Source organism: Rosa chinensis, chromosome 6, assembly GCF_002994745.2.
Source record: "Rosa chinensis cultivar Old Blush chromosome 6, RchiOBHm-V2, whole genome shotgun sequence".
NCBI classification, from domain to species: domain Eukaryota; kingdom Viridiplantae; phylum Streptophyta; class Magnoliopsida; order Rosales; family Rosaceae; genus Rosa; species Rosa chinensis.
In genome coordinates, this window is record NC_037093.1 from 65,609,644 (window position 1) to 65,665,348 (window position 55,705).

Genomic DNA, 55,705 nt, shown 5'->3' on the forward strand with positions numbered 1-55,705 from the left:
GTTTGATTATTTGTGGAGACATGCTCTGAACTCTGACGAAACAAATGCCTGAATACACCAATACTGTAACTTTACCGTAGATGACGATAATTGTGGTAAATATAGAGTTCTGTCAGACAATGAGTATGGTTACATTGATCAATATAACATCTACTCTCCTTTTTGCAACAAATCATCAGCCGCGGCCTCAACTGGTTCAGTAAGTCTGTAGCTAGTAAGATCAATTTTTAACAAATTAGTGAATAATAATTATGTTGTATATCCGAGAATGAAGAATAATATATCACAACATTTATTAATGATGATGCAGGTTAATGATTTTGATCCATGCTCAAACAACTATGTCCAGACCTATCTAAATCTTAAGGAGGTGCAAGCAGCTCTTCATGTAAACCCTACTGTATGGTTAGCTTGCAGATAAACATACATGCACAAAAACTTGCTAATCATGTATCTTCTTTATCACTCAATTAATTACTACAAATTGTAATCCTGAATTTGTTTTGGTCTCTAGTGGTCAAACCGAATGGATGGGCAGCCCAATGACTGTCCTCCCTACAATACAAGAGCTCATAGGAAGTGGGATAAGCTTGTGGCTCTACAGGTACGTGAGAGTATTAATTTGATTTTAAGTTTATATGATCCCATTGATCGTCTATTTCATTCACAAATAAATATTGAACCTAGCCTGCTGATGTTGAAGTTAAGCTGAACATTGCAATTAATGGTATTCTATGTACAGTACAGTGGAGACATTGATTCGGTAGTATCAGACTATCAGTGACAGCTACCCGGTAGGCCATAAACACCCTCAACTTATCAATTGAGACTGCATGAAGGCCATGGTACTCTGATGAAGAGGTTGGAGGATATGTGGCTGGATACATAGGGCTGAAATTTGCGACGGTAAGAGGAGCTGGCCATGAGGTTCCTATCAGAAAGTATATGGGAATAATGTGTTATTTCCATTCATCCCTCAAAGAGATTTATATAGTGTTACATCCATGTACACAAAGGAAAGTAATCAATCCTATCTAAGTCAACTATAGCACTAATGCTAATTGATACACAAAATAAATCTAATCGATACACAAGATGAATCATAATAAAGTTAATTGATACAGCTCATGTTAACACTCCCCCTCAAGTTGGTGCATTGATGTCTCGAAGGCCCAACTTGTCAAGTGAGCTGTGGAATACCTTACCAGAAACAGCTTTTGTCAGAATATCTACAAGTTGATCTCCAGGGGTACATCAATAATCTTTGATTCTAGCTTTTCCTTGATAAAGTGTCTATCCACTTCAATGTGTTTTTATCTGTCATGTTGAACTGGATTATGTGCAATGTCTTTGGCTGCCTTATTGTCACAAAAGAGATTCATAGCCTGTTTGGACTTGAACCCTAAGTCCTTCAGTAAGTTACGTAGCCATAACATTTCACAAACACCTTGGGCCATTCCTCTATACTCTGCCTCCGCACTAGATCTAGCAACTACTTTCTGTTTCTTGCTCCTCCATGTCACAAGGTTACCTCCCACAAATGTGAAGTATCCTGAGGTTGATCTTCTATCAGTGATACATCCAGCCCAATCTGCATCAATATATCCAGCCACCTCCAAATGATTATTTTTAGAAAACATGATCCCTTTGCCTGGAGCAGACTTCAAGTAAATAAGAATATGATATACTGCATTCATATGGTCTTCACTTGGAGGATGCATGAATTGGCTCACCACACTCACAGCATATGCAATTTCAGGACGAGTGTGAAAGAGAGATAGATAAGTCTGCCAACTAGTCTTTGATATCTCTCTCGGTTAGTAGGCACTTGATCGGGGTATTCTGCTAACTTGTGATTTTGCTTCATAGGTGTATCTGCAGGTTTGCAAGCCAACATGCGTGTTTCAGTGAGTAGGTCTAAGACATATTTCCTTTGAGATAGGAAAATGCCTTCCTTTGATCTGGCCACCTCAATGCCGAGGAAGTACTTTAATCCACCAAGATCTTTCATCTCAAATTCAGATGATAGATAAGCTTCCAACTTCTTCACTTCTTCCTGATCATCGCATGTCACTATCATATCATCCACATAGACAATCAAGGCAGTTATCTTATCCCTTCTACGCTTTAAGAAGAGAATGTGATCTGAGTTACTCTGCTTGTAGCCAAATGCCTTCATGGACTGTCTAAACCTTCCAAACCATGATCTGGGAGATTGCTTAAGTCCATATATATAGAGACTTCTTCAATTTGCAGATCAACCATTCCTTCCTGTGAAGGCGCAATGAACCCTGGAGGTAGATCCATGTACACTTCCTCTTTCAGATCTCCATGCAAGAATGCATTCTTTACATCAAACTGCTTCAGGGGCCAATCCAAGTTCGCAACTAGAGACAATAGTACACGGATAGTACTAATCCTGGCTACCGGTGCAAATATTTCCTGATAATCAATACCATATTTTTGTGTGTAGCCTTTAGCAACTAACCTTGCTTTGTACCTGTCTAGTGTCCCATCAGCATCATTTTTCAAGGTATAGATCCACTTGCACCCCACTATTTTCTTTCCTTGAGGTTTTGGTACTAGCTCTCATGTATCATTCTCCTCCAAAGCTTCCATTTCAACCTTCATTGCCTCAGTCCATTTGGGATCTACTAATGCTTCCTGTACTTTATTTGGAATGACAATAGTAGATAATTGAAACACAAATGATGCATATGACTCGGACAACCTATGAGTTGACACATAAATACTTATGGGATATTTGGCTTTGGCTTTAAGATTTGTCTCATACTGGGCTTTAGGCTCCCCTCTTGTTGTTCGATCTGACAACTGATATTTGGGGGGCACACTTGTTTCAGTGTTGGGTTTTGTTTCAGGGTTAGCCTCATTATCTATGACAACATTAGGCTTATGATCAAGGACATGTTCATCATTTATAACAATATCTGACTCAAGTTCAGGATTGAGATTACCTCAGGAGCATCCTCATGAGAAATAGGGACCGACATGGTAGGAGTAAGGGGGTCTTCATTTGAATCTGGCAAGACTGACTGAGTTTGATCATTAATTCATGTTGCTGGTGCTTCTAGATCCATTTGATTTCTTCCTTGTACCATAGTTCTTTCTTCCACAACAATATCTGGTACTTCCAATATTGAAGAAGACTGCTCTTCTCTAGATGTGCTCTCCCCCTGAAGAGAAGTCTACTAGGCAAAGAAAAGTTGTTGCTCACAGAATGTCACATCCATGATAACATACAACTTTCGGGTACAGGGATTGTAGCACTTATATCCTTTCTGGGTAGAACCATATCCCACAAAAACACACTTTTCAGCACAAGCATCCAACTTGGTTATCTGATTATGAGGAATGTATCTATAAGCCACACAACCAAAGATCTTAGGTGGGAGGGTATGGAGTGGTGGTAAGGTGAAGAACTGGCCAAGAGCTTCAAGTGGTGTTTTTGGAAGTATGTGTGCATCCTCATTTGGTGCTTTAAGGGCTTGTGTAGATAAACGGTGCTAAGGATGGCATCACCCCATAAATACTCAGGCATATGGGCTCCGATTAACATGGAGTGGGCAACTTGGAGGATATGTTGGTTTTTTCGCTCTGCCACACCATTTTGTTGAGGAGTTTGGGGACATGTAGTCTGATGGATAATGCCATGGTTGTTTAGGTAATGATGGAGGGCATGGTTCACATATTCACCACCATTATCTGTGAGGAAGACTTTGATGGGAGTCTGGAATTGAGTTTGGATCATAGTATGGAAGATTTGAAACACAGAACAAACTTCACTTTTATGCTTCAACAAGAAAACCCAGCACATTCTTGTACAATCATCCACAAAGAGTAGAAAATACTGCATACCAGAAGGAGTAGCTGGACATGGCCCCCATACATCTGAGTGGATCAAATCAAATGGCATGACACTGCGAGAATTGCTGATGGGATAGGTAGCACGACGGCTCTTTCCATGGATGCGCGTCTCACATTGGAAATCAGACTCCTTGCATGTTTTGAACAAGGTAGGAAGCAAACGCCTCAGGTAGCTAAATGATGGATGTCCCAATCTTTGGTGCCACAACCATATGTTTTCTCTCTCCTTTCCCGGTGAAGCATCCTTCTGAATATGGTGTACTTCACTTGCACGGAGGTCACCAGCATGCGTCATTTCCATGTAGTACAATCCCCCCTTATAATACCTGTTGAAATGGAAAAAATACAAACCTAATTGCAATGAATTTTTTCATTGAAAGAAATATGAGTGCTTTAATTTAAATAAAATTAAAAGCATTTTATTTCGAAGAAAATAGGGGACGAGTTTGATAGCTGGTGAAACTCTAAACAAAAGAAATAATTAAGCTGCTTATATTGGGTTTGCGAAGCATCTGACTTCTAGCTTGTTTGAAACTCTAGACAAGCAATTGAAAAAGAAGTTGCAATCTTCACGTCAAAAGAGAAAGGAGATAAAATATCCAACGAGTTCACTTCAAGTTGAACTCTAAAGCTTTCAATGTTGTACACAAGCCAAACTCATCTACGGTGCAGTATAAAAACACTACATGAAAAGAAGAAAAGGAGGATGGAACGGAGCACAGCAACGGTGGAAAAGCAGAAGGAGAAAGCAGCAAAGGACCTTGGAAGACAAAAGGTTCAGGACCTCATTCCATAGCTCTCCACCACCTTCTCTTTTCTGTTGCAGGCCCTCCTCACAGCGGCACCTTCGGGTGTCAATGATGTCAAAACCAACATGCCGGGCAGCGTCCTGATGAAACCATGCCGGGCAGCGTCCCGATGAACATGCCGGGCAGCGTCTCGATGAACATATCGCAGTGGCGCCTCTGGTGTAGGCCTTGCGCTTTCAAATCCCACCAGCGGGCCTTCCTATATTGTAGCAGCAACAAGCCTTGCTCTCTCAAATCCTGGCAGCAGCGTCTCTGTAGCAGTTTCAAACCATAAAGAAACTCAAAGCTACATGCTTCACCGAATTTGCTGCCAAACAACAACAAAACCATAATTCATTCCTTGACAACCACAAAAGCCCAAAAGCCTTCCCCGAGTCCATACTTCATTTCCAAAAGCACCAATTCAAAAAAAAAAAGGAAGAAGCATAATCGGTGCAAAGAAACATAAACAAGGAAGCTCACCCTCAAAATAAAGCTTCGAGACTTTAAAACTACTGTGACTACAATCACCTGTCCTGCTTGAACTTGTGCACAACAAACAAATTTGTTAAAATTGAATACAAGCTTTGAAGCATCCAATTAAGAACAAATTTGGTGCACAAGTCTTTATGTTTGCAGAAGGCCAAAATGGTCAGAGGCAGTCTGAGGCTTTTAACACCAAAAGATGATAGGCAAGATAGAAAGCTGTGCAGTGGAATTGCAAGGCGAGTCTCAAGTTGTCAAAATTAAACACACACTTTGTGGCAGCCAATTCCAAGACAAATCTGATGCACAGGTTATTATACTTGCAAAAGGCCAAGACGATCAAATGAGGCAGTCTAGACTTGATTTCAAGAGGTGACAAGTATGTGTTCGTGGATGCAGCGTGTCAAGGGAAGAAAGAAAGATGAGAATTTGCAGCGAAGGTGACTAAGCAAACTTCAAAGTTCAATGCAGCAACTTTGAAATATTTGCGTCCCAAAAAGCTTCGAAGCGGTGCCAATATAAAAGCCAAATGAAAAAAGTCTTGGCGGTGGCACTTCATCTGGGCATGGACCTTTAATTTAAGTATGGTCAATGTGATCCAAACCATCCCAGAACTTGACAAAGCATAAAGCAATATATATGTATAAAGAAAAAACAAAGAACGAGTGCTCTGGTGATGTGCAGGCCATGAGATAGATTAATTAAGCTATGCATAAAACAAAAGGGCTTAATTAATAAAGTGTCCAACACAATTGCAGAAGCTGACAAAGTGGCATTGCAGACCATCAATTCATGCACAAGACAAAAGCTCTTAATTAAGCTATGCATAAGACAAGAGGTTTAATTAAGTGCAACAATTAGATTGATGTAGAGCTGGGCTTGTGAACACAAAGGAAGAAGACCCAGACAATCACAATTTTCAATTCACAATTGATTTGGCTGGTGATAAAAGGGAATTTGGCCTCACCTACCACTCACCTAGAATACGACGGAGTCTTTGAATTGAGTGCCTACCCAATGCACGCTAAGGCTAAGGTCTAGCTAATACTTCTGTCACAACCACTGTCAAATGCGATACAAAGGGGAGATTAGCACCTGGGTCCTTAAATCACGAAGCCGGAAGAACTGAGTGGGGAGTATTCTTACCCAATTTCTCACAGGGAAGCACAACAGCAAATTTCAAGCTTCTAAGTGTTGAGAGATTTCCTCTAGTCGAAGATCCATGCGTGCTCCCATCTCCAAATCACATTCCATCTTCGGACCCATCTCCAATTCGACTTGGCAGTAGCGCCGAGCTCATGTTCTATCTGGGTTTTGGGTAAAGACGGTGGAAAGAAAGAAAGAAATATAAGAAGTGAAAAAAGGAGGTGAAAAAGGAAATTGGGAAAATATAGTAGCTGGGCCTCCGTATCACTTTGGGCCTCCATGGAGCTTCTGATGGTGACCCATAATAAATCCGGGTGTCCAAAAGAGAAAAAGAAAAGTTCGATAGGTGCCTCCGATCTTCAGGCAAAAATTTAAAAGTGCGACTCGGAGTTTACTCGACGCTATGGGTTCCATTTCCAACTACCCAGGCTTTGGTTTAGTAAAAAATGCTCCGGAACCTAAAAAATATCATTTTGGTACAAAACCAAGAAAAAATCCTAAATTCCCAAAATGTTCAGAACTACAATGGTTTGATCCCTTCACAGGGTATGTAGGCAATCTAGCGACCCACTAGATGCAACCACAAATTCAAATCGAATCTCTGACTCCACCAGTCAAATTCACCCAAACACCAGAAAAATCAAATCATTCCCAAATCACCCAAAAGAAAATTCAAGGGCTCTAAACCCTCACAAATATCTCAAACACAAATCCAAAAATAAATGGGTCATCTACCCATCTAAATCCCCAATGCCTGGAACTACATGTGGTTTGATCCCACAAGGGTATGTAGGCAATCTGGAATCAAATAATCTAGATGCAACCGCATCCTAAACACTATTCCCATCCCAAAAATCCAAGCCTTCCAATGGGTCATTCACCTATTGGAACTCTTGAACTACGAGTGGCTTGATCCCTCTCCAAGGGTACGTAGGCAACCCATTCAAATGTTCGGGTGCAGCCGCAAAAACAAACAACCACACACTGGTTTCTTTATAAATGGAATCAAAGGGTGTTCCCTTGTAACAAGGGATTGTAATTAAGAGACACATTCTGTCTTGAATGGGTCGAACCCGAAATAATTAAAACTCTATTCTGTTAATGAATACGAGTGAAATTACGTTGGGTGACATTTTCACTTTGTGCAATTTTTAACCCAACAATACCACGACCAATAATTTCTCCTGTGAGGATGTCCTGAAAGACACAACACCAAGGATAAAGGATTACACAACAATATAATTGTTTAGTAATTTGACGCACATACAACAAGTTATTCGACAAAGAGGGGACAACTAGAACTGTATCTAGGGTTATAGAAGGTGTTAAAGATACAGAACCAGCACCAGTGATAGGATATGCGTCACCATTGGCATTCGTGACAGCTGACATACGGGCAAGGGATAATTGTTGGATGACACTAGGATCATAAGTTATATGATCAGTTGCACCTGAGTCAATTATCCACATATCTTTCCATTTAAAGTTTGAATTTTTCAAAGAGTTGCCATATGTACTTGAGTTAGCTAAGAAGGCTGAAGCGAAGGCAGAATCATAGCAGAAGTATTGATTTACCTCATTCGTCTTTGAGGACATCTTGGAGAGAGACATCGTGTCAGCAAAAAGTGTGAATTCTCATGAATTTTGATTAAGCCGCCCTTTTGGGTTTTCGACTCAACGGACTATTTTCCTTTCTTCCCTTTTTTTTTTTTGGTCGAATCTGGGTCTTGGGCACTTCTTTTCGGGTCGTCATGACATGACCCGCCCCGAATTTCACCCTGAAATCCGAAGTGACCCTGCGGGGCCCACCTTAGAAGAAATTCTACCAAAAATTTGGCAGAACTTCCCCTAAAATGGGCTGCCCAAACTTGTACAAAACATTTACACTTCTCAATCAATTCATCCTTATGCTCCTGGAGCCATCCTGCTCCCCAAATCAACATCAGTCTCCAATTCCCAAAACACACATCTCAACTCGAATAGCATAAATCCCATAGGTAATCAGAGCAATTCTAACAGAAAGGTATAAGAGGAAAACCTAATTCAAAGTCAGATGCGGAAGCCATGCTGTTGACTATGCCTCAACCCGTGTACGCCCGACCTCAACCAATTCGCCTACAAACTGGGCATTTGAAACCGAAGGGCCCAGGGGAAAGTACATAAAATACGTTAGCGTGAGTGGACAAAAATAAACAATTTTTAAACTAAATGGATTTTATATTTGCCCACATTTATTTCCTTAAAAAAACTCTCGATGCATGCAACGATTTAGAAAACAAATCACGAGAAGCTCCGCTTAAGAAAAACCGACTAGCCCCGCTAGTCACAAACAATTGAGAGGAAAGATCGAAACTCCGATACTCAACAGGATAAGACCAGCCCCGCTGGTTACACGGAAATCAGACTAGGCCCCGCTAGTCGAGAAATGATAGGATATGGGGAAGAGATATCACCATACGGGAAATGGAGCCTCCCAGGCTCTACCTACCCTCAACTGCCACTCACACATAGATTGTGCGAGGAGGAGAACTAATAACCTCAACTTCCACTCACACATAGATTGTGCGAGGAGGAGACCAAATAACCTCGACTACCACCCACGTGAGGAGGAGAATAAATCACCTCTACTGCCACTCACCAACACAAAGTAGGTGAGGAGGAGAACAAGCTACCTCAACTGCCACTCACCAACACAAAGTCGGTGAGGAGGAGACCTAATCACATGACCCGCGTATGGTGAGGAGAAACCATCGAAAACCAGTAAATCCGTAAATCCATAAGGCTTCTCCAAAATCTCTCAAGAAGCCAACCAAATCCAAAATCCTTAATTAGGCATTCCCGATGCCAAAATCGAAAGTCAATAAACAATTGAGAATATCCAACTCCATTGAAACTCATCTTAAAAATCTTCCAGGAGCTTAACTCGGTGATTAGGGATATGCTTAATTCCAGAAATTTACCTCGGAAATAAAGAATTCATCAAATAATATTATAAATCAAAACCAACCTTTGAAACTCATTGTTGAAAGCAAATCCATGATATAATTCGAAATCAATTTCCGAAAATTAATTCATTTCCTCAAAAAGTAATATGAATAATCACTAGAGCATTATTTAAGAAAATAAATGCATGCATCGCTATTTAAAACAAAAGTTCACTCACAGTACTATTCCGACGATCACGCATTCGTGTTCCGTTATCGAGCAATAGCTCGGTACGTCGTCCTGTACACTGTTCCGTGAATAATTCTTCAATAATTTAATACAATTCCTAAAATCAATTCCTCATAATTTCACCTCCCAATTCTCCTCGGATTTAGCCCAAATTATACCACTAATACCAATTCGTTAATTTAAAGGTTCCAAGGCAGAACCGTGAGATATCCGACGGTCGGATTCTCGTAATTCGATAATCGAAACCCTAAACTTCAGAAATTCATAATTAATTCCAAGTTTCTCCAAAAATCACCAAACTTCACAAACAAGCTCTACAATATTTATGTGATTTAACTAACTAAATAAAAACAGAATTTTAATGACTGTTCATACACCGCACTATTCACCCGTCGCACTATTCATGCGGCAACACTGTTCATGCGGCGGCCAACTCCTCCTCCGGCCACCAAATTTCATCCACAACATCATCTCAACATTTCCAATAACTTTCTCAACTGTGACAAAGTCAGAAAATACCTTGAAGTGGCCGAACAATTAAGCACACCGAAGTACAGTGAAATTTTCCAATTATGCTTTCTTCCTCCATGCTTCGATTTGGGTTATGAAACTTGGCAAGCATGAAGAGTGGCTCAAGGCGCTTCTAATGGACCTGGGTTTATGACCGGAGGTGGCCGGAAATCGGCGTTGACCGATTTGCTACAGTAAAAATATTGGCTTCGATCTCCATATTTCCGGCCAAACCGCCGTAAACAACTCCTACATGCGTGTTAAGGAGGAGGAGACGAGTCTATTGACGCTCGTAGCTCGCCATTTGGTGGCCTAGAGGTAGAGGAAGAGAGAGTTGCAGAAGAGAGACAGAGAGAGCACCGGGGAAGGAGAGAGAAAAGAAAGAAAAGTTACCCGGCCACAGTAACTTTTCAAATTTATACCAATCTACCATAAACAGTAACTTTCATATTTCACTTATAACTTTTGCATACGAACTGCTATTTTTACGTACCACATATGCACGCGCTCGGTTTAACGTCCTCTACAACTTTCATGAAGAATATTTTCTCAAATTTTGACCCGAACAAAAAGTCAACTTTTAGGGCCACTAAAAGTACGGAAACGAAAGTAAAAGTTAAAATAGTTGTCGTTTACCATCCAAATGACTAGTAAACTGGTAAATTGAGGTACGGGACGTTACACGTCAGTTAAGCACGATCTGGGCTGGTCTGTGCCATCTGGTGTTCGAAAAATCCGGCAAACTCTGCCGGAGGATCTCTAGGTTTGGGTGGAGCGCCGGAAGCCTGCTTGGGTCGACGACGAGGTCAGATGATCTAGGTCGAAGTCCGGCTATCTGATTTGGCGCTGGTATGGGTCTGGTTCGACGTCGTGCAGGCGTCAAGAGCTATCTTGGACGTGACGGTGTGCAGGCGTCGTCGTTAGTGGTACGGCGTCGGGTCTTGCATAGGAGAATGAGGGTCCAGCGACGTGTTGGAGGATTGAGATGGTCTGGGTCGTCGGTTCCCGTTCAAGGAGCAAGGTTCGGGTCTGGGTCGAAGGACGCCGGAGTTTGATGTCAGCTTCTGTTCCGTCACGATCTGATTGGGTTGTCTTGGTACTGAAGTCGGAATCCGATCACTGCCGGAATTTCTGTCTGGGTTGAAAGTCACCAAAATCTAGGTTGTTGGTACGATGTAGGTATTGGGTATTTCTTCTAGATATGAATCTAAAGGAGGAAGAAGAAGGAAGAAAAAGAAACACAGGAAGTTGAGAACTACATTTTGACTGAAAATATCTAATTACAGTTTTACAACAAAGTTTCCTTTATATACTAAAAACATCACTATGCTACCCTTAACATCCCCCCTCAACCATATGCTTGGGGTACCAAGCATAATGGTTGGAACACATGAATCCCAAATCTAAGAGACCTCAATACTAGAGATAACAGCCGCAATATATGCACAGTTAATCTTCAACCAATATGCGTCTTGAACTCTGGAAAGAAAAATGGTAGAACTGGTGCTTCTTCTATGTAACCCACAGCTTATGTGTATCTATGTATGACATCATTCTTCTCTGCTTGCACATGATAAGTAACAATTTCATTCCAAGAAGCATGATCACCATTATCATCATGCAGTTGCACCAATGCTTATGCCGAGTTGAGGGCTTTGGCATGTGTGACAATACCAACAGCAAGAGGGAATTCTGTGCTTCAGTTTCATGCCCATATCACCATAGATATCCAAGGTGTACAAAGAATCTTCCAGAACAAGCAGATATGGCCATATATCTCTACCATAACACCTAGTGCGCATAGAACAAGATAGAAGAGAGCAGGAAGACCATCTTTCAAAAGAAAGATAGACATGATACTATTTGCTGCTACAGGCAATGTGTTAGTATCCAAATTCACATAACCAGCTCTTAGGCCATCTGCAAAACACTCTCACCAAGCCCATCCAAGCCACGTCTTCTCACCTTCAACACCCCCAGCATCTTTACATCTTCCATCACTTTCCACAATTATGACAGTACAGTCCTAGGAAATGCCTACAGCCTCAGCCCGCACCGGAAGAATATAGGAAAGAAAAAAGGAAAAAAAAAAGTTTAAAAGGCAAACGAAGAATGATTGGTAATTGTACAGAATTCTGATCTTGAATTTGTGAATGGTAATTGCACAGAAGGAAAAGAAAAGCTGATAATGAACTGAAAAACAAAGGAATCTCTTGGTAATTTGACTGGTAATTGTGCAGAAGTGAATTGGAAGAAAAGTCTTGAAGGAAATCAAGAGGAAACTTGGTAATTGTACAGAATTGGTTTCAATGGTAATTATACATAATTGGTTTCAATGGTAATTGTACAGAAGAAGATTGAAGAAATGCTAAAAACAAATCAAGAAGGGAAAGGCTGCGACCTAGGACAATTGAATATCTCTAATCAACATATGAATAGATTTCACCAGAGCACCAAAGCACAACATATCAACCTTATAACACCAAATACCATCACTTAGCCAGACTGAGTTGATGAACCGGGTAATAAGGGGCAATCGATAAGCAGAGTAGATCATACAGTAATAACACTCAATATATCCAATTTAATTTTCAAGAAGGAAAGAACCAATTGAACTTTCATGAGAGATCAGCCAAGATTTTACCAAGAAAAAGATGAAAACGCAGCGTTTAAGCCAAAGCTCACACCACAGATTTCTTTGAAATTGCATCACCATCGAAGTCGGAATTGTCGCCCGTAATCTCCATCAACACAGCCGTAACTCTCTCCAGACCGGAATCACCTCTCCGCCTAGTTATCGTGTCTTTTAGTCGAAGATAGAGGTCCAGTGGTCACCGGCGAGCTTTCGACGAGAACTGTAGGGAACGACAGAGCAGAGGCTGAAGATGCCTCCAAGGCCGTGGATGGCGACGCGGCGAGAGGAGAAAGCAAATCGACTCCGGAGACGGTGAGATCGAAACCGCACGGTGGCCCGGTGATGACGAGTGATTGAGAGATTGAAAATTTTAGGGTTTGGGAATTCCAATTTGGGGATTTTGGGGCTTATTCGATTGGATTTCTCCGAATTGAAACAAAAAGAAATTAAGGATGGAGAGAATTGCAGCGGAGAAGCAACGGTGGAGCGATGGTCAGGCCGCCATGACTTTGATACCATGCTAAAATTCTAGATATGAATCTAAAGGAGGAAGAAGAAGGAAGAAAAAGAAACACGGGAAGTTGGGAACTACATTTTGACTGAAAATATCTAATTACAGTTTTACAGCAAAGTTTCCTTTATATACTAAAAACATCACTATGCTACCCTTAACAGAGTATGGTACTGGGTATGGTATTGGTAATTGGGTACGTAGAGTATTCGGTATTTAGCAAGAGTATTTGGTATGGGTATTAATATTTGGTACGAAGCTTTTCTGGTAAAAAACAACAATTTTCTTACCATATGGTACGAGTATTTTCTGGGCAGCGAAATTCAATGGGTAAAGGTCTCAAGAGCTTATTGCTCTGATACCATATCAGAAAGTATATGGGAATAATGTGTTATTTCCATTCATCCCTCAAAGAGGTTTATATAGTGTTACATTCATGTACACAAAGGAAAGTAATCAATCCTATCTAAATCAAGTAATCAACTATAGCACTAATGCTAATTGATACACAAAATAAATCTAATCGATACACAACAGTTCCCAGCTACCAACCACAACGATCACTCACCTTGTTCTCATCTTTTCTTCAAGGAACTAGGAATGCTTCCCAGTTCCTCCGGCTTCCTCCTAATCACTTCAAAGAGAAAATCGATCCTTTCCCCATAATGCCAACACCATAGTTATTCTTTGCAACCAAAGCTTTTGACAGTTAAGCTATTAAGGATATTGGTGGTTGGTAAATAAGTATGGCAATATTCCAGCTTACGAAATTATTCTATGGTCCCGGAGTACCACATGACACTATCATGTGGTGATCCCAACTAATAATATTACTTGAATATGATGAGGACCATGCAGAGGATTGAAAAAAAAAAATTAAGAGACCAATCAGAAATAATTACAAGTCATATGGGCCAATAATATCACCTCAGACCACCTCATGTACAATGGTCCAGAACCATATTATAATTTCCCCAATGGTTGATATGTAATACCTGTTTAATATCCTACTCATAATTAATTATAGACAATCCTATTGAAAGGTTTACACCTTTGGGATTTTTTTATTTCTTTGGTTGGTTATTTCCATGTAAATCAATTTCCTATTGACACCATGATACATGTTTTTTTTTTTGACACCATGATACATGTTTTGAAACATAAAAAGTGATTATAAATTAAGGTTTTTGTTTCAATTATCCGGCCAATGCCCCTGTGCAGTCACGAAAACTTATTTCAATTCTTGAGCTACAACCTTATTAAAATAAGTACTTCGGAGAAAAAAAAATTTAATTTTCGACAATTGAGACCTCTTTTATAGAATTATAGAATTTTTTTTTTTGAGGAGATTTATAGTATTAATTAAGAACCTCGTTTTTCAATAAAAGTCGAACAAAAATTACTACTGACTGGCATGTACTTGGAATCTAACCTATGTTCTCCAGATGCTTTACCATACATGTTATACATGAAAAGCTCTTCTTTGACATGTAAAGTACTACAATTAGTTGAGGATTGGAGTTCCTGCAATAGCTGAAAAAGCGCTTAAATTTTCAAAATGCTAAACTTTTAAACTCAACAATTAATTTAGAAATGGGCAATCATTCTAAGGTTCCAGTGAAACTGATGCAACAAATGCAAGAAAGTTTATCTTTTTCCCAGTTTTAACTTTTAAGGCAAGAGAAATTCTATAATACATAAATGTACTAATATGATACAGACTTAGTTGATACAGAGGTAAACCGACTTCATGCATTGATAGATTAGTCTTGGATTATTCTACTTCTTTATCCAACTAGTCTACCTCTGATATGCTAAAATCAAGCGTTCAACTTAACCCTGCAAAATGTAGTCGTTAGCAATATAGAATAAGCAAGGATCGTTCGATGCTAGAGATTGAGGGTAACAAATTAATCACACAAAATAAAACTAAGCTAATTAACACACAAAACAAATAACAAAATCTGAAACTACACTAAACAAAAACGTCAAACATTAGAAAAGAGAGAAAAAGATGCCAGGAAACAGAAGGGGATAGAAGAGTGCGTTGCAATCCTAAGTTGAAACAAATTTGGGGTTTTTGGTTTTTAATGAAAATAAAAGAGAAAACAAAAGGAAAACAATTTCGATTTTTGGTTTTGAGAAAATAAGATGGAGAAAGCGTTAGAGACTCGGAAATCCACCACCAATTACTTTCAAACAATGTTAAGTTAACCTAGTTTCAATTACGTATACTAAGGTGTGAATAGAAACCAACCAAGGAACAAGTCGGAGCAGATCATGTCCCTTATTATTGTTTCTCTAAGTACTTAGTCTACGTGAACGCACAATAGCTAAGCCTATCAAACATGCAATCAAGGTATAGAACGTTATCCTATCAACAACACATATAGTGTCAACATATTTAAAGCATTAAGATCTCATGGAAACGATTGATTATAGAGTTGGAGTTTAGTGTGGAACGCCTACCTAGCATGCTCTTCTAGTTGTTTAAAACATCATCTTTTGTCCAAAGCCTTGCATAATTGTGGATTAGAAAACAAAATGATTAGGTGAATTATTTTCTAAACCTAGCTCCAATTACATGCATAAATCCTATGTTGGCCACCAAAAAACAAACACATGCAAAAGTTTTCAATCAATCAGAAATAAACAACCAATTCACACCAAAAATCAAGAAACTAGATTTAAAACAAAACATATGTTCTACATAATTGGGGCTTCAAACCTCGCCCCTAACAAAAAGTAACTAGCCACAGATAGTCTTAAATTCAACAAATAAAAACATAAGTATTGGATTACAAGAAAATAAAAACCGTAAAAGGGAGAAGATGAGAGCCATTATTTGTATTTATGCACTACACAACGTCGGCAGTGTGAACACTTTGTAGTGCATCATGACATTTTTCGCCAGTTATCTTGATTGTGTGTGTCTGTGTGTATTCTCTTCACTAACAATAATTAATTTATATTAATTATTTTGGTCTCTAGAGGTGTTGGGTGGACGGACAACCCAGAAACCATTCTGCCCACAATACAATTCGCTCATAGAAAGTGGGATAAGTTTATGGATATACAGGTAAGCCCCCAATGCAAATCAACAAATCAATTACTTTTATTCAGACCACCAAGGTTAATTGTGTGTGTCTATATATATATATATACACACACTAAATGCTAAATGCAAAACCTGATCGAACCTGCAGTGGAGACACCGATGCTCGAGTACCGGCCAGTCACGGCTTCTAGATACTCCATAAACACACTAAGCTTACCAGTTGGGACTCCATGGAGGCCGTGGAACTCTAACACGGAGGAGGTACGTAACTTGGTATCTGTTTACCTATACTGTCTGTACAAAAACAGCTCGTAGGGACTGAGGCTAGCTGTGCCCTTTGAGACCTATAGACACAGATATCTATCTGTCCCTATTGGAGCAAAATGAACAAAAATGCATCTGTGCTATATGATTCTTTTATATTTGATGCCCCATTGTTAGCTATGGTGAGAGAAAATGAAAGAGAGGAAACAGAGAGAAATTTTCACTAACAAACTCGTGGATTTCTGTTCTAATCTGTTACAATGAGTAGAGAGGAGTTTATATACATCTCCAGATTGCTTGACAGAGTGCCACGTGTGGCACAGCTGTAGGACACTTACTATTCAGCTAAAACTCATGCAGGCGTAACTAATTAGCTAATTAACTCTAATTAACACCAGTTAAGTAATTAAGCTAAGAAAAACAGGAAAGACATGAGAAGGACTATATCATCTGTTAACACCCCTCCTCAGCTTGATGGGCTGGAGCGAGCATCAAGCTGGAACAAAGATAGAGATGTTGAGGCGAGCAAAGTCCCTTGGTGAATAGATCAGTGAGCTGTTCATGAGATGTAACAAACTGCAAATGAATGGTGCCAGCCTTGACCTGGTCCCTAGTAAAATGAACGTCAACCTTAATATGTTTAAGCTTTGAATGATACACAGGGTTAGTGGCAAGGGCCAGAGCTGAAATATTGTCACAGTGAAGGGTAGGAACACTATCCAAATGCAAGTGAAGATCCTTGAACAAATGCTGTAACCAAAGAAGTTCAGAGGATGTATCTGCCATGCTTCGATACTCAGCTTATGTAGAAGAACGGGAGACAGCAGTTTGTTTCTTACTGCACCATAAGATAGGAGACTGATTAAGAAGAATAACAAATCCTGTGGTTGATTTTCTGTCGTTTGGGTCACCTGCCCAATCTGCATCACAGAAGGCATGAATATGGAACTGTGGATTGGAAAGATCACCCCTCCTGAAATGAATGCCATGAGAGACAGTGCCTTTAACATATCGTAGGATGCGTTTCACAGCAAGAAGATGAGCCTCTATTGGAAAGTGAAGAAATTGACACACAGAGTTAACATTGTATGCAATATCAGGTCGAGTAAATGTAAGATACTGCAAGCAACCAACAAGGCTTCTGAAGTGTGGTATGTCAGCTGCACTTAAGGGAGCACCTCCATCTTTGTATAGCTTAACACCAGACTGACAAGGAGTTAAGTGTGTATGACAGTCATCAAGACCTTCTTTGTGGACAAGTTCTTTGGCATACTTCTGCTGAGAGACAAATAATCCATCATGCTGACACTGAATTTCCAATCCCAGAAAGTAGTGTAAATCACCAAGATCCTTCATATCAAACTCTGCTTGGAGTAGTAGCTTGACCTCTGAGATGAGAACCTCACTATTGCCTGTGATGATAATATCATCGACATAGAGTAAAAGATACACCATGGAACTACCAGTTATCTTTACAAAAAGTGATGGATCTGCATAAGAACACACAAAGCCTAAAGATGGAAGAAAATGTGTAAAGCGTTCATTCCAGGCTCTTGGAGCTTGCTTGAGTCCATAAAGTGACTTATGAAGCTTGCAAACATAATTAGGGTGAACAACATCTTCAAAACCACTAGGCTGGACCATATAAACTTCTTCATTGAGCACACCATGTAGAAAAGCATTTTTGACATCCATCTGATGAAGTTTCCAGCCAGAATAAGTAGCTAGATTTAGAATAAGCCTTACAGTTGTATGCCTCACAACCGGTGAGAAGGTTTCATCATAATCTACCCCATATTCCTGTGAAAAACCTCTAGCAACCAACCTAGCCTTATGCCGAGCCACAGAGCCATCTGCATTCTTTTTTATTTTGAAAATCCATTTGCAGGAAACCAAATTCTTATCAGGTGGTAATGGAACCAAACTCCAGGTCTGTTGGTTCATAAGAGCATCATACTCTTCTTGCATTGCATTTTGCCAGACAGGACTTGTAAGAGCAACTTTATAGTTATGAGGTTCAACAATTGACAAATCAGCTAATTTTTAAGAAAGCATTTTTTCTTCAGTATACCTCGTTTGCTCCTTGTAAGCATAGTATGATCATTAATGGTGGAATTAGTAAGTCCTTGAACTAGGTGCAAGATATTGGTGTCAGAGACATGAGCTGTAGGTTTAGCATGATCACAGTTGAGGACAACAGAAATAGTACCAGTTCCTGGTTGTGTAGCAGTGTAACAGCACCAGAAGCTTCTCCAAAATTAATAACAGTATTATGATCACTACTAAAGGCAGGGGTGTTATGTGGAACCATGTCAGAAGATGCATCAGATATTGAATCTGAGTGATTAGATAAATCATGATCAACAGGTAAGACATGTATAGCATCAGCAGGTACTATGGTTGTATTATCAATAGATAAGTCACCAGTAATTGCAGGACAAGATCTGGAAGTAGGAGGTACCTTAGCAGTTATAGTGGTGTTTTGGACAAGTGCAGACTGGTGTTGGTGCTAAGGAGACTGAGTAAGACTTGAGTGAGGATTGCATGAAGAAGACATTCCTGAAGGCCTTTGAACTGCAAATGGAAATTTATTTTCTTCAAAGAATACATTTCTGGAGATGATGCATTTCTTGTTAACTGGATTGTAATAAATATATCCCTTATATCTTGCTGCAAAACCAATGAATATGCACTTGACTGTTTTAGGTTGAAGCTTATTACTGTTATGAGTACTCAGTAGAGGATAGCAAGCACAGCCAAAAACTCTGAGAATTTCTAAAGATGGAACCTTATTGTATAATTGTTCAAAAGGAGACTTCATCTTCAATGCTTGAGTTGGCATTCTGTTGATTAGATAGGCTGCAATTGCACATGCATGATACCAGAAAACAGATGGCATATGAGCAGCTTGGAGTAAGGTCACAGCAGTTTCCCGGATATGTCTGTTTTTCCTTTCTGAAATGCCATTTTGCTGTGGTGTGTAAGGACATGAGATCTGATGGATAATACCTTTGTTTAGCATAAACTCCTTGAATTTACTTCCTGTATATTCACCTCCACCATCACTTCTGAGACACTTAATATGGCTAGAAATATGAGTGTTAACAAAGGCACATAGAGACTGGAAATAGCTGAACACTTCAGTTTTATTTTTCATTGGAAAAATCCAGGTATACCTGGTACAATCATCAATGAAAAGTACAAAGTATTTGAATCCATCTACAGAAACATAAGGTGATGGCCCCCATACATCAGAGTGCACAATTTCAAATGGAACCTCACTCCTAGTTACTGAATGAGTAAATGGCAATCTATGAAACTTTCCTAGTAAGCAGGCTTCACAAACTGATGAGTCTTGCTCTGGTGTGCAGGAGATATTGCACTTATTCAACATGCTTTGAACAATTTCAGTTGCAGGATGTCCAAACCTTTGATGCCACAAGGATTGCTTGACCACTCTTCCAAGGTAAGCAGACTGCTGTGAAGAACAGGTCTTATTGCTAGTTGAAATTGATTGGCTTTGGTGTTGTTGAATATGCAGTGGTAAATCAAAAGGTATTGGATACAATCCTTGCTTACTCAGTCCCTTGTACAGCACCTGACCCAACACTTTGTCCTGTATCACACACATAAACTCATCAAACCACACAGAGCAGTTATTTTGTTTACACAACTGATATATAGACAATAAGTGAGCAGCAAGCTCAGGTATGAGTAGCACATTGTCAAGTTTCAACATTCCCAGCATTGTGTTACCAATATGAGTAATATTTAAGTATTTACCATTACCAACTTGAACAGTGTCAGATGCATTGTATGGAGCAACATTGTTGAGTAGCTGAATCTCATTTGTCATATGATTGGTAGCACCTGTATCAGCTAGCCAAAACTGAGGTGATGTGTTTGTTGCAGCTAGCATTGCAGTCCCTTGTTGTGGAGTATTCTGATTCACTTGGACTTGTGGTTGATTTGATTGTTGTTGGCCTGGAAATCCAACCAAATAATAGCATCTATCTGCAGTGTGGTTAGGCTTATTGCAATATTGACAGTTACCAATATTTATGTTGCCTTGAACACCCTGAAAATTAGACAAAGTTCTGCAGGTTCTTGCACCATGACCATTCTTCCCACACAATTGACAAACAAAGTTGTTGTTGCCTGTATTGTTACCATTTGGCCTGAAGAATGAGTTAGTCATTGGATCAGAGGTGAATTGATTGTTGAAATTCCCATTTCTGTTTCCACTATTGCCAAACTGATTGTTATTCCTGAGATTACCAAAGTTGTTATTGAACCTTGCATTCTGATTTCCAAAGGGTGGTCTTCCTGCATAAAAGCCAGTCATAGCAGTACTAGGATCTTGCATAGTGAAGGAATTGAAGTGACTGTAGCCATAAGGAATAGCTGGTATTGGAGCATAGGAAGCCTGAGTTACTCCTTGAGTGGTAGACAGAGATGGAAAACCAGGTGGAAGAGCCTGAGAGCTGGATGCTGCAGTAGTATTGCTTGAGTTGTTGCTTGATGCAGAAGCTTCTGCTTTACCTTTAGCAACCATTGCAGTAAGATTGATACTTGATGCAGACTGAATCTCAGCTTCAATATCAATTTCAGCTGCCTTGAGTAGTGTCTTCAGTTCACCAATAGAACAGCTCACAAATTGAGCCCTGATAACTGTTTTGATTGCTGCATATTCAGATGGTAAGCCTCTAAGTACTATGACTACAATATCTTCATCATCAATGAGTACTCCAACTGTTTCCAAAGCATCTCTTGCAGCCTTGATCTTGTCCATGTATCCTTCAATGTCATCACTGCCTTTCTTCAAGTTCTGCAAATTTGACTTAAGCTGCAAGATATTTTGCCTGTTTGGTGCAGCAAACTTGAGTTTGAGTCTTGACCACATCTCTTGAGTAGATTTGCTCCCAACAGCACATGACATAGCCACAGGACTCAGAGTTTGACCAATCATATTGACTATACTTTGATCTTGAATCTTCCAATTAACATACTCAGTGGATGCAACCCCATCAACATATTGAGCAGGACATGGATTTGAGCCATCAACATATCCATATAGGTTTTGACCTCTAAGAAAGGATTCCAGTCGAAATAGCCATGTAGGATAGTTTGATTCATCCAGTAGAATATTTGGCAGATATACAGTAGATTGAGTAGTAATGGTATGACCTTGAGATGTAGAACCAACCATAATGTGCATATATGAAAAACACAGAACAACAAGTAACAATTTTATGCTTGCAAGACTTGAGCAATGAATCTTCCTCAGATAATAGTTTATTTCACAAACTGATACAAGCTAGAGTTCCATAACCACACAGAAATCACACTTCTTCACAATATTTCTTCACAAAATTTATATCACGGTTTCTAAACCTCATAAGCCAAATTCCATATAGGTATAGATCTCAGGAACATCTGTAAGGATTACTAGTTATACTTCTCATCAGGTTTTTTTTTTAACCTCAATATCACATCATCTTCATAATCTTTCAAGATTTAGGGTTTCGAAACCTCAAAAAAATATCACAGATTTGTAGAATTTTTCTTCGTTGTTAACAATTGCAACTAAAAACAAAGCAACTCAGCTACAATAGAAACAAGATCCCAAGCTTCGAAGCAAACAATTTCAATTTCAATTTTTCAGTAGATTCTTCAAGAAAAATCGTAGACGAACATGTTCAAAGAAGAAAATCACTTATCTTTGATAGTAGAATCAAACGCGAAACCAAAACGAGCAGTGAGAGATGAGAAATGAAGACGAAGCAAGCTGAGGAAGCACAAGAACGATAACCAAACCCTAGGTCGCAGCCTGAGCTCGTGATACCATGTTAGCTATGGTGAGAGAAAATAAAAGAGAGGAAACAGAGAGAAATTTTTACTAACAAACTCGTGGATTTCTGTTCTAATCTGTTACAATGAGTAGAGAGGAGTTTATATACATCTCCAGATTGCTTGACAGAGTGCCACGTGTGGCACAGCTATAGGACACTTACTATTCAGCTAAAACTCATGCAGGCGTAACTAATTAGCTAATTAACTATAATTAACACCAGTTAAGTAATTAAGCTAAGAAAAACAGGAAAGACATGAGAAGGACTATATCATCTGTTAACACCCATCAGTACATTTTCTCATGATGTTGGTTGGAATATTTGCAGGTTGGAGGATATGTGGTTGGTTACAAGGGGTTGACATTTGTAACAGTAAGAGGAGCTGGCCATATGGTTCCGAGCTACCAACCGCAGCGATCACTCGTCTTAATCTCATCGTTCCTTCAGGGGACACTTCCTCCGGCTCCTCCTCCATAGGAGGTCATGGAACATGCATTTTGGAAGGTGGTGGTTGAATAAATTAGCAAAACGTCACCTATATAAAATACCTATCTATTTAAATGAATAATTGGTGTCCAATGACATAAAGAGTAGTGGCATTTGTTTTCCCCTCGTAAGTGAGAACAAACCGTAGCAATCACTCATCTTCATCTTATCGTTCCTTCAGGGGACACTTCCTCCGGCTCCTCCTTCATAGGAGGTCATGGAACATGGACTTTGGAAGATGGTAGTTGAATAAACTAGGAAAACGTCACCTTTGTAAAATATCTATCGATCAATGAATAATTTGTGCGCAATACCATTTGGTCTAGTGACATCAATCTCTCATTCGTAAGTGACGTATAGGACACAAAAGATTGGTTGTTGTCTTTTTGATGTGATAAAAATAAAAAACTAAATAATTGTTCGAAGTGATTATATTTTGTGATTTTTCTTTTCTTGATTGGTTCAAAATTTTTCATGAATGACCTAATACACACACACACACATATTATATATAGAGGACCCTTCTATTAATGGATCCGTTTTTTGGTCATTTTAAGAGATTTTTTGTCCGACTCACTTTTCGATCGCATTTGGGCCTCTCGACCATTCACTTTTTTTGTCTTAATGTATAGATCACTTTTGCAAATTTCCAGCTAAGTAGATGATCGTTAAAGTATTGAACTAGACTAAATCAATAGATGAACCGAATTTGTCTAACCTGAACCGTTCATGTTTATAACTGTAAATCGCAGTTATGAATGTCTTAACGATTATCAATTTCGCTGAAAATTTGCAAAGGTGATCTGCTCATATACCCCTAAAAACTGAACGGTTGAGATGTGAATATGTGATTGAAAAGTGGGTCTAATAAAAGATCTCTTAAAATGGCTAAAAAAAATCCCTCACTAGAAGGGCCCACACACACATTGATATGTGATGGAATGAATATTTCATTATAGAGCATTGTCAATAAATTTCAATCTAGCATGGTATATAATGGATAGAAAATTACACATAAGTGTCATTTTGAAACTTTAATTAGCTATAAGGCAATCTAATGTTTTTTGTACATATAAGGCCACTTGCTTCCTCAAATTTCTCTTACCCTAACGATTTTACCCTTAAAACTAACTGCTTCATATTAAATTAATCACTCTCTCCTCTCTCTTCCCCCGATCAAATCCTCTCTCTTTGAGATTAATCACTCTCTCTCTCTCTCCCCCCCTTTCTCACCAGCGAAATACTCCCTTCTCTCTCGCCGGCGAAGTACTCCCTCTCTCCACCATCACGTCTGCGATCGGAACTGGAACTGAATCTCCAATGAACGATGTCGTTTCGCGACTGGATCTCTGATGCACAAACTGAATCTCCGACGCACGACACAGACTTGAACGGGATCTTTGACTCTCTCCTCTTCCTCTGTGACTGGATCGTTGTCGTTGTCATCCAGAAGATCTGGTATGTGAGCTCCAGTGTCGGCAAAACCACCTGGCCCTACGACTCAGGTGTCTGGTCCAAAAACGACAGCGACGACATTGTCTCTGCCTTCGAAGGCAACTCCAACCTCTTCTGGCGGCTTCGACCTCATTCCTACCAACGAGATCTGAGATTGCATCTGAGCTCCAATTTGAATCTGTCAGGATCTGAGATTGCATATCTGAGCTCCGATTTGCTTCTTTGATACGGTGTCGTTAACGTCCCTTCCCACACCACCTCTGTTTCGTCATCACCGACCTTAATTACACCTCTGATTTGCTTTTTTGGTTTGTTAATGATTTTTGTTATCGGAAGAAAATTAGACGGCGTGATTAGAATTTGTTTAGTTTGGTTTGATTTGATTGTGATTTATTGGAATAAATGGGCTTGGATTTATTTGAATTCATCTGTTGTGGAATTTTGCAGGGGAGAGAAAGAGAGTTGTGCTCTTGTGTGATGAAGGGATGGTTTTGTGGTTGAATTCTGTTTTCTGATGGTGTTGTGATGTATTTTGATTGATGAATAATGAACCATTTCTTGTTTGTTATTTGTTGCAGTTAGTAACTCTCTATAACTGTTATAGCGGCTTTTCAACATAGTGATAGTATCTTTCTATATCTATGTTAGTATTTTTTTCAACATGATGTCAATAGCTTCTATTTTCATATTCATTATTTCAAGTTAGCAGCTCCTTGTAATTGTTCTAGTGGCATTTCAATATCGTGATAGTAGCTTTATGTGTCTATGTTAGTATATTTTCAAGCTAATGTCAATAGTTTTTTTTTTCAAATCAGTAGCTCTTTGTAACTATTGTAGTGGTTTTCCATCATAGTGATCGTAGCTTTCTGTATCTATGTTAGTAGCTTTCTGATGTTAGTGAGAGTAGCTCTCTAATGTTAGTGAGAGTAGCTCGTTGGTATTGGTGACAATAACTTTTATTATTGGTGAAAGTAGATTTTGGTGTTGGTGAGAGTAGTTTTTTGGTGTTGGTGAGAGTAGCATTTGTTGCTGATGAGAGTAGTTTTTGGTATTGGTGACAGTATCTTTTGTTGGTGGGGATAATAGCTTTTCGTTTTGGGGAGCATAGGTTTTTTTTGGTAAAGAGTAGCTTTTGTTGTTGATGATAGTAGCTTTTGTTATCTCGCCGGAGATTGCCGGAAATCTCACAATAGTAGCTTTTGTTGCTAGTGACAGTAGTTTTTGTTACTAGTGATAGTAGCTTTTGTGACCTCGCTGGAGGTGGCCGGGAATCTCATCAAAGTAGCTTTTGTTGTTAGCCACAGTAGCTTTTGGTGTTAGTGACAATAGCTTTTATGGTCGCCGGAAGTTGGCCGGAGGTCTGCCGGAGACCTCACCGGAGAGGAGAGAGAGAATGATTGTTGATTTTGTACTCTAGTGGCATTTATGTAAATATGTTGGTTTTTAATATCCAAATTCCAAAATATAACACATTTTTTAGTCTAGTGGCCTTATGAGGGAAAAAACTAGTTTGTGGCCTTATAGCTAAAAAAACAATCAAATATGCACTTATATGTAATTAACTCAATTAAATAAACCTTTAAAAGCACAATTATAAAATTTCCCTTTTTCTAATATGAACACACACTCCCATTCTCACAATTGTTATCCAAAGGCAAGCACGGCCAGCCCATAGGTAGATAGCAAGGTTCTTACTTTTAGCCTTCTAGAGCGCAAACCCTCTATGCATGTGCTCAAGTGCACAACTTAAAGTAAAGCTAAAGCCTTTCACTCTTTCAGTTTTCACTGTATTAATACTTGAGTACTTCAGGTCTATAAATATTAGCAATTACAAAGCTAGCGTTTCACACATGCTCTGAAAACAACAAGAGATGAAGCTTTCAGTGTATACATGTTTTCTACTCATCTCTATCTGCCAATTAGCCTTTCTAAGATCATGCAACGCCAACCAAATCGACAACCTCAACAAGCTGATCAAGTCTCGCAAATCTGGAAATTCTCCTCATGCTCAATTATCTTGGGACAACGACATCTTAGCAGATGACCACTTTTCTCCTGTTTATGTTGGATCCCAAGCTGGTTTGATGGAAGCTGATGAGATTGATGCTTTGCCGGGACAACCTGGAGGAGTGGGTTTTAATCAATATGCAGGCTATATTTCAGTGGACCGGAAAGCTGGGAGAGAATTATTCTACTACTTTGTACAGTCACCCCACAATTCTTCAACCAAACCTCTAGTGCTTTGGTTAAATGGAGGTAAATCTTATACACAAATCAATATCAACGGTCATTCTTTAATTGCATCCATACAGAGCCATATATATCTTCTATAAATTCGACAATGCTAAGACCAGTGGTAATTAATCTTCTATCGTGCATGTAGACGTATCCAATAGATCGAGAAGTGCTCACATAAACGAACATGCCATGAACATGTATGTGTGTAAATGTAAATTATCTGAGAAGGAAATGTATATAGGAAAATTAATAAATAAATCATAGCATCATCAATTTCAGTAATTTGTTGCAGTAGTCATTTTGTTTGTTCTACAATGATACCATGGAAAACAGCCAGATGTGTATTAAGTACGTAGTAGACCTTTCCTAGAAGATAATCAAGATATTCGATTTGTACCTCTGTTGGTTAGCTAGCTGTCGTGAACGATAAGGGCCCAGAAAACAAAGTTTATGATGAATGCGATAATTCCTCGTCTTGTTTTTAATTAACATGCATTTATTAAAATGATTAGGAGAGAACAGATAATTTAGGGTTTACTACAAAATTAGTCCTAGTACAACCCTGCCAAGTGCCGAATTGCCAATTATGTGGGCAGTCCAGGTGTCTATATTGAGTGCTCATAATTCTTGAGCTGAATCATGTTCTGTAAAATTGGCTAGGATTCAAAAAGAGTTGAAGGTCCACCACTTATAAAGACGTTATATCCAGATAAAAGTTATAACACAGGGTTGAAAATAAGTGTTCATTCGTTTTCAGCCATTATATGTGTTAATGTGTATGATCATTACCCACTTTCTAGTGAGTGAGCAATTCTATTTCATATGCAGCATCCTAGAATTTGGCTCCCGTGGAATTCGCTTTATTTATTTAGTAGCTGGATTTTGATCCTTTTCTCAGTCCAATACGTTCCAATTAACTTTAATTTGTCTCATAGAGTACTTCCACTTTTATTATTTGTACAGGACCAGGATGCTCATCTTTTGGATATGGAGCCATGGAAGAATTAGGACCGTTTAGAGTCATTAATGATGGAAAGACACTGTTTCCTAATGACTACGCATGGAACAACGGTACATAATACTTGATTAGCATGAATATAATAGAGTACTTTAGACTAATAATGATGCAAGGAAAATTGTTGTTTTCATTTGTGGATGCAGTGGCCAATATACTGTTTTTGGAGTCCCCGGCAGGAGTGGGGTTCTCATACTCAAACACAAAGTCCGACTACGAAAATGTGGGTGACAAGAGAACAGCTCTAGACTCGTACACTTTTCTTGTGAATTGGCTAGAGAGATTTCCCCAATACAAAACCAGGGATTTCTTCATTGCCGGAGAAAGCTATGCTGGTCACTATGTACCTCAACTTGCTTACACCATAGTGACAAAGAACAATGTCACAAACCAAACAAAAATCAATCTTAAAGGAATTGCGGTGAGCTTATAAATGATGTACTAGTACTATTTCATATGCAATATATGCACACACACAGATATATATATGCTACTTATTTTGGAAACAATGTGCAGATTGGAAATGCTTGGATCGATGATAATCATGGTGAAATGGGTATTTATGAATATTTGTGGACACATGCTTTGAACTCTGATGAAACCTATGAAGGCATACACAGATATTGTGACTTTGGATCTGATAATTTCTCGAGCAAGTGCACAAAATATCAAATTCAAGCAAGCCATGAGCTTGGAGACGTTGATATTTACAACATCTACGCTCCACTTTGCAATCTGTCATCCTCATCAGATACCATATACATCTCAGTTGGTTCTGCAGTAAGTCTCTCTAAAACATGTATAATATATACCGGTAAACAAACCTGTAACTTTTGTGTATAAATGATTGAATGTCATCATGAACGTAGGTTAATGGATTTGATCCATGCTCAGACTATTATGTCGATGCCTACCTAAATCTTAAGGAGGTCCAAGCTGCTCTTCATGTAAAACCTACAAATTGGTCAGCTTGCAGGTAATACATAAATAAACATTTTAATCAATTTCTTCTCACCTCACTTTCTTATAATATTCACTTTACTTCGCTTTTTCTTTTTCTGATAGTGGTGTTGGATGGACAGACAGCCCACCAACAATCCTACCCACAATAAAGCATCTCTTAGAAAGTGGGATAACAGTATGGATATATAGGTGTGATGAACTATCCTTCAAGTGAATGAGATTTTTTGATCTAGCAGTATTTTCTGTCGGATGTTATATATAATAAAAATGCATTGATATATGGCTTAGACATTTTATGTTAAATTTCATTCTGCAGTGGAGACAATGATGGAAGAGTACCAGTGACATCATCTAGATATTCATTACACAACCTAAGCTTACCCATTGAGGCTGCATGGAGGCCGTGGTATTCAGATAAAGAGGTAAAGCGTATATATGACATCCTTGGTTGACTAAGTATCAAAAGTTCAAAACAAAAACTAGGGGTTTCTGGGTTTTCCTAATTAATGATGCTGATGATGTAAGGTGCAGGTTGGAGGATATGTTACTGGGTACAAAGGGGGGTTGACATTTGCTACTATAAGAGGAGCTGGTCACATGGTTCCTAGCTATCAACCAAAGCGAGCACTCACCTTGATCTCATCTTTCCTTCAGGGAAAGCTTCCTCCTTCTTCATGACTATTAAGTAATCTAATCACATTCATATTTTAAATATCTTATTCGATAGTATTCACTTTCATCGGTGCATAAAAACAATCTTTGATTCAGAGTTCCATTCCATGTCATCAAGATACGAACTACTGTATCAAGTATTACTTAACATTCAGCAACTATAACTCTGATAATTTATAATTCAGTATTGTAATTTTCAAAATTCAAGTCATCATCATATATATTAAGAAATACATTATGTCCGTACCGTGTGCATCATCGATCATCTACACTTTTGCAGCAGAGCAGAGGGCTAGGATAGTAGTGTCTGCTCTTTATTCTGTTATGACACAGCCTCTCCTCTCATTTTCGGTTTCAGCACAAGAGTAGCTAGTAAGAGTGCCTATCCCTTCTCCTCCTGGCACTTCTCGTACTTTGTTTATCCCTGCACCTCGAACCTTAATCTTATTCTGATCTCCATCTGCGAATACCTACTGCATGTATTTTATAGACGTCATGAACAGTAACCAAATTAGGTCAAAACGTCAAACGAAGGCTACGAGACCTGATCAAACGAAGGCTACTTTAACATCATAATCGACGGTAAAAAAAAAAAGTCTCTTCTCTCTGTCGTTTCTCTCGGACGTCAGAGAGTTAGAGTTTCCCTCTGGATCAGATCTTCTTGATTCTAGGGTAACAGTTGTTTGTTTGTCTGCGTTGTGGTTCTCACAACGTATGTCTGATCTGTTGCGCGCTTAGTGTGAGGAAAGGTTTCTGTTGGGTTGGATCTTGTTAAGAGTACAAGTCATATGCTGATGGTCAAAGTCAACAGTCAACAGAGATAATAACCACATTAGCATAAATATGGAGTTTTAAATATGGAGTTTTTATCTTTAAGGGATTGTCATTTTTCTCTGTAACTGTACATCATCTTCTTCATTCATCCATGTACCCAGATTTCTACGGTTTGTTACAGAGTACTCCATAGCTATTTTCTTTGCCTCTTCGTTTCTACCATGATTTCTAATATGGTATCAAAGCCCATGGTGGCCTGATCTTCGATCCTTCATCAAGTTCTCCGCTGCAACTCCGATCAAAAAACCCTAAGTTCCTCCTCTTCTTTCTTTGTTCTTCGTTTTCCTTGTTCAATTACTAGTAGAAAACCGATATTGTTCAAGAAATCAAGCAAAACCAACAAGAAACTACCCTTTAGAATCATCAAATTACCAGTCAAAAAGAAATCTCTCTACTTGCAGATCTACTCTGCTTTGTTCTTGATTTGTGAAAACCTGTTCGTGAATCAAGATTTGGGGTTATTCTATAGTTGTTTGTGTTGCTCATGCTGTAGCCGTTTGTACTACTCAAATTCATCAAGATCCAATTTTTTTTTCAGTACAAGATTTGAAGAAAAATGGCGTTCTCCACTCAAACCTACAACACCATCTCTGTTCGTTTGGACGAAACAAATTACCCAACCTAGGTCTATCAGATGAAACATCACCTCAGAGGTCATGGTCTCTTGAAGTTTGTTGATGGTTCTCATCTTTGTCCACCTCAATTTCTTGTTGGTGATGATGGCTCTCTCACCAACAATTCTGTTACTCGAGAAAGATGGATGGAACAAGATAGTTTACTTATCTCCATGCTTACAACCACGCTTTATGCAGAAGCTTTAACTCTGGTAATCGGTTGTCAAACATCTATGGAAGTATGGCTTACTCTCAAGCAAAGATATGCTATTGTTTCTGAACCGCATATTATGAAATTAAAGGCTGCATTACAGAACATTAAAAAAGGATCTGACTCAATAGACAAGTACTTGTTGCGTTTTAAATATATGAGAGATCGATTAGCTGTGGCAGGAATTGAGATGAATGATCAAGATGTTAAATTTCTGATTCTTGCTGGGCTCCCTAGCGAGTATAGTCACACTAGGCAAATTATCAGAAGCAAAAGTAATGTTGATTTGGAAGAAGTGAGATCATTGTTGTTGTCTGCTGAATATGAAATTGAATTGGAGAATAAGTCTGCACCTTTAATTCTTTTTGATGCAATGTTAGTCAATATGGTATGTACTCTGGGATGTTGTCATCCACTTGTTTTGGTCAACCTTCTGGGATGCAATCAAATCTTCTGTCTTCCATTGGTAATCATGGAGTCACTCAGAATCGTATGTGCCCTTATGTGACTTCTGGCATGACTAATGTGCATCAATATAATGCTTCCCCTGCAACCACGCAATATGGTGTTTTCACTCCACAGCACACTATGACTGCAAGCACTTGTTTTGCTATACCACCCACATCAGCTACCTCACCAGCTTCATTCCAACACAACTTCATTCCATCCAGTGGTAACTATCAGTCTATGCCATCTATGGGAAACGATGGATTCATGATGAACATCAATATGGTAAATGAAGGTAGTTACAATCCAATGCCATTTCTGTTTGATGTCTCTCATCAAACATCTGGTTTTATCGCTCAAAATGGTTCCAATATGTCTCTGCCATTCAGTCATCAACAACAACATGCATCTACTATGAATAACTGCAACTACAACAACACTCCACACCAGAATGCAATTTTATCTCAGCAGAATTTCTCTCATCAAACTATTCAGAATGATTCTTCAAACAATGATTATCAGCAGAATGGCTTTATCAATTCCTTTGCAGATGGTGGCTACTCAGATGACAGTACTTCATATCCAAATTTTCCAAGTAACAAGGGCACAAACAACTACAACAATAGGTCCAATAAAAACAATGGGAAGCCAAGAACCAATGGAAACTTCATCAATGTCATTGTGTGTCAGATCTGTGAAAAACCAGGGCACAGTGCATACAAGTGTTATTACAGGAATTGTCAACAACAGCATGGTGCATCAAGTTCTTCGGTAGTATGCCAAATTTGTGACAAAATTGGTCACTCTGTCTACAAATGTCATCTTAGAAATCCTCAACCTCAGATATTTGCTACAAGGCATCAGTATGATTGTCAACCACCATCCCCTGCAGCACCTCAAGCTTTGTCTGCTTCCATTTGCACTCAACCAAAGGCACCCTCCATTGCTACTCAGCCAACTAACAATGCTTCTCAATCACAAGTTGTCAAGTCTCTGCCATTTTCATTATCAGTTCCTACTCGACCTCAATTGCAGCAAGCTCTCCTCACGAAACTTGCAGCTTTGCGGACACCAAGAACTTGGCTACTACCTTCCACTCTGGATAGAAATTTAATGAATTGTAGGCAAGCTTGTGAGACTTCGAATTGGTGGCGATCACTTCCTCTCATTCCTCTTGGTTGAAAACACATTCTCTGTAGCACCCTAGTGCTTAGGGATCCCAGCACTAGTCTGAGGGGGGATGTTAAGAGTACAAGTCATATGCTGATGGTCAAAGTCAACAGTCAACAGAGATAATAACCACATTAGCATAAATATGGAGTTTTTATCTTTAAGGGATTGTCATTTTTCTCTATAACTGTACATCATCTTCTTCATTCATCCATGTACCCAGATTTCTACGGTTTGTTACAAAGTACTCCATAGCTATTTTCTTTGCCTCTTCGTTTCTACCATGATTTCTAACAGATCTCAGATCTGCATAATGAAGGAAGAGTTTTGGGGGGGGGGGGGGGGGGGGGGGTTAGTCAGAAAACTTGTATTGACAGACGAGGAGGCTCAGGAGATCATTCTTCCGGATGCTCCAGAGAAGTGGAAGCCAAAAAAATTCCTGATTGTGGGGAAATTGTTGACCAACAAGAGTTATCGGATGGAGACGCTCATTGGAACTATGAGGGCGTTATGGACTCCAAAGAAGCACGGGAAGGAGAGGTCGAAGGTTACAGCTTGTGCTCTGGAGGGCAGTGATCGGATGGTTTTCTCCTTTTCTCATGAGTATGATCGGAATCGGGTTCTGTGGGGGAAGCCCTTGGCATTTTAACAAATCCTTATTCGCTGTGGCAGCTAGTGATGGACGGGATGATCTGCGCAAAATACCCTTGAATTGGCAATTTTTTTGGATTAGGGCTTGGGGTATTCCTCCGCTCTACATGGAGGAGGAAACAGGGGTTAGAATTGGCAATGCAGTCGGTCGTTTCGCACGAATGGATGAACCAGAGCATGGTGTTTTTCTTGGTTCTTATTTAAAGATCAGAGTTCTTTTCAACACAGACTTGCCGTTACAGAGGGTGGTGAATATCCGGCTTCCTGGGCATAGTAGGGGGTCGTGTTTCGAGTTGGACTACCTAAAATTACCTTCTTTCTGTTATTTTTGTGGGATGCTGTCACATGATTCTAATAACTGTGAGCTTCACAAAATGGGGAAAATTCTAGAGCATCAGTTTGATTTCTTGTTAAGTGGGGAGAGGAAGGATAAGTGGTTGATGGAGAAGGAGAATCAGGAAAGGGGTGAAGCTTTGGCAAGTCTGATCAGGAATGGGAGGAGATTTGGGTTGTATGAGGAAGGGAAGGGTGGCTGGTCGATGCGTGCACCGGATTTTCCCCTTTCCGGTATGATTCGTGATAGAACGGAGGTGGAGAGGGAGGACTGGGTGGAGAAAGACGGTGATTCGATGGAGGTGGATGGGGTTCCGACGAAGAACTTGGCTGAGGACGGCCGGATTGCGAAGGGAGATGATTGCGGAGGATCCGCTCTTAGCTGACAACAATTTACGGGATGTTGAGATTGATTGTAACCCAGGGACGCGCTCCGAAGCGTTTATTCGTGATGGGTCCGGTTTCGACCCATCACGAGAAATGAATATCTTGTGTTGGAACTGCCAGGGGAATGGGAACCCTTGGACAGTTACGGGGCTTAAAGGGATAGTGTCCCTCAACATTCCCAATTTAATTTTTCTGAGTGAAATACGGTTTACGGCGGAAGAGATAAAGGGGATTCGGCGGCAGTTGGGCTGGAAAAACTCATTTGCTGTGGATTGCAAGTTTGTTAAAAGGAGGAAAAAGAAGGGGGTGAGCAGAGCTGGTGGTCTTTGCTTGTTATGGAACGATGATGTTAGTGTGGCTCTCCAAACTTATTCGGAGAGTCATATTGATGTTGTCATTGGGGAACCAGGGAGTCCTAATTGTTGGCGGTTTACGGGTTTATATGGTCACCCTAAGACTGAGGAGAGATATCAGACATGGAACTTGTTGCGTCAATTGAGCCTACAGGGGAATTTACCTTGGGTGGTAGGGGGTGATTATAATGAGATTACGATTTTATCCGACAAGTTTGGGGGGGGGGGGGGGGGGGCTTTACGTAGTACAAGTCAAATGAGAGGCATGTCTGAGGCGTTGGAGTTCTATGAACTGGGGGACATTAAATTTGTTGGCCCCAGGTTTACTTGGAGGGTATTAGAGGTGGTGAGGAGGTTAAAATCAGATTGGACAGATTTACTAGTTCTTTACAGTGCAAGGATTTGTTTCCTGCGTCAAGGGTTAAACACCTTGATCCATGCAAATCTGACCATGTTCCTATTTTGTTGGAAGTCAGAGTCCATAATGCCAAGAGGAAAAAGAGAAAGAGATGTTTCAAATTTGAAGAATTTTGGTTGTTGGAGGATAAGTGCAGAGAGGTGGTTGAGAGGGGGTGGGAGGTTTCTTCTCCTGGTCAACGAAGTCCATTTCATAGTTTGTGGATTAAGATTCAGTCAACAAGATCCGCATTAGAATCCTGGAGTTAATTACATTTTGGAACTTTAAAAAAAGAGATTGCAAAGACAAGGGCTCTACTTGCTCGTTTCTTTGATGCACCGTCATCTCCAAATGCAGCAGACTCTTTGTCAGTCGACAGGTTGCTCCTGGAATCGAAGCTTAATGATCTTCTTAACCAAGAACACGTTTTTTGGAGACAACGTGCCAAGGTTTTTTGGTTGTCGGACGGAGATTTGAATACAAAATTTTTTCATCAAAGGGCAAACAACATGAGGAAGAAGAATCTCATTACCGGTTTGTTTGATGATAATGGACAATGGTGTACTGAGGATGATGATTTAGAGAGAATTATTCTAAACTACTTTGGAGGCTTGTCTACTTCTTCTCAACCACAAAACTTCCAGAATATTCTAGAAGCCATCAATGATGTGGTCACGGTGGATGATAATATTGCTCTTACTAAAGAAGTTGATCATGAGGAGGTTTTCATTGCTCTCAAGAAAATGCACCCGTCTAAAACTCCGGGGCCGGACGGATTCTCTCCTTGTTTCTATCAGTCTTTCTGGGAGTTAGTGGGATCAGATGTTGTGGGAGCTATTCGTGAATGTCTAGTTTCAGAGGATTGTCTGAGGATGATTAACAATACTTTCGTGGCTCTGATTACAAAGGTGAAGACTCCACTGTACATGAGTCCGTTGAGGCCTATTAGCCTCTGTAAAGTGATTTACAAGATTGGGTCTAAAGTGTTGGCCAACCGTTTAAAGCCTCTACTAGATTCTCTGATTTCACCATTTCAAAGTGCATTCGTACCAGGTAGATTAATTTCTGATAATTCTTTAATGGCATTTGAGATTTCACATTGTCTCAAAAGAAGAAGTGGTAAAAAAGGATATTGTGCCCTCAAGCTCGATATGAGCAAGGCGTATGATCGAGTTGAGTGGTGTTTTTTAGAGGTGGTTATGCTTCAAATGGGGTTTGGAGATGTGGGTAAGATGGATCATGAGTTGTGTCAGCACGGTTACATATTCTTTTATTTTGAATGGGGAACCAAGAGGTCGGATTATACCTTCTCGGGGCTTGAGGCAAGGAGATTCGATTTCACCTTATCTTTTTCTTCTTTGTGCGGAAGTGTTGTCAAGATGCTTATCACAGGCTGAGGATCGAGGTTTACTTCATGGTGTGGAAATATGTTTGGGAGCCCCTAGCATTAGTCACTTGTTTTTTGTAGACGACTCCTTCATTTTTTTTCAAAGCAGAAAGTGGTGACTGTGCTACATTGAGGAACCTTCTGCAGGACTATGAGTACTCTTCTGGACAACAGGTAAATTACCAGAAGAGTTGTATTTCTTTCAGTAAGAATGTTGATATGACTGTACAGGAGGAGATCTCTGCATCATTGGGTGTTATGAGGGTTGAAAAACATGACAAGTATCTTGGGTTACCGACTGAACTCAGTTACTCGAAAGAAGAGGCTTTTGGTTTTCTTAATGAGAAGATTCGGACTCAGACTCAAGGATGGAGGGAGAAGACTCTTAGTGTTGCTGGAAAGGAAATCCTTATCAAGGCTGTGGCGCAAGCAATTCCTTCTTATGTGATGAGTTGTTTTGAGCTACCAAAACATATATGTAATGAGATGCATAGACTGATGGCTCGATTTTGGTGGGGGGAAACGATATGGAGAGGAAGATCCAAGCTTTGTTGCCCTAAAAATGAAGGAGGCTTGGGTTTTCGAAACATGTATCATTTTAATCTGGCACTCTTGGCCAAACAAGGTTGGCGGTTGATTCAAAATCCAAACTCTATTATTGCTAGACTTCTTAAAGAAAAATATTTTCCTAATTGCTCTTTTATGGAGGCTGAAGTCAAGGGGGGTGACTCCTACACCTGGAGAAGCATCATATCGGGGAGGGAAGTGTTGAAGAAAGGACTACAATTTCAGGTGGGTGATGGAAGTGGTATTTCGGTTTGGAAGGATCCCTGGATAGCGTTACCACTTTCTTTCAAACCTTTTTCTCCCATAATGGAAGGGACGGAGGACTTTATGGTGGCAGACCTCATAGATAGGGAGAATGGAGAATGGTTACCATACTTGTTGGATGAACTTTTCACAAATGGGGAGGTTGCGAATATTGCTTCTATTCCATTAAGTCTCCGATGCGTGGAAGACAGATTAATTTGGCATTTTGACAGGAGAGGTATTTACAATGTTAAAAGTGGCTACTGTGTGTTTAACAAGGCACAAACTGCTTTGGAAATGGCTACTTCTTCTATGGCCGTGGAGCGTGGAGCATGGCGGCAGTATTGGCAAATGATATGGGGAGCTAATGTGCCTCCAAAGGTGAGAGTTTTTATGTGGAGGCTACTCAAAGAGATTTTGCCAACTAAGAGTGCTCTGGCTAAGAAGAAGATCCATATCCATGATTTACGTTGCATGTTCTGCATGGGGGACGTCGAAACAGGTACCCATCTTTTTAACCCTGCTTTACTTTGTTTTTGGTTATATGGGCCCTTGAAGTTGAATGCCTTGGAGCACCCAGCCACATGCATTAAAGAGTGGACGTTGGATATGCTAGATGAGTTGACCAATGATCATAGAGACTTCTTCTTTGTGGGCTTATGGGCAATATGGAGGGAAAGAAATAAAATGGTCTGGAATGATGCTGCGTTCCAGCCTATGTTTCTAATTGATTGGGCTGTTCATTTCTTGAAAGATTACCAGAAATATCATCCTAAAGCTGTGAAGAAAAAGAAGAGGCCATTAACCAAATGGCAATGCCCACCTAGTGGTAGGCTGAAAATCAATGTGGATGGGGCTTTTAGAGTGGATAATAGTCGTGGAGGCATTGGTGTAGTGGTCAGGAACGACGCTGGTACGGGTATTGCTGCTCTGGCTAGACCTTTTCTACATGCTCACTCAATCCTAAATATGGAAGCTGAGGCATGTAGAGCGGGTCTTCTACTTGGTATTCACCAAGGTTGGTCTGAAATTGACATTGAAAGCGACTCTGCCATTCTGATTGCTGCGCTCAATAGTTCGAAGCAGGATTTCTCTGAGGTAAGTCGGATTTTAGATGATTGTAAAGATTATATTAATGCTTTCCAGTCAGTTAGAATTCGTCATATTTACCGTGAAGCAAATGGTGTTACTGATAGACTTACACACTTTGCTAGTTTGTTTGCTATTGATGATGTTTGGTTAGATGAGACTCCTGCTATCATTCAGGATGTTCTCTACGAGGATTATTGTAAGTGTTTTCCTGTAGCACGGGGTTCAGGTTTTATGTCCCCCCGTTGCAAAATCATACTATTAATATAATAAATGAAACCGGGCGTGAGGCTAAGCCTCCCAGCTAGGCTGGGTTCCAAACCCCTTTCAAAAAAAAAAAAAAAAAAAAAGTAGGAACCATTAGTAAACCTTATTAAACTAGAAAATAATAATAATAATTCAAAGTTGACATATACCATTCAATCCAAATTTGGCTTGAATAGCAGTTTCAACCCAGATCGAGTAATTCAAATGAACTTATGTATTATATCTTCCTACAATGTTTGTGTGAGTAGAAGTGCATATTTATCAGGTAATGAACGAATGATGAAAGAGCATCAAAAGAAGGCTAATTGAAATAGGAAGGGGAGGAGTAGGGATGTGGACTTTTGGGCCTACTGTTTAATGTTTAAGTAAAAGAGAATTTGAGAGAGATTGATGAGAGAATTGTGTATTCATTACTGAGAATATGAGCCCTATATATAGGGGTTACAAAGTACATGTTCTAACGTTACAAGGAAAACTAATCCAAGTAGGACTAGGAATTCTAGAACATTCTCTCCTATTACAACTATGAAACTAATCCTAGTTTGATAAGGCACACAAAGTCGATTTTCCTTCAACACTCCCCCTTGTGTCGCTCAAATTTGGTGGTGACTCTTCATCCGTTGCCTCGTTAAAAACCTTGCTCGAGTGAAAAACCCTGTGGGACAAAAAACTACCTCGAGGAGGAGAAAAAGAGTAAAACACGTCCTTCACTCTTCGAGATCAAACATGTAGACATCATAACTCCCCCTGATGTCAATATCTCCCCCGGATTACTACAATCATGGAAGTTCGGATAACTTTCTCAATCTGATGCTCTTCACATGTTTCTTGAAGGTGGATTTAGGTAACGACTTAGTGAATAAGTCCGCTACATTATCCTCTGATCAGATTTGATTCACTTCAATCTTTAGAAGTGATTGTTTGTTGCTGATTATAAAAGAATTTTGGCGTATATGCTTGGTGTTGTTGCCCTTGATGAAACCTAGCTTCATTTACTCAATACAAGCTGCATTATCCTCATAAATGCATGTAGGTTCATCCGTGGTAGACTTCAAACCACAACTTCCTTGAATATGTCTAATTACAGACCTTAGCCATATACATTCACGTACGGCTTCATGTAGAGCAATAATCTCTACATGATTTGAGGAAGTAGCAACAAGAGTCTGTTTTGTAGACCTCTAAGATATCGCAGTGCTTCCCATAGTAAAGACATAACCCGTTTGGGAGTGACCTTTGTGAGGGTCAGAGAGGTACCTTGCATCAGCAAAACCCATCAAAACATCATTGTCATTTTGATGGAGGTAAGTAGGGGGACGCCGGCCACCATGGACGGTGGCGTTTTGCCTCTTCGGGTCCGATCCCAAATTTCCATCATTCCTCTTCTCTCTGTAGGGATAAAATAGGCCCATATCAATCGTACCTCCTAGGTATCGAAAGATTGTCTTTACACTAATCTAATGGCGGCATATTGGCGCAGAGCTATGTCGAGCTAACAAGTTCACTGCGAATGAGATGTCTGGTCTTGTGCATTGAGCTAAGTACAATAATGCGCCTATTGCACTTAAGTAGGATACTTTGGCCTCTAATAATTCTTCTTCCTCATCCTTAGGACGAAACGGATCTTTTCCGGGCTCAAGACTACGGCCAATCATGGGAGTACTCACAGGCTTTGCTTTATCTTCATTAAAGCTCCTTACAATTTTCTGAGTATATGCAGACTAATGGATCAAAATCCCATCACTACGGTGCTCGAGTTCTAAACCGAGATAAAACCGTGTTTTCCCAATACCTTTAATCTCAAATTCGGATTTCAAATATGTAGCAGTTTCTTTTAACTCATCTAAAGTTCCAATTAGGTTTATGTCATCGACATAAACAGCTACAATTGCAAATCCGGAACTTATTCTTTTAATAAACACGCATGGGCATATTTCATTATTAATATATCCCTTCCCAATCAAGTAGTCACTTAGACGGTTATACCAAATCCGTCCGGATTGGTTTAATCCATATAGTGAACATTTTAATCTTATTGAAAACGTGCTCCGTGGTTTATAGCCACTTGACTTGGGTAATTGAAGTCCATCTGGAACCTTCACATATATATATATATATATATATATATATCTAAATCTAGATCCCCATAGAGATATGCTGTAACCACATCCATAAGCTGCATGTCAAGTTTTTCAGAAACTACCAAACTGACAAGGTAGCGGAACGTTATAACGTCCATTACGGGAGAATACGTCTCCTCGTAGTCAATTCTAGGGTGTTGTGAGAAACCTTGCGCCACGAAGCGGGCTTTATATCTAACCACCTCATTTTTCTCATTATGCTTTCTAACAAAGACCCATTTATGGCCAACAGGTTTTACTTCTCGGGGTGTCTGCATTGTAGGCCCAAATACCTGTCTCTTTGCTAGTGAATCCAATTCAGCCTGGATCACATCTTTCCATTTAGGCCAATCCACTCTTCGTTGACATTCTTCGACAGAGCAAGGTTCGATATCATCATATTCTATAATTCCTTTTGCAACATGATCTGCAAATGCATTATCAATAGCCATAGAATTTCTAACCATCATCTCATGTACACTAGTGTAATTCATGGAGATGTCCCTATTCTCTGGAATTAGTTCTGACATTGGAGTGTCCCCCAATGATGTTTCTTGGACATAACCATAATCTGGAATATTCTCATGAGATGGATTATTCACATCGATGATTATAGATTATTTTGTGTCAAACTCGCTTTCTTTCTTGGGAGAGAATCCATCGAACCTATAGGCCTCCCAGGCTTCCTAGCAGGGGCCGTGGGCCTAGCCACAACGTCACCAAGGGTGGGGACATTGGCGCCATGCTCCGGTATCCTTGGGATGGCGTCATGTCCTCTAATTTTAGGGACATCAATCCTTGCAGGCACGTTTGTAGCAAGTATATGTGATCTCGTCACTTTAGCGATATCAGAAAACGCATCAGGCATCGATTCTGCTACGTTCTGAAGATCGAAAATTCTCCGCACTTTAATTTCGGATTGTACGGTTCGGGGATCAAGATAAGACAGAGTAGGGACAGACCACGATAATTCATGTCATTCCTGTTGAACATTTATGTTCTTATCTCCCTCTAACGATGGGAAGACTGTCTCATTAAAGTGACAATCCACAAATCTAGCGGTAAAGAGATCGCCTGTCAAGGGTTCTAAGTAGCGGACAATGGTTGGAGAATCATATCCAACATAAATGCCTAATCGTCTTTGAGGACCATTTTGGTGCGCTGTGGCGGAGCAATTGGCACATAAACTACACACCCAAATATGCGTAAGTGTGAGTCATCAGGCTCATATCCAGTCACCATCTGGAACACAAAAAAGGGTTGAGTTGTAGTGGGCCTTAGACGAATAAGCACAGCTGCATGCAATATTGCATAGCACCAAGCAGAAATAGGGAGATTGGTGCTCATTACCAATGCTCGAGCGACCATTTGTAATCGTTTAATGGCGGCTTCTGCAAGACCATTTTGGATGTGAACATGAGGAACTGGATGTTCAACTTCAATCCCAATGGACATGCAATATTCATCAAAAGTTTTTTATGTAAACTCCACAACATTGTCTAGTCTTATAGACTTAATAGGATGATCAGGGTGGTGAGCCCTTAACTTTATAATTTGGGCGAGGAGTTTAGCAAATGCATCAACCAACATTATAAAATATCTAAATGGTCCGCAAGGTGGTTGAATAGGTCCACAAATATCACCTTGGATTCTTTGCAAAAATGGTATATTTTCTGTAGTGTCCTTTGCATAGGATGGTCTTGATCCTAATTTTGCTAAAAAACAGGCTTTGCAGAACGAATGATGGGCTTTAGAAGCAACCAATGAGGATTTTGGTTAAGCCATAAAGTCACAATTGACTTTAAAAGTAGAAGGAGGAGTCAAAGAATGGTCCATGGCGTCAAAGCTGAAAGTTCTAGAGAGGAATAGAGAAATGAAGAGAAAATATCTAGAAAATGAGCCTGATTCAATTATGCTAGTACAGAGAAGAGTTTATATAGTACTCAAGAAGATGCCCAAGCTTGACACGTGTCAAGACAGCTGTGGAGCACTAATGAACTAAAGCATGCAACTAAACGTAATTAACATAGGCTAATTACCCTAATTGCTTATTACAAAGCAGTAGAAATTAACTAAAGCAATTAGCTAAACAACACAATCCTAACACCCTCCCTCAACTTGATGAGGGGATAGAAGCATCAAGTTGCTGCAGAAATAGTTGTGTTGAGGAGCACAGAGTCCCTTAGTAAACAAATCTGCAGGTTGCTCTCTGGAAGTGACAAATTGATGCTTGAGTGATCCAGCTTTGACTTGATTTCTTGTAAAGTGAAGGTCCACTTCAATATGCTTAAGCTTGGAGTGATATACTGGATTTGTAGCTAGTGCAAGAGCTGATATATTGTCACAATATAAAGTGGGCACATTAGAGAGAGTTGTATGCAGATTACTCAGTAGATGAGACAACCATTTAATCTCAGAGGTGGTATCAGCCATGCTCCTGTACTAAACCAAGTTTTGTGAAGGCACCAAATTTCATCTTTATCTTCTCTTTCTCTAGCCTGGGAACATGTTTTACTAAAACTTTGTCCAAGCTCTCACATTCTATAACATTGTTTCCTCCCTTTTTCTTTTCAAGTGTACGATATTCATAATTGTTCCCTTTGCCAAGACTTGCATTTTCTCTCTTTCTAACCTTTGCATAGGTTTAAGCAATGGAGACTAGCATTGGTTTAAAAGTGGGAAAGGCAGTCTAGGCTTGACATTCTACAGTAGAGCCGAAACCATCGTGTTGAGATTGAGTCATGTTGGTTGCAGGAGGCACAACACCAAGTTTTGTGAAGGCACCAAATTTCATCTTTATCTTCTCTTTCTCTAGCCTGGGAACATGTTTTACTAAAACTTTGTCCAAGCTCTCACATTCTGTAACATTGTTTCCTCCCTTTTTCTTTTCAAGTGTACGATATTCATAATTGTTTCCCTTTGCCAAGACTTGCATTTTCTCTCTTTCTAACCTTTGCAGAGGTTTAAGCATGATCTTGTCCAAACTATCTTCAGCCCGTTTGGTTCCAACCTTCTTATTTGTTTCCGCCGTAGTGACATGTTTTCCCATATTCTCTGCAGCACCCTTATTCAAGTCAATATTTTCTCTCTCCTGTGTGAGGGCACCAAGATGCTGCAATTTGTTATTTTGTTGAAAACCACCATTTTGCTGCAGTAAAAAAGACTCCACTTTGCCATTGTTTTTGTTGTTGTAGTTGAGAACCCTGTTGATTGGAAGTTGAGGATAACAACTGCTGTTGTTGTTCTCTGAAATATTATTATAGCTTATTTCATTGAACTTCCCAGAATGATCCCCAAATTTCTGAGAGAAATCATATTGTGGACCATGGTAGGGCTGTGATATTCTACCACTATAGGGAACTTGCATATATCCACCATCAGAGTATACATTGTCATTACTACGTGCTTGCTGGGATGTGAAATTCCTTGTATTACTTTGTGATCCTTGCTGTGGATCCAATATTGACTGGGTGACATTGTTCTGTGAGTACCCGTGTTGTTGTGTGTACCCATAGTGCATAGATGGTGGTGAAACATATCCAACTTGACTTGTGCTAACAGGAGACATATTATATGCACTGTAGTACAGGGAGGGTGTTATGTCTATTTGGAGCTGCAAATTTCAGCTTGAGTCTAGACCACATATCTTGAGAAGACTTGCTTCCCACAACACAGACCATAGCCACAGTGCTCAATGTTTGGCCCATCATGTTCACTATACTTTGATCTTGTGTTTTCCAGACTATGTACTCAGCATTGGGAACAGAAGTAGTGACATCAGAGGATTGAGTGAACTGTGGAGGACAAGGAGTTGTACCATCCACAAATCCAAAAAGATTTTGACCTCTAAGGAAGGACTCCATTCTAAACAGCCATGTAGGGTAATTGGTCTCATCGAGTAAGATGTTAGGCAAGTACACAGTAGTCTGAGTTGTGGCAGATGAAGAAAATTGAGGAGCGCAAGAAGTAGTCATGTTTCCACTATTGTGCATGAGATCAGAAAAACATCAATTCACAGATAAGTATGAACTAGTGACATATTTTCACAGTTCAGTATGAGCAAATCACAATTGCAGAGCACATCATCATAACAGTTTAAGAAGTTTTTTTTTGCTCCAAACAAAACTGTTAATCAACACCTCATACAGTATCTTGAGAAACGAACTTCACACATCATTCTAATCATCCTCATGAAGTACAAGAGCTTCGATCTACAGTATAATATGAGCTAGAGTTCTGATAACAAAGATATCAACTCACAGATCCAAAATCATCCTTATGAAGTACTAGAGCTTCGATCTACAGCATAATATGAACTACGGTTTTGATAACAAAGATATCAACTCACTGATCAAAAAGAAGCACAAATCTAGTCAATTTTAGCTATTTTTTTTATGAACATACGCAATTTCTGAACAATCTGAGCTTAATTCCAAGTATCGATGTTATAGAATAGTATAATCTTGTAGCAATAACCATAAAATCTTCAGGATTCGAGTCATGAACTTCTCAATTTCTTCAAAATTCATTGAAAAAGAAACTTATCTGAATCAGAGATCTCACACAAGAGAAAGAGGAGGATGAGCACCAGCTAAGATTGTAGATCAAGCACGAAGATCAACCACGATCTCAACCTGGCTCTGATATCATGAAAGTTCTAGAGAGGAATAGAGAAACGAAGAGAAAATATCTAGAAAATGAGCCTGATTCAATTATGCTAGTACAGAGAAGAGTTTATATAGTACTCAAGAAGATGCGCAAGCTTGACACATGTCAAGACAACTGTGGAGCACTAGTGAACTAAAGCGTGCAGCTAAATGTAATTAACATAGGCTAATTACCCTAATTGCTTATTACAAAGCAGTAGAAATTAACTAAAGCAATTAGCTAAACAACACAATCCTAACAAAAGCCATGTTGTTGCTGTAGGGGGTAGACGGCGCTGACCCTAAGCGACCGGTCTTGCATAGTCTTGGTGCTGTGAGGCGTAGGTGCATCTCCTCTAACCAATTTTTGGCTCTTATTTCTCTTCGTTCTGAAGAATAGATGTCCGTGTGAAGTCTTTAATATACGGATCATCATATTATGACCTGGGTGTCCCAAATGGTCATGCCAAAGCCTATATGTGTCGGAATCCCATAAAGCATCTCTCATAACATGATTGGATTCAATTATGCGAATAGTGGTTGCATACAATCCACTATATCGACACATAAGTTTCTCTAAGACTCTTTTATGTCCGTAGTCATTAGAAGTGATGCAAAGGAACTCTTATCCATTCTCACAATGTGTTTCCACATGAAAACCATTGGCTCTTATATCTTTGAAGTAATAAAGTTCGAAAAATATGTCCACGACATGAGATAAAATAAATCGATACTTTATTAATAATAGCCAATGATTACATCAAAGTTTCGTGATCATTATCTAATCCAAAATAAAAATCAAATCGTAGTCACTCAATCCATTTGAGTACGCCTAGTGAGAAAGAGTTAATACAATAAGTCATTTTATTGATTAAGGCATGATTGCCATTACATAAATCTTGGAAAAATAAAAGACTATTTTAAATAAAAATCTGCGGCATTTTGTCTCCATCGCCAGATTTAAAGTCTTTGTGAACTCGATGTCTTGATCACCATGATGCGACTACCTTCGTAGGTACATTGCAAATTCAGGTCCATTGATCAGATGTTCTATATCAGAAATAGACACCATAAAGAGGATTCTCCCTTGATTGAGATGCATTGGCGCAATACGCATAGTCCCTAGGACTGGTGGCGTTGGAAAGTGATAACCATGGCCAACATTGGCTCCATGTGACAGGACCCGACCCAGGAATCACCCCAAAACCTGGATACGAGCCTACGGGGCCCACGTTAAGCGAAATCCTATGGAAAATTCGACAGAACCTCCCCTAAATATGGGTACCCAAAAATTCACAAACCTGGACATGATTAAAACTTTAACTTCTACTCAACCTACAATTCCATATTTACAATCCAAGCACATATATTACATTCGGAATATACAAATCCCAACATAACCTCCGTAAGCAACAACAATCTGAACAACAACATCCATCAAATTTAAAAAGGGTTATCAAAGCAACATTAATAACTAAGCCGATATCATACAAGGTAGGTTAAGTAATAACCTACAGACAAAAACCGAAGCGCTGATTTCCAAAGTCTCTAGAGCCTGGACGCGATCTCGGCAAATCTGAAATCTGGGCATTTGAAAACGAAGGGCCCAGGGGAAAACATTTAAAAACCGTTAGAGTGAGTGGACGAAACCGAAACAAAATCTGAAACAAATAATGGAATGCTTCCCCATTTCTCTTTTTAACAAAACCATCATGCAGCGAGACTCCATGAAATTCCAAGTCAATCCTTTTTCCAAGAAAATCATTTGATGACTAGGAAGGACTGCTTCCTAAGCGTCTCATGCCATCTGGGAAGGACTGCCACCAGATGACACATCGGAAGGGACTGCCAACCGGTGTAGGAGGCGGTGATTAGTTGGGACTGCCAACTAGCCACAGGTAGTAGACGGGACTGCCGACTAACTACCTCATGTCATCTGGAAGGGACTGCCAACCAGATGACGCATCGAATGGGACTGCCAACCGAGCTGTAGTCTGGAAGGGACTGCCAACCAAACTATTACCTAGAAGGGACTGCCAACTAGGTAAGATACGCATGCGCCAAAACTGGCCTCCTTGTCAACTGCTTTCTTTTTAAATCCTTTTCTTTCCGTAAAATCACATTTACTCAAATAATAAACTAACTGAAAACTTATTTCCATGCTGCATGCATTATTTAAACAAAATAAAAGTCCACTGATCACCAGTAAGTCCCGCAACTAATCCTGCTGCCTGCCCGTGTCCTCCTCGCTCGAGAGCTCAGTACGTCCTATAGTAAATGGACATAATAGTTAACCTTAATGAGCAAACAATCTCAAGATCAAAACTCATTCCTTCGAGAAATTAGTATTCATTCTAAAAAAACAAATCTCACTCTTCAACTTGGAATTTACATTCTTGAATAAGGAAATTTCCTTACAATTTAACGTCCAAGCCTAATCTTTAACCTTCACAAGGATCGTTTCGATAATCTAAACAATTTAAACTCGATTCCTTGACCAAATTCAAACACCAAAATAAATATACTATCCTTTCCAAAATTTCCGAATTCCTTCTTAACTTTCCCTATTTCCATTCACCAATCCATCTCTAAATCTCAAATCCTCTCTAAATTTTTCTTTTCCAAACCACAGACTCAACTCCAAACTCCTCAACAAAATAGAACAATTTCGCAATAACACTAATAGTAAGCTATCAAGAGATTTAGCCAAAAGATTCATCAACTATAAAATTCAAAACATCCAAATCCCACATTTAATTTCCAAGAAACTCCCAACAATTAACCTCAAGTCTGAAATAACACTCAAAATCGCATTAATGGGTTTTGGAGGGGCTGACAGAGCCTCCTCAGCATCACCACCATCAGCAGCGCGTGGTTTCACGCGCCACCACTCCAACACTCAAATCCGGTCACTCAAATTCACCAACACAATCTCCTCAACAAGCCCAACAACATTTATACCTGCAACAACAACTAAAACTAGGCAGAAGGGGTCGAAAATTCAACCCAAAATCGGAAAAACCCGACCGCCACTGTTCATCATCCCTAACACCTCCTCCGGCCAAAACAAACCACAAGGAGGTCGGAAAAGTGTTCAATCCTTCCCAGCGAACCAAAAACACAAGGATTTCCGGCCGGAGACCGCCGGAAATCGAAAACCCAGTCGGAGGTTATCAAACCCGACGGAAACCCGACGGCAATCATCCCCCAAAATCAAACAAATCAAGGCTACCCAACTAAAATCACTTACCTGAGATGACAGAGGATGAAGAGAGGAAGCTGTGGTGGCCGGAGGCGAGTCCAACGACGTCCGGTTGAGGTGAATCGCCGGGAAGACGAGTCCAGTTCGGGGAGAAGAAGAAAAATAGGGGGGAGGGCTCGGGGAGGTCGGCTCGGTCCAATTCTCTCTCTCTCTCTCTCTCTCTCTATCTCTCTCTCCTTTTAAAAAAAACTAAAACCCCTTTTTTTTTAAACAAAAACCAATATTTTTAATAAGGAATAGTACCTTAAACACTTGAATCACAACTTCCCCGTAAAAACTCTGACATAACAGACAAATTAAAAAGTCAACTCCTCGGTCAAACCCGATAAAAACGTACTTCATACAAATATTAAGGTACGGGGCCTTACACCATGGTTTCCAACCCTTCGTCCCTCAAAATCATGCCTCCTACGGTCGTGTGATTGTCGCACCTTGGGCGATTACCTTCTTGAGCATTTCGATCGTATAGATCATGACGTCGATGGTGACTTTCTGTAGTCATAGGACGATGCTCTTTATGGCTATCTTGAAGCCTATCAATTTCTCTTTTCACAAGCTCGTTGCCATGTCTTTCAGCAGTAGCCATAGCTTCAATAAGCTGTTGAAAACTTGTGATCCGTCTTGCATTTACATGCGTTCGGAATAAGTCAGAGGACCTCATAGCATAGACGGGGAAGGTATTGAGGGTTTTCTCAATCAATTGGTCTTCTGTGATTGTTTTTCCACAGAGACGCATCATTGTTTTGATGCGGTGAGCTTCTGAATAAAATTGCATGACAGTGTCAAAGTCAGAGAAGTGAAGATCATTCCATTCTGCTTCTAGATTCGGAAGGATGGAGTCATGAACATTGCCATATCGTTCACGAAGGGCTTGCCAAAGATTTATGGCGCTATCCTCATTTATGAACTCAAACTGTAGGTCACTATCCATGTGACGTTTCATGAAGGCAAGTGCCCTGAAATTATCTTTCTCAGTTTGAGGGTCTGGAGCTGTTTCTATAGGACAAAGCTCTTGGATCCCTAGTACCCAATTCTAAAATGAAATTTAACGATTACTTAGTTCAACAACAATTAAAAATGAAGAAAAATAAAAGAGAGATAGAATTGGGTACTAGGGATCACTCTCTAGTAATTTCAATGCAACGAATACATTTCAAGCAAACAAACATATTTTCATGATAACCAAATCCCGTACTTAATGCCGGTCAAGGCCACTAAGCCAAATTTCCTTAAGGGTATTCACATTTTCGATTAGGACAAATATGAACTCTCTAACTCAGGAATTAGTACCTTATCAGGGCTACCAAAACATGAACTAAAGACGTAGAGATCTAGAAATTAGGGATTTAAGCATGCAATAGTTACAACCTAAAATTTAACGATTACTTAGTTCTCTACCTAATGCCGGTTAAGGCCACTAAGTCAGTTTCTCTTATTTGGTATCCATTCTTCCGATTAAGGCAAAAATGAACTCTCTAACCCTAATCATTATGCCTTGTTAGGGCCACAATGTCTAGGATTAAAGGCGAAGGGCACAAGAAAATAGAAACTTAAGCTATCATTCTTTCTCGATTAAGCAACTACTTGACACACCACACTAATTACATGAAGCTAGTGAACAAAAGAACCACCAATTGTATCACACATCACAAATCTCAACACATGACAAAGAGAGTGGCTAATTCCCTAAATTCATGCATCAAGAACCAAGTAGCATAGCAATTAGAGTGCACCCATATGAAAATACATTATTTATCACTTGAAAAATATGTCAATTACATCAAAATTGAGCTAGAGTTAGAAACCCTAGCCCCCAAAAGTAACTACTCACAACCCATATTCATAAACATCAAAATTACAAAATTTAAATAGCAAAGAGTAGAGAAGTGTAGGAGAAAACAAGGCTAATCACAAATAGCTATGAAGCTAGCATGACTAGCCTTGAATTACAATCCCACAAAATAGCCAAATCTTAAATCTTGTAGAAATTGAGCCCCTTGATAGATCCTTGAAGCTTTGTGTAAGTAGTCCTTAAAATCTCAAAAGAAAATATCAAGAAAAGATGAAGAATGGAGGGGAAGGAGGGGGAGGGCAGCAGCCCTCCCGGTTTGGCTCTACGGTGCTGCCCTCCCGGTTTGGCTCTACGGCGCTGCTGGTGAAGAGAGAGGATAGGGAATGGGTTATCTCCAATTAATGGGTGAGGTTATGAATATACTGTCTCGGTGTGTGGCTGCTTGCTAGAGAAGAAGTGGGTGATTAATGGATGGCTGTGATTCAAGGGAAAAGTTGATGGCCTGCAGCTAGGATTGACTGAAGAGAAAAGCACGTTATGGGGCTATTGTTTTCGTGAGTAGGAGGAAAGGATGGGTCAGACATGTGGTCAGCGTGAAAAGAAACAAATAAATGCAGTTGCTCCTCATTGCATAATTAAACCCTAATGTATAATTGTATTGCTGCCATGTGTCACCAAAATCATGGATTTTGGACTCTTTCAATTAAGGAAACATGCAGCTAACGTCCAACTCATAATTATCCTTAATTAACCAATGATGTTTTGACCAAGAGTTGACTGCTTCGATCTTTGATAAAAACTCAACCTTTGCTATGATGATTTTGCACACTTTGCTTTCAATATCCGCGACTTCACTTATTTTCTACAAAATAAATAAAAATGCATTAACTATATATTAATTAACTTAAGGATTAGCTTAATTCTAGTATTTTAGATATAATTACATGTATAAAAATATGTGTAATCAAGAAAGAAAGAAAAAGAGAAAAAAAAAAAAAAAAAGGAAAAAAAACTAAATTAAAAAACAAAAAACAGTAAGCGAGGGTAAAATAGACATTTTACAGCCAAAAGATGATATGTCTACAATAGACGCTCAACTTAACCCTGCAAAATGTAGTTGTTAATATAGAATAAGTAGGGATCGTTCAAGTCGGGGATTGAGAGTACACAAGTAATTACATAAAGAATCAAAGTTTGAATATAAGTATGTACGAAAATAATGAAAGAATGTATGAACAGTAAATTATAAAAAGGGGGGTTTTGGGTTTTGTAACGCAGAAATTAAAGTAAAACATATAAACAATGCGGGATTTACAATGATATGAATGAAGATATTAGAGACTCGGAAATCTACCACCAAAACATGCTCAAGACAAATTTATTATCCTAGTTTCAATTACCAAGTCATGAAAAAGGTTTCAATCAAGAACAAACTGTGAACGCACTGCATAAGTTCTTATTACTTCCCTAGATTACTTAAGCAAGATGAACGCACCATTACTAAGCCTTTAGAATAAACAATCAAGGTATAGAACGCTATCCTATCAACAATTTATTCTAAGCATTAATCACATGTGGAAGTTTGATCGAAACAAGTATGCAAAACTAGTGTGGAACGCCTACCTAGCATGCAATCCTTTTTATTTGGTTTCACTTATTGTCCTATAGGTTTTACTACCTTTTGATAGGCTATTTCTATCCATCTAAATAGATGCACAAAAATGTCTATAACTTAACTCTACAAGAATGTCGAAAATAGTATAGGTAAGTAGGGATCGTTCTCGCAAGAGATTGTGGTCTAATCACTAATCTAAAGACTCAAAACAAAATAAACCTAAACTGTCCAGTTATAAAGATCTGACTGGCAGACGACTCTAAATTATTCTAAATATCACGAAAATTTACAAACAGACTCTAGACATGATAAACTAACTACTGACAAAGTTTGATAATTTTTGAAGGTGTTTTGGTTGACGAACTAATTAAATAAAAACGAAACACTGAACGACTCCGAAAATAAAAAGACTTGATTCAAGGTTTTGAAAATCAAAGATAAAACAAGTTAGAGGAATTGCATCCACCACCAATCAATCAAGTAAACTAATCATGTTCAACCTAATTTCATTTATTTATGGATGAAGATGCTCAAGTTAACCCAATGTCTGAATAAACCTATTATTCTTCCTTACTTGTATACTAGGTGAGAGACGCTCTACACCTAACCTATTTTCTAAAATGCAACCTAGGTTGACGCAACTCTAGATTTAACACATAGAAATCTTTAAGATTAAGAAAAACGAGACATCACAAGACATCATGAGTACGACGTGTCTCAATTAATCTAGGAACCTAATCACTCGCCTTATAGACGATTTACTACTCTAGAACTCTCAACGGAACCCTCGAAACAAGGCACAGGCAATGATCATTCTTAGCAATAGAATCCTAAACATGCAATCTAAGTTGCGCACCAAAGAAAACATGCAAAGGAATCATTAATGTGAAGATAGAAATTAGGTTCTCATCCAATAGATAAACAAAACTAATTGAAAGTCATAATAAGTTTACAATCATGATTTGGGGCTTCAAGCAGCCCCCTAACTAATAAAAACTAGTTAAACATAGAAGAAAACAAAACAAAGAAGGGGAGCAAGAGAGAGGAGAAGAGAGAAGAGAAGACAAGAGCTGCTACAGATTGATCTCCTTTTATATCCTTAGAGGTTGCCTTCATCTTTCTGTTGTGTAGGAAATCCAAAACCTAAAAGAATTAGGGTTCATGTGTTTAAGTGGAGTTTTCCTATTGGCTCTTGAACTTGATGACTTATTCCAACCATTCACATCGCCCATTAAGTCAGAATATGATGCACAAACTCGTCCTCGGGCTTTTCGGTGTGATTTGGGCTTCAAAACATAAATTCCCGTTCAAACTCAGATTCATGCGCAGCCTGACCTTCTTGTACTAAATCGGCCATAACTTCTTCTAGAAAAATGATATTGACGAGCCGTAAAAAGAACTGGAAACTAGACATCTGGAGCTTTCCATCAATATAAAGATCAACATCTGATTCATTGTGAGCTGGTCTCAGTGATCTGTCGAAGTTGACTGATCTGTACAGGCAGATTTGCCGATTTTGCCTTTCAATCCCTCTTTTACTTCTTTTCTCCTTCTTTGCTGAAAATACCTATAAAACAAGTAAACAACGTAAATAACTAGAAAATATACTAAACTAATAGAGATTAACGTTATTAATATCACATAATTATGCTCCTATCACCTTTGAAATAAGTATTATTAACCGTTTAGGAGATTAGAATACCTATTTCTAGCCTCACTCACATGATCCTAATATTTTATGTGCGCATTCATAAAACATAAACATGCAAGAGTTATCAGTAAACCAAAACCAAATAAACAAATTCACAACAAAGTAGTTTCAAAACTAAGAATCAAAATATTTTCAAAAACATGTCTTAGGGCTTCAAACCTCGCCCCTAACAAAAGTAATTTAGTTATACATTGTAGCAAAATAACATAGTATAATAAAAATAGAGAAAAAGAAAAAAAGATGGTGGCGGAGGAACAAGAAAGAGAGATAGAAGAGAAGGTGAAGGGTGCAGCCCTTCTCATTGTGTTGCAGAGGCTCTTTATATAGGAGATACACAACCCTAGTTTCCTTATTCAACTCTGCTTGTAATTTACTTGAGGTTTTCTTCGATTGGTGCACAATTTAATTACTTTCAAGCCAATAAAATCATGTCATCAAGATTGAGTCATCATCTCCAATTCGTATCCAAGTATGATTGGGGAAGCCTTTGGACGTCATAGACTCTAGAATCTTCATGTAAATATAAATTCCCGTCAAAAACAAGATTCACGCGCAGCTTGACCTTCCTGTACTAAATTGGCCATAACTTCTTCTAGAAAAATGATATTGACAAACCGTAAAAATCTGTGGAAACTAGACATCCGAGGTTTTTCAACAATATAAAGATCATTATCTATTTCATTCTGAGCTGCTCTCAGTGCTCTGTCGAAATTGACCGATCTGCACAGGCAGATTTCCTGATTTCGCCTTTCATGCGTCTTTTCTCCTTTATTTTCTCCTTTACTCCACAAGAATCCTAAAACAATAAAACAAACATTAATACTTTCTACTAAGAGAAATAGTGTGACAAAATGTAAAGAAATATTAATATAAATATCGCACATTATGCTCCAATCAAAAAACTGTCACGTCAGCAATTTAACTGAATTTTTGGACAGAGAGTAACGGAATGGACCTATTGGTCCAAAATTGAGAGTACAGGGAGTAAACGTGTAAAATTAGAAAAACAGGGACTGAAATGTTTTTTGGGTAAAAGTTCAGGGAGTAAATAGTATTTAACCTTTAAGGAAAATATGATTTGTAGAGAGATTGATGAGAGAATTGTGTGTGTGTGTTCTATTATTGATAATAGGAGCCCTTTATATAGGGATTTACAAAGTACATAATCTTGTCATACAAGGAAATAGAATCCGAATATAATTAGGAAATCTAGAACCTTCTCTCCTATTACAACTCTAGAACTAAACCCTAGTTTAAAGAGGCACACTCAATGTCGATATCCTTCAACACTCCTCCTTGTGCCGCTCAAACTTGGTGATGACGCTTTGATCGTTGCCTTGTTAAAAACCTTGCCAGGTAACAAAAACCCTGTGGGACAAAAATAATCCTGGTCGAAGGACAAAAATAGCATAACACGTCCTTCACTCTTCGAGATCGATCATGTAGACATCATTTCTCCCCCTGATGTCGACATCTCCCCCTGATTGCTACAATCATGAGAGTTCGGATAATTTTCTCAATCCGAGACTCTTCACATGTTTCTCGAATGTGAATTTAGGTAACGACTTAGTGAATAAGTCTGCTACAATATCCTCTGATAGGATTTGATTCACTTCAATCTTTAGAAGTGATTAATGTTGTTGTTGATTATAAAAGAACTTAGGCGATATATGCTTGGTGTTGTTGCCCTTGATGAAACCTAATTTCATTTGCTTAATTCATAAATGCATGTAGGTTCATATATGGTAGACTTCAAACCACAAACTCTTCGAATGTGTCTAATTACAGACCCTAGCCATATGCATTCATGCACGGCTTTATGTAGAGCAATAATCTCTGCATGATTTGAGGAAGTAGCAATAAGGGTCTACTTTGTAGACCTCCAAGATATCGCGGTGCTTCCTATGGTAAAGACATAACCGGTCTAGGAACGACATTTGTGAGGGTCTGAGAGATACCCTACATCAGCAAATTCCATCAAAACATCATCATCGTTTTGATGTAAGGGAGGAGGATGGGTGGCCGGCGGTTTTTGCCTATCACAGTTTCTTGGACGGTGCCACCTAGGCTAACGAGATCCGTTCTTATTCTTTCATCATTTTTTTCTCTCTGCAGGGATAGAATAAGCCCATATCTATCATACATTTTAAGTAACGATATATTGTCTTTATACCAGTCCAATGGAGTTGTGTTGGCGCAGGGCTACATCTAGCCAACAAGTTCATAACAAATGAGGTGTCCGCTCTTGTATCTTGTTAAGTACAATAATGCGCCTATTGCACTTAGGTAAGACACTTCTGCCAATTAACACGTCTTCGTCATCATACCTGTGACGAAAGGTATCCCTCTTAGGGTCAAGACTACGGACGACCATGAGAGTGCATCTTTGACGTTATCAAAATGCAAAGCATTTATTGACACAGTATACAAGTTCTAAATCTAGACAAAACCGTGTTCTCCCAAGGTCCTTC

At 39.3% G+C, this 55,705-nt stretch overlaps 2 protein-coding genes, 1 long non-coding RNA gene and 1 pseudogene across 7 annotated transcripts; 3 read left to right on the forward strand and 1 right to left on the reverse strand.

The window, feature by feature from the left end:
* Positions 1 to 866, forward strand: part of LOC112171780 — a 2,283-nt pseudogene extending 1,417 nt beyond the window's left edge.
* Positions 867 to 3,994: 3,128 nt separating this feature from the next.
* On the reverse strand, positions 3,995 to 6,539 carry LOC112169497. 2 transcript variants are annotated; one of them, XR_005801209.1, is made up of 4 exons: positions 6,306 to 6,539; positions 5,157 to 6,221; positions 4,646 to 5,001; positions 3,995 to 4,211 (listed from the first exon to the last, which is right to left on the reverse strand). It is a non-coding gene; the product is annotated as an uncharacterized LOC112169497 (long non-coding RNA). The 2 variants fall into 2 exon arrangements; XR_005801208.1 differs by lacking the exon at positions 3,995 to 4,211 and having other exon boundaries at positions 4,267 to 5,001.
* Positions 6,540 to 25,973: 19,434 nt separating this feature from the next.
* Positions 25,974 to 29,372, forward strand: LOC112168766 (serine carboxypeptidase 1). 4 transcript variants are annotated; one of them, XM_024305676.2, is made up of 8 exons: positions 25,975 to 26,506; positions 27,452 to 27,559; positions 27,650 to 27,924; positions 28,020 to 28,283; positions 28,373 to 28,479; positions 28,569 to 28,655; positions 28,783 to 28,888; positions 28,992 to 29,372. In XM_024305676.2, the coding sequence occupies exons 1-8, from the start codon at positions 26,122 to 26,124 to the stop codon at positions 29,142 to 29,144; spliced, it is 1,485 nt and encodes a 494-aa protein (XP_024161444.1). In that variant the 5' UTR covers positions 25,975 to 26,121; the 3' UTR covers positions 29,145 to 29,372. The 4 variants fall into 4 exon arrangements, with proteins under 4 accessions (XP_040365144.1, XP_024161444.1, XP_040365145.1 ...); XM_024305677.2 differs by having other exon boundaries at positions 25,977 to 26,506; positions 28,998 to 29,372; XM_040509210.1 differs by lacking the exon at positions 28,569 to 28,655 and having other exon boundaries at positions 25,974 to 26,506.
* Positions 29,373 to 33,878: 4,506 nt separating this feature from the next.
* On the forward strand, positions 33,879 to 38,129 carry LOC112171781. Its single transcript, XM_024308911.1, has 7 exons — positions 33,879 to 34,310; positions 34,460 to 34,717; positions 34,832 to 35,857; positions 36,004 to 36,096; positions 36,154 to 37,830; positions 37,879 to 37,970; positions 38,039 to 38,129. The coding sequence occupies exons 1-7, from the start codon at positions 33,879 to 33,881 to the stop codon at positions 38,127 to 38,129; spliced, it is 3,669 nt and encodes a 1,222-aa protein (XP_024164679.1).
* Positions 38,130 to 55,705: the final 17,576 nt, after the last annotated feature.

Coding starts and splice junctions, on each gene's coding strand:
- LOC112171781 (XM_024308911.1), top strand. CDS start 33,879: ATGAATATCTTGTGTTGGAACTGCCAGGGGAATGGGAACCCTTGGACA. Junction 36,097..36,153: donor AGTACTCTTCTGGACAACAG/GTAAATTACCAG, acceptor ATGACTGTACAG/GAGGAGATCTCTGCATCATT. Junction 37,971..38,038: donor TTTGCTATTGATGATGTTTG/GTTAGATGAGAC, acceptor GTTTTCCTGTAG/CACGGGGTTCAGGTTTTATG.
- LOC112168766 (XM_024305676.2), top strand. CDS start 26,122: ATGAAGCTTTCAGTGTATACATGTTTTCTACTCATCTCTATCTGCCAA. Junction 26,507..27,451: donor AGTGCTTTGGTTAAATGGAG/GTAAATCTTATA, acceptor TTATTTGTACAG/GACCAGGATGCTCATCTTTT. Junction 27,925..28,019: donor TCAATCTTAAAGGAATTGCG/GTGAGCTTATAA, acceptor AACAATGTGCAG/ATTGGAAATGCTTGGATCGA.